We start from the raw sequence: 63,654 nt of genomic DNA on the forward strand, positions 1-63,654 counted from the left end.
ATTGTCCTTATGGTTTATTTCACCACCAATCTTAGATTATATAACGCGGGTGACAGTGTTGTTTAAGTATGGGGGAGATTTTACTATTATTGTGTTTTAGTTAGGTATTTAAAAAACAAATATCCGATTAAACGATTATAAAATCGACTGATGAGAGCATGTCGATATCGATCGACACCTGCAGCGACCGATGTTAACTCCTTTCCATCGATCGACACTAAACTTGGTCACATATATCGTTCTAACTTGTTAAACTGTGTACTTATGATTAGTTTTCACCATAACTCTGAGTGGATATACATTAGGGACAGTGTAATTTAAGTCTAGAGGAATGTTTACTGATATCTAGTTTATTGTGAGTCTTATCAAAAAAATAAAGTTTTTATCGAGTCAAGAAGGAAATTATGATCAAATACAATTTGATTCCTACTCTAATCACTCTCTAGCACCATCTAGATTTACTAATTGCAGGATGTATTAGATAGAAACACCGTAGTGTATCACGTAATGCTAACATCCACACCTGCTGAGAATGTCTGGAGAATCCAAAGCTCACTTCCAACCTTAATCTACTCTACTTGCTTGTTTTGGGGCTTGGTATACATTGGATAGGAGTCCTCCTACAAGTCTGGAAGGTAAAAGTCTGTGTGCTTCTGATTCCCTTCTCTCTCTTCGGTGCGTCTTAGGATATAAAATATTGCAATGATTTCCTGGAAGAGGCAGAGGGGTAGGACTGTCTCATTGGACCCTGGTATTCTAAGTCTGAAGGTAGATCTGTCAGATGGATGAGCCCATGTCCATTAGCCCATATCTGTTTACCAATTTATAGTTTGTGGACAGAAAGTGACCATATCCATTAAGGACCATGTCCATTAAGGACGAGACCCACAAAAACCCATATTTACATGGGCTGCCATGAGTCCAATAAGGACCACTTAAGAAAATTTTGAACTTCAATCTATAAACCTATAAATACAAGTACAACTTCATAAGATTAAAATAGCATAACTCCATAAGTTCATAAGTGCATACAAACCATAACTCCATAAGTTCATACATAGCATAACTCCATAAGTGCATACAATTATACAAACTATAATTCCATACGTGCATACAAATTACAAACTATAACTCCATAAGTTCATAACTCTAAGCTCCATAAGTTCATCTTCCTCCAAGTCCTTAACCCCTACAAAGGTCCATCAGTTAACATCAAAATTTAATATAGAAATCATATGCATCTTAACATCGCCAGCTAGCTAGTTCACTGAAATGATCCATCAGCTATCCATCACATTCACATGATACAATACATCTTACAAGCTCAATTCCAGAATCAAGAATCTCTACAACAACAAGATTAATGCGAGCTATAATTGATTAAAAAAATCAGGAAGTTCAAGATGCATACTAGTCAAAGATAATCTCCACAACTGCCTAACCGGAAATCAAATATGCACAAAGCAAGTAGATCAATGAGAACTTACACATAAACTCAGACTTGACCTGTTTCATTAACTGCTTCTCCAACTTCCTCCAAGGGTTTAAAATCCACTTCATCACCTAAGCAAATTCGATTATCAGTATATAACATTGTATATTGCTATCGAACACATTATGAACATTCTAATGATCAAGGAACTTACTGTCTAAAGACTCAAACCCTCTTAGCCAGTTCCTTGCACAAATCAGTGCTCTAACGTTGGAAGGGAGAAGGGAGCTTCTATACTTGTTCAGAACTCGACTTCCAATGCTGAATGAAGATTCTGAAGCCACCGTGGTTATAGGAATGCTCAGAACATCACACGCCATTGCAGAGAGCTCCTTAAACCTGTTGGCATTCTCTCTACAATAGGAGAGAACATCCATCTTCTCCAAGGAAGGCATGTCGAGAATCGGTTTCTCTAGATACTTATCCAAAGCTGATTTTCCACTGCTACCAACATTCTGCGAGATGAAAGCATAAAACCCCTGCAACATTCAGACTTTAACAATCAGACCTTAATGAATACAACAACATTCAGACTTAATGAAACAAGCAAAGTTAGTAAAGAGCTTACATCATATCCATGTAAAGTGGTCTGTGCAGCGTTTGATCTAGAAGCTCCAGCCACGTTTTTCCTTGTGTTCTTCTTGTAAACGTCAAACAACTTCTTCAACTTCTTCCTAATATGATCCACTTTTGTCTTGCTTGTCGATGCATCTAAAGTTGTGAAGCAATACTCCAGACATGCAAACTTCAATCTTGGATCAAGCACAGCAGCAATGGCTAAGATGTCAGAATACTCCTCCCAATACTTATTAAATTTGGGCTGCATTGAAGCCACCATCTCACAAATTACTTCATCCCCACTGAACTCATTTTCTCTCAGCCAGTTCTCGATCATCCACACTTGCATAAAATAGAGGTTAGCTGTCGGATAAAAAGATCCTGAAATCAGATTGGTCATCTCAGCGCAAGGAGCCAAGAAATCGCGAATCAACTCTGCCCTCTCCCACTCCAATTCATTTGGACAGAACTGATAACATGCCTCAACTTCAGCAAGTTGGCGGAAGGCTTCTCTATAGATGATTGCTATGTCTAGCATAAGATGGGTGGAATTCCATCTTGTTGCAACATCCATGACTAACCCTGGCAACACACCACCATTTCTAGGTTTAATAGCCACTGCTTCCACGCAACTCTGAAACAGCCCCTCTCTAGATTCAGTCACATTGGCAAACTTGACACTCTCCCTTATTTTCTCCAAAGCGCCACTAATAACACTCAATCCATCTTGTACTATCAATTTCAGAATGTGAGCGACACACCTAACATGGAAGAACTCTCCATTGCACACCAAATCTTTTCGAAGCTGCCTCCTGAGAATGGACTGCATGTTATCATTTGATGAAGCATTGTCCACGGTGACACTGAAGACTCTCTTCTCTAGCCCCCAATCTTTCAACAATTCCACTATCTTCATGGCTATGGCACCACCAGTATGAGGAGGAGGAAACGCACAGAAGTCGATGATCCTTGACTTCAAATCCCAATTTCCATCTATGTAGTGAGCTGTGAGACACATGTACCCTTCAACTGTAAGAGCTCTCCACAAGTCAGTAGTTAAGCAAAACCTTCCAGGAATGTCTTTCAACTGCTGTCTCAGTTTCAGCTTCTCCTTCTCATATATCTTCAGACAGTTGCTAGCAGCCGTATTTCTACACCAGAACTCTATTCTAGGATTCGCATAATAGAGTGTTTCCCTGACTTTTTTGTACTCAACGAAGGAGAACGGCAGGTTATGCTCAATCAAAGCCACTGCAATCAACTCACGAAACACAAGCTGATCTATCTTCCTACCAGTTCCAGGTATACTAGGGACAGGATTCAAACTACAGACCTTCATATGCCGCAGAAGACTAGAAGTTCCACTCCTACGCAGGTTTAAGAAGTAGCTGAGTTTGCAGAATTTACACTCGACGTCATTTGTACCATCTGGATACTTCTCTCCTATTATAGCAAAGTGCTTCCAGCATCTGGAGTGTCTGCGTTTGCCTCCTCTTTTTTTGCGGGTTTCAGCTGTGCTCATGAGAGTATCCTCCACTGCTAATGCTTCATCATCATCTTCATTTTCATCCATTAGCTCATCTCCACTCAGGTAGTCTGCATCTTCATTTAAGTTCAGAACATCCTCTTCAGTTTCCATCCTGAAACAAGTGACAATCTAGATTAGTCACTGAAACAAACACGCAAGTATCATCAGATGAAGAAGCTTTAATAAGGAAACTGTGGTTCCACAGAGATTCAGAAAAATCACAGACGCAACCCTAATGCGGTTCCAGAAAAGAATATTATGAAACTAGACAAGAGAATTGCTAGAACAAAGCGTTTGAAACTATCATTCACCTCACAGGGAGATGTTTATAATATCAACACCAAGAACAGATATTAATATTTTTACAAACTCAGACAGTAGTCACAGAGACACCAAATGGTTTAATGTTTAATGTTTAATGGGCATCTAAAGTTTTAGGAAGATTAAATGAATGCAAACGAGTAAAGAACACCAAGTTAAACAAGTAAAATGAATCAACAAAACAACAGAACTGTATCTGACTTAACTTATTAGCTATAATCACAAGCAAACCCATCATAAAGTTTTAGGAAGATACCTGAGGTCAATGAGGCAGTCGAAGAAGATGGAATGTTATCAAAGAAACTGTGTATGTCTTGAGATCAATGGTTTCAGGTGGAGTATCTGTGGAACAAAACCACAAAATTTGTACGAATATCAGTAAAAGATTAAATGAATGCAAACGAGTAATGAATCAACAAAACAACAGAACCGTAGCTGAGTTAACTTATTAGCTATAATCACAAGCAAAATCTCAACTCTCATAGAATCTAACAACAGCAAACAAAATCTCAACCCATCATAAATCTCAACTCTCATTAGCATAATCCAAGTACCAAAAGACCATCTCAAGCAACCCAAGAACCATAACCACTGTTTTGCAATGCTGAAGCGGCAATATATCCTCACTAAATCTCATATACCGGAAGAACAAGACAGCACTGAGCAACAAATTAATAATCACAAGCAAAATCTCAACTCTCATAGAATCTAACAACAGAAAACAAAATCTCAACCCATCATAAAACTCCATGAATCTATGAAGTAAATTGAACATATCTCAACTCTCATAAAACCCATCTCAGATCGCAAACAAAATCAACAGCAAATTAATGAAACCACGAAAGACACTAAACAAGTGCAACCCACAACATAAAACTCGTATCAGATCGCGAATAAGTATCGACATCCAACATAAAACTCGTATCATAGAATCTATCAACAGAGAATGATAAACGTTTCAACCCTATCAGATCGCGAATAAGTAAACCCACAACAGAGACTTTTTGAAAAGGAGAAACAAAGAGAAATAGAGACAAACGGAGAGAGACGAACGGAGAAAGACGAACGGAGAGAGACGGACGGAGAGAGACGGACGGAGACGAGATGGAGATAGATCGGAGAAGAGACGGAGACGAGATGGAGATAGATCAAAAATAATATACAAAAATATAATAGTTTATAACTAACCTTTAGTTCAAATACTATTTAAAAATATGTTATTAGAAAACTATGAAATTTTATTTATTCATTCAAAATATTAATGACAAGTCAAGTTTTAATTATAAATTTAATATTTATATTAATTATAAACATATTCTGAGAGATGTATAAATTTTTTCCGAAATTAAAATTATTTATATAAAATAATTTATTAATTTAGTAACAAAACAATTTCGAAAATCATATAATCTCCCACCTCAAATATAGTTGTGTAATTTTCCAAACAATTTTAACAAAATATAAAATTTTAAAATAAGTATGCAAACTTAAAATGATAATGTTTTAAATTTTTTAAAAGGTATAATTATATAGATAATAAAGAATAACTTCTAGAAATGTAACATGAATAAACAAACTATGTTATAAAAATTAAAGTAATCTAATATTTTGAAGTCTTAATTTAATAACAAAAAAAAACTTAATATCATAACATTCAAAAAATATTCTATATCATAAAATTTACTAAAATAATATGATGGATGCTACCATGTATACAATTTACTAAAATAATATGTTTATATTCACAATATAAAACACTAAAATTAAAATTATATACTTAAAAAGTTTATAATAAATCAAAAGTATACATTCATAAAATGAAAATATCCGCACGAATGTGCGGGTCAAAATCTAGTTATTTATAAGACGATGTTTAACTATATTCCTAAGAGTTGACATTTCCCAGTTTTTTTGTCTCATCCGTACATCATGAATTTAGCCAAACTTGAGTGTGCCCTCAGTCTCGTGATGTTCCTGACCACTCTGCTGCGTATTTAATCTGCCTTTCTCAGTCCTGGCATGCCCCCCTTCTTTCAACAAGTTAAGCGACCTCTGGAAAGAACCTCCGGACCACATCACTTTAAGATTGAATACACAAAATAGTTTCCAAGACAATGTTCGAAAACCAAGAAAAATTGTTTGATGTCATCATCTTATTAACTGGATTAAGAACGCTAGTATACACAAAGACAAAAATCAGAAACTATATATACAACATAAATACCATAAGCTTGTCCTGAATAATCACTAATAGAACACCTTGTAGAATCAATCAGCCAGAGATTCGCTTGCTCTTTCTACTTTCAAGCCATCGAGATAATTCTTATACATATAAAAAGCTACGCCCGGGATGGCGAAGATGATTGCGGCAATCTTAGCCACAGTCAGCTTGTCGTCGAACCCCACAAGTGCTGCAAGAGGTGTAACAATGAGAGAGAGGGTACCGATAAGGTTCGAAAACAGCGAAGAAACAAGAAATATAAGTGCCACAGCTGATACAGAACCCAATTGCCATGAAACTGCTGTCCCGACAAGAGTTAAAACATAAGACACGTGACCCTTGTGAAACTCTTCCATCTCCATTCTCAACATCTTCCACTCCCCACTCGCAAACAACCCGATAACAGAAACACAAGATGCCACCAGAGATGTGTAGATTTGCATTTCAAGAACCATAGCAAACGTCTCTCTCTTGATGATCTTCTCGAATGAAAATTGCATCAGAGAAAGCTGAAGAGAGTAGATGAGAGAAGCGAGAAGTGTAAGCAAGCACCCAATCCCGTAAATCCACTTAGAACCTCCGGATGGACTGTTTGAATCATCGTCAAGAGCAATCACTAGAGCAGAGACAGTAAGGAAAAATACTGACATGACAGTCCAAAAAGTGATCTTCTCAGAATTGATTAAATAAGAGAAGACAGCATTGAAAATCAACTGTGTGCCGCAAATAAGCGAATAAGCTGAAGCAGAGAGTAACAAAAGCCCGTAAGAGTATAAAAGATTGTCCAAACCAATAGCCAGACCAAGAGAAAGATAGATCCAAACCAGAGTCTTGAAGGAACAGTAAGAAGTGTGTGGAGAAGCAGGAAGGAGACAAAGAGGGAGATAGAGAATCGGAAAGCCAACGGTTTGGACAAGAGTGGAGATCCATTTACTGTTTCCTCCTTGGTCGTAGTAAAAGCGACCGAGAAGAACAGCTACGGCTTGAGCAGAGATGAGGAAGAAGATGCTGATAGAAACAAAGATCCACCATTGACTTCGTTTTAACTTCATGATTTGAGGAAGGACTTCTTCATTACTTGCTTCATCTTCTTCCTTTAGCAGAAACGATTCTTCTTCATCTGTCACAAACAAACAACATGTATAGTTCGTAGCTCTCAACCAACTTATCAAGAAAGCCCCAAAAAATTTCCAATCAATTTTGGTTCAGCGAAACAGAGAAGGACGACGGGAAAATAAAATCTGATGGATGAATGATTTTTATAACGAAAGTAGATGTAAAGGGAAGATTACCAATGTTGAGGGGAGAGTTCACTGATGGATGAAACATTTCTGTTTCTAAATATGAAGCCGTCTCTTTTCTTATATATATATATATATATATTATTTTTTTCTCTTTCCGGTGAGGAACTATGATATTCTCCTTTTCAAAATCATCACAGAAATAACAATAATTATAAACACCCATCTTCACTCCACACGATTCTCGTCCGCAACAGTACAACAGATACAGGGTATCTCATACACCAATAATTGAGCTTCAGCGGGATTACACCGAGAAGATGTGTAAAATAATGTAAAAATCAACTTGACATCATCTGTGAAGTGATTTCACACATGTCATATCTATAATTATTTTCACCAAAAAAATATGACATAACATAGTAAAATTGATGACATGACATATGGTTAAAAATAATATGAACAATTATATTTAATATAATATTTCAATTTTTGGTAACTTTTGATAATATGGTAATAATTCATAAATCATCATTAAAATAAATATATTCAAATATGTCATTAAATAATACGATAAGAGAAATATAATTTTTTTTTTAATTTCGAAATATTATTTAAATATATATTTTTGTAATCATAATTTTTTTATTAAATAATATTTTCATAATTTTATACAATCTTTTTTTTAAAGTAAAATTTTAATTGTAGTATCAATTGTCTATTTTTGATATCTATTTATATTTTGATAATTATAATCATTTATATCAATTTTACTTTACACAAGTTAATTTAATATATCTTAACCAAAACAAATAAAGGAAAATCTATCTAAATTGTAATTTTAAATATAACTTAAATATAATTTTAAATAAATCAAATTATTTATTTTATCTTAATTCTATGTTTAATTAAATTAGTATTTAGTATTTATATTAAAAGATTGGTTTAAAAAAAATAAAATCTAAAATATCAACAAATTTTTATTTTTAAATACAATTTAAAATTTTATCGCTGCACATAGTGCAGTAAAACACCTAGTTGGAGATAAAGGAGATCACAAAATTCAAAGTTTTTATAATTGTATCATTGTTCAGTTATATAATTATCCACAAAATCACAAAATCAAAATAAAATATTTAAAACAAAAATAGTAAATATTATATAAACTAAAAATGAAAATTAATTAAAAATATTAAAATATATATAAGCATGAAAAACTAGGATTAAAACAGTAAATAACACGGTTGACAAAAAAAACAGTAAATAACACTAAACATTGACAAATAATAAATTATAAATATAGTATAAATATAATCAAAAAGGATATGGAGATACTGTTTTTAATTCATTTTTTTTGTTTTTTTTGTCTCATTTCTTTTGAATCTAAATTATAGTGAATATATAATGTTTGTTGGATAAATTTTATGTTTACCATTTTCAAGCTAGCACTTTTCATCTTTACCATCACTAAAGGGACATTTTCAAAAGTACATTCTTCATTACGTGGCAAAAGACTCTTATATCCTTGTTATTGATATATATAATAAATCATTATTTAAATAAAAATAAATTAAATTTTTTTTTTATGTTTTTGAATTATGCTTTTTCAAATTCGAACTCTTTATAATTTTTTTTCAAAAACTTTTTTTTTTTCAAATTTCTTTTTGAAAATCGAAAATTATGTTTGAAACTTTTTTTTTAATTTATATTTTCTAAGTATTTATTTATATATTTATTAGAATCCTAAATTTCACATTCCAAAAACCCTGCCCCACCCCTCAACTCTAAACCCTAAGTCTAGATTAGTTAATCCTGTGGAAGCACAGTAGCCTATTGGTTAAGGTTTAAAGGCTTCTACATCCAGGTCTGGGGTTCGAATCCCAGACTATGCAATTTATTGCAGATTACAGGAAATCCAGGTTTCAAGTTTCGGAGAGAGCGGTTTATTAAACAATTATACAGACTACAAAGGAAATGCTTGCAAGGGATCTTCAACATGGTGCAAGTAAATCTGGGCAGACGTGGATCTTCATAGGACGGCTCATGTGATGCAGTTAGGCGTAGGCCTTCATAAGGCATGTAGTATTGTCGGTTGTCGAATCGTCTATGTAATCTTTCCTATATCATAATTGTAAGATCATTAATAAATCAGCGTTAAAAAAAAGATTAGTTAACCCTAAGTGTATAAGTGTCTTTTACCCTTCATTAAAAGTGAGGGTAAAAGTGGTTAGTGTAAACATGAAAAGTGGTACCATAAACGTGCTATTTGTGGCAATTTCCCATGTTTGGGGGCTATTATTTTCTTGATGTTTTATGAGTTGTAATTGTTTCTAATATTTTTCTTTAAGTGTCACACTAGATTTTGATCTGCGCTTCAAAAGCTCGGGTTTTTTTTCCGATAATAACAATGTTAGATTTAAGTAAAAGTTATGGTTTTGAGGTACATTATTAAGATACGAAGTTGTACTATATCAAAGAAGAAAATGATTTTTTTGTTTAAAATTATATAATTTATCAATTTTTTATTTGAGACTTTATGTTCACTTTGGTTTTACAACATCATCTTTATATTTTGTATATATTTTATAAGAGTTACATTTGTTGAGTTGGTGAGATATAAAATTAACTTAGTATAGATCGTAGGGTTGTTAATAATTTTTATGAGTGTTTTTATACATGACCCAGATCCGTGGTCAAACCGGTAAATTCGATGATCTATGTATAATCCGGTTCGCATTTAATTTAAACGTGATAAGCAAAAATTTGATAAAAACTCAAAAGCCCATTATCAATCTGCAACCCGATAATGGTTGACCCGATAAAAGACTATAAATCTGATGATACTTTTTAGAAAAAAAATGATATACTTTTAATAGTATATAAATTTGAATAAACTATTTTATTTGTGATTCTTTAATTTATACTAGTAAAAGTGAATCATTCTAAAAACAAAGAAAATATTTTGTGTGACCTAAAATATACTAATTACAATTCTATTCATCTTATATTCTATAATCTTATAAATATATATATATATATATATATATATATATATATATACATAAATTTAATGTTTTACGGGTGTATATAAGGCGTAGGAGTTTATGACATGAGGTTAGAATTGTTTAAATATTTTCATTCAATAATTAATAAAATTGTTTGTGACCTAATACAGTTATAGAAAATAACCAATCTATTTACAATACAAAAAATCATATGTTATAATTCTCTTATGTCTTTAAACAATAAAATTCTCTCACGTTAATGTATCTTTTTTTAAGGCTTTTCATAGTCATGTGTTGTGTAATTATTGTGTGTTTATACCATACATGATAAACTCAAGTTAAGAAAAAAAAAATAGAACAATTGTTCTATTCATGCTTATATGATTATACATATTAATTAAAAATTTGATTTTCATGCCTTTGCGAATTTTAATTTAACTACCTAAATTATTTTTTTATATAAAATGCAAAATCCATTAAATTTCTCAACTACTTAGAATGTCCACTATATTTTTTAGGAACATATGTTAATTTTGATATTCTTATCTATATTTTAACTTTGCTTATATTTTTGGTAAATAAAACATGTTAAGCTATTAATGAATATGTCCAACGAACTTTTACAGCATTTTTTAAAATGATTCTCTTTTAATAGTATAGGTACTAATACCAACTAATTTAGTATTGTATTATTAAAAAATAAAATATATTTAATTATATTTTAATATTCTAATTTGAATATGTATATTTAAATAAAAAATAATTATTATTTTAAATATCTTACATATTTTATTTTAATAAGTTGAAGTATTTTTAAAATTCATGAATATATGTTATTCTGTATATGTAATTATTTTGAATTTTAAATTTTTTAAAAATATTTCATAAATGGATTAAGTAACTTTACATTTATTAATTCTTCCACCATTTTCATTATGAATTATGTATATATAAATATTATAGAATATTTTTTATTTCTTATTCTATAATCATAAATGAATTAATATTCATTTATAATAATATTTATTATTTATTAAGAATGTTATTATTTAAAAGTTAATATAAAAGATAAAAATAAATTCACATTTAAATATAAACTATTAAAAGATATTATTAAGTGTAATCTTAGAAAAGACACTTAAAATTTTTTTAGATATCTTATTTTGAAAACATTAAAATAATATGTTAGATATGATATATAACTAAGCTAGTTTGAGGAGAAATAATAAGAAATTAAATTAATGTGATGGTCCAACCTAAACTATTTGTAAGTAGATAAAAAGTGCTTTTGTTCTAATAGTATTGATGATTTCTTTTCAGTCCACATATATCACAAAATGTTCTTAATATCAAATTTAAGTTTCCTAATTTGAATATTACTATGAAAAAGATTTTGATCTAATATCTACATCCCATAGATAAAACTATGAAATAACAGAATATAATCTAGTACGTTCACTACCAATTGAGTTTTGAAGTTTTATAATTTTTAATATTAATAAAAATGTGAATCTAATTTAATAATTTAATTTTTATTAAAATAAACATCAAAATTAAAACATGTTAGGTATATATATTATTCCGCACAAGGTGCAGATCATCAACAAAATAAAGACGGATAAAGCATTAGAGTGAAATTGGAACAAGGAAATAGTATTGAAAAATTGATGCCCAGATCAGTGTTTAAAGTCTCAGGAAACTTATTACGCACCGGAAAACCCAAATTAAAAATGGAAGTGTTCGAGAATGAGAAATCAGAGTACAAAGGACATATCACAGTAGTTATGGTTGAAGTACAAGTTGAATTAGGTCAGAGTATTAGCTACACTGGTCGAGAAATTAATTCTTTCATAGTTCGGAAAAGATTGTGGAACAACAGAATGGAAAGCCAAGTGTTGTTAAGCTTCTTCAAAGGTTTTTAAATTTGAGTTTTGAATTAAGTAATAGTACATGAAGGTTCTTTAGGAAATTTAGTAGGTCAGAAACGCTTGTGGCTCAACCTAGACCGTCCTACAAATTTTGGAAAATTCATTCTAAGTTATTTGGGTAGTAATGAGCTTAGAATTAGTTTAGAAATGTTTTGATCGTGGAATTCTAGGTTTTGGCCAAAGAAAACCCTTTCCGACAATCTGGATCAGACAAAGATACATTTAAAAAACCAGGCTCGTTCGGATCCTTATATGAGGTGTTGAGTGCATCCAAAAACTTCTGGACTATACAACTACCTGCTTGTCACTTTCAAGAAATTGGATATGTGTGTCCCTTTTACTTGGCCAACTCCAAACTGGTCATGTTGCACCAGGATTGGTTAATTTGGTGGCTGGCCACAAATCTTGTTTTTATTGGACATATTTGCAGCTGGACACTAAACTGTTTCTCATTGGCCATTTTGGGTGGCCAGGCCAAATCCTGCTTGCTACCCACGACTCAAAACTACTTTTAGTTCATTCTTACCACATATAAAGAGACCCTCACCCCTTAGTTCATTCTTCACACAAAAACCTAACAATAGCCATCCTTTGAGCATCTGATCCTTAAGGTAAACTTTCTAGTTGTTAGCTTTACTTTTAAATTTAGTTTCCAGTTCATTATTTTTATTTTTATTTAGACGCAGTTCCGCATTATGGAACATCAGGAATCCTACTGTTATAGGGTTAATTTGACAGGAATTTTGAATCATGGCAACCGCGAGTAAAGGTAACAAAATCAGTATGAATATCATGTTAAGGTCAAACCACCCGAACACCCAAGTATGTAACACCACTGATCCGGACTAGGTCAATATTGACTAGTTTGTCATGCAAAAATCAAACAATAACATGCACGACGAACTAGACAACTTTAACCAGATCAAAGATGCTACTACATGTGTCAGACCTTCGGTCCGAGGTTCTTAGAATACTCGAGTTTTTGTATCCTAACAAATTCAAGTTAAGGCTTTTCAACTCGACTTTGAACCCATAAGTTGGTTTGTCCCAGACCAAGACTCCACTTAGGTTAAGCTTACGCTTTATTTATCAAACATTTTATACATTATAGAGAATCTTCGTAAAATATCATACCAACATTATATAGGATAAGCATATCGCTCCAAAAACCCACACATCACATAATATAAACATAAGTGTAGCAAAAAGGGTAAGAAAACTATACCCACCAAACGTCTCCTCCGTGCCCCGACTAACCCTCTACTAGTTACCTGCAAAACAAAGAGTCTTTGAACAACTTGTTTGGTCAGTAGGTAACGGTATATTCTAACGAAAATATACTAACTAACATGTATGCATTATATATTTAAAAAAAAGATCAATGAACACTCAAGAATATGATAATTTAAATAATCAATCAAGTAAACCACACATCCACCCTTTACATATGGTTAGATTCTGGGAACCAGAATTCGGAAGATTTGTAATGGAAGAAATCGTTACTTTCTTTTAGGATCCGAATTATCTCTGTAGCCACACAAACACGAAAAACAGAAAGATAGTAGTTGCACAGTGGCTTTATTGATCATCAAGAATATTTCGAGACAAAAGGTCATCAGAAAGCTAGTACTGAAACTCATTAACACTGAGAAACAATAGAACAAAGCGAAAAAACGTCCAAGTCTAAACTTGATAGTCTAACCACCTATGTCCTACGTTCTCCAAAGCTAACATGAATTTCTCAGAACTTTCATTGCTGGGTTCCCTTATTGAATTTCCAAGGTCTTGTTTATATACTCTCCCAAAGTCGTTAGTGTTTCCTTTTTCTCATATCGTCAATTTCTCCAATTCTTCCTTATTTGTCGAGATTTGAGTTTATCATTTCCAAAAATCTTCCTATATCCTGTTTTCTTGCATATTCCTCTCCACGCAAAGTAAACCATCATTAAAATTGGGCTGCTTCACATTATAAGTCATAACTAGAATGTTTCGTATTTAAATCCGTTCTCAGATCGTTTTATACAAGTTTTTACGACTTTTCTCAGAAAAATCATCAACTCGCTCCAAGTTGCGGTTTTTGGTGCTGTTTATCTAGGAAATGATAAAAGCATATTTGTTTCATCAAAACATACTGGTGTTCAAGTTAACCGTTTTTGCCTCGACATTTGGCTAAAAGTTACAAAAAAACAAAGTGTTTCTTGTTTTCTTCATAAAATCTCAACAACAACTCTAATTGCAATTAAACTAAGAAGTTTTGGACAAGATTCAAACGAGAAAATGATGAGAAGAGAAATAGTCAATAAGGAATTGGTAATGAAGAATGGGCAATGGGCAAAGAGGATTCGACAATGCTTCAAGCTTCTACATATTCCAACAACTCCTGATCTTGCCATCTGAATGCAACCTTGAAGATCGAAAGAGCCAACAGATCAAAACGGTCGTTTCAGAAAACTCATTATGGGCAGAAGAAGAGAAAGAAGCAGAAATTTCTTAGAAAGAGCATAATGAAATTAGCTGCAAAAACAGTTTTCTAAGAAAGCTAAAGTTCCTCTACTATCGTGTTGAGTGTGATACTGAATATGTTTGTAAGATGTCATTTCTATCATATTTATACGAGAGCAACTCAACCAATAATTTTACTTTTTTTACTTAGCCAACTTTCTTTTCGTTTATGGCAACTTCACGTATGAAACCCATCTGCAAGAATAGTATATGAACTAGGTTAAGAAATGTGTTTTGATATCACTCAAAGTATCCTAAGGAGTGACTTTACTCTCTCAAATAAGAAAATCAGTTGTAGTACTTAGGGATCAAATCCATATGGAGCGTGGACACACAATAGACTTTACAAATCAACGTTAAGCTAGGCAATCAGTATTAAAACAGTAAATAAATAAAATTAAGATGAACAAGGCAGTTGTTTGACTGGTTGAGGTTTGTAAACAATAAGAGAAAATAACTAGATATAGGGATCTATCAACCAAGAGATTCAAAACTAAAATTCAATGATGCTAAGGATTTTATAGGTTCAACTTTAGAACTCATAGTCAATATGTAAGTAATCGAGATTTCGCATGCAATTACTAATCAGCTGTCTAAGTCTTGTGTTCCAGCTGCCACGTGCGAACAAGGACCAAGTGTCGATTGATGCTTCTTCAGACAAGAATTAAAGACCTAATCGATTATGTTCAACTAGATTCCGAGACCAACTCTCGCATGCGCCTAAGTATGTAATCCAAAAGAGTTCGGGTTCCAATAAATGATTGCATTTCTGTGCCTCTTAATTGTCCTATGATTCTACGTTTAAACAATCAATTACATTGTCATGCTTTTCTAACTATTCCAGATCATGGTATTACAAGCTACCCTTGTGTAGAAATCAATAAGAAACCCTAGAAATCCTAACAGATTATCATTTTGAATAACAAGATGATAAAACCAAAGGAGTTCCAATCAGTCTCTGAAGGAGAATCAATCTTCTCTCCAACCCTAAAAGAAAAATAAAGAATAATAGAAAGTGTAGCCGTCAACAATGGCTTAGAAAACACATAAATAGGGTTATGAGTCGTCCAAGGGTATTATGGTAACTTGTGGTGGCTTCTAGGTTTAATTCGGTCATGAAAAAGACCCGGCCCGTCTTCGGGCATAACCGTCGATGGGACACCAACGCTGTGTCGTCGATCGACATTCCTTATTATCCTCGAAGATTTTCTCTCGCGAGGCAGACATACCACTCTTCAGTAAAACGGAAATTAGTTATGTTATAGGATGCTGATTGACATTAAACCGGTGGCATTGGAAAGTTAACTCAAAGCTCTATCTTGAGACAAAATATAGGATCAATCGCACGTGGAAAGATCTCCATCCATAGATAAACATCTGACGTATCTGTGCAGTTTTGCCCCTCAAAAGGCTCCAAAATCACCAAAGTTCTCCAAAATCACCAAAGTTCTCCAAAACGTACTTGAACCTGAAAACAATTTAAAACATACTCCAAACCCATATAATATATTCTAAAACAATCATATACCATGGCATAAAAGTTGTAAAATCCAGGGTTATTAACTCCCTCAGGCTTACTCTTTTGCTTGTCCTCAAGCAAAACATAGAATAGTCATGTGAAAAAGGTTTGAAAACGCAGATACTCACACAATTTTAAACTTACGACTATCACCTCTGCAATGTTTCAAGCCACATCAAATCAATTCAAATTTTAGAGGTAGTTTATATACCATATCTTAGCTTAGCAACCAAATCCATCTATCCAACAACTTAGCTAATACTGTTTGGCTAACCCCTCTACTGACCTCATTTCTTACATATAAAAAGGTTAATGTTTTACCTTGGGAGTATCGATCAAATGACACATGGACTCTTACCCCCAACAGGTATTTGAGTATACATGTATTCTTATTATGGTTTCTTTTCTCTCTATATCTCTCGTCTTTGAATTCCTTATTTCAATTCCAATAAACAATGATGCTGACGTAGTCCATCAGATTCATCTTCTTTTGATTTTTCTTCTCTTTTTTTTTTCTTTTTTTTACAAAGTGTAGGCGAATAGTGGGGTTATCAGTAATATACCAACCCCTCGTTTCCAACAATGTGTGATCATTCCTCTGAATTAGAATAGTGGGGTCATAGGTAATGTACCTACCACTCTGCATCTTAGGAAATCATCTAAATCTTTTTTTTTCAGGATGCCGAAGAGAGGAGATAAGGAAAACAAAATCACCAGACTTTTATCTTTCAGACCTGAAGGAGGAATCCAATCCGGTGTATACCAAGCCTGAGGCAATTGATCAGATCTTCAAACTTCCCGTTGAACGTCGTCAAATTACCTTTCTTGTGAGTAAAGAAGTCTTGGAGTGCTGCAGCATTTGGGGTAAGTCTTCGGCCCTTTTTCTTTATCCCGAGCAATATCTGAGTCTGACATGAGATTGTTTCTCAGGTAATATGTCGGGAACCACAGGAGAAGACGCGATGGCTAATTTCAACAAGGCTCTGGAGGAGATCTCAGCAAAGAAAGCTGGTTCTAAGCCCGTAGTTTCTGGAGAAGACGACGAGGATGTTCAGTTTATCAGGAGCATAAAACTTAAACCAGCCGCCAGATTGACTCCCTTTACTTCGAAGAAGAAGCAAAGAGCTCAGGGTCAGCTCTAAGAACCTCTCCTCCGTCCCAGGATGATCAGTGATAGACCATGGATTTTACCCTCTTTTAGCCATGGTCTATAAGTGTTTTAATATATATTTACTTCTATATAGACTATACTTAGAGTATATACAGGTTCAGGGACTATTTGGAGGAATGTGGTGATTTTGGTGTCTTTTAGAGCCTTTTGATGTGCACAGCTGCACAGACGCGTCAGATATTTAGCTATGGATGGAGAACTTTCTACCTTTAGATTGATCCCATCTTTTGACAGAGGATATAGCTTTGAGTTACCTTTCCAATGCCACCGTTTTGAGGTCAATCAGCATCATGTAACAGAGGTTATGCCCGTTTTACTGAAGAGTGGTCAGTCTGCCTCGCGAGAGGAAGCTGTCGAGGAGATGAAGGACTGTCGATCGACAACACAACATTGGTGTCGATCGACCGTGATGCCAGAATGTGGGCCAAGCATATTTCAAGACCGTTTGAAGCCTAGAAGCCATACCAAGTTACCAAAATACCCATAGACGACCAAAAATCCTATTTATGTGATTTATAAGCCATTGTTGACGGCTACGCATTAAACAAGCTTTCTATTATCCTATTCTATTGTTTTCTCTTAGGTTTGGAGAGAAGATCAATTCTCCTTCAGAGATTGATTGGAACTCCATTGGTTTTATCATTGATTTCTTATCTATTATATTATTCAGACTATGATTTGTGTTATTGCTTGCATGTATGAGTAATTCATCTTGTTAGGTTTTGGGATTTCATGAGCTTAATGTCAAACTGATAATCAATTAGGATTGATAGATTATCTACAGATCTCTACACCAGGGTGATTTGTAATACTAGGATCTGTAATAGTTAGAATAGCACGACAGTGTGACTAATTGTTTGAACCTAGAATCATAGGATAGTTGAGAGGCACGAAAGTGCAATCAATTAACGGAACCCGAACTCTGCTGGATTAGATACCTAGGAGCATACGAGAGTTGGTCTAGGAATCTAGTTGAACTAAATCGATTAGGTCGTTAATGCTCGTCTAAAGAAGCATCGATCGACGCTCGGGCCATAGCATCGATCGACGCTCGCTCCAAGTCAACAAGCGACATGTGAGATTGGACTTAGACATCTGATTAGTAATTGCATGCGAAAGCTGGATTGCTTACTTATTAAAATTGAGTTCTAGAATTGAATTTATAAACCATTTGCATCCTTGAATTGTAGTTTTCAATCTCTTGATTGATAAATCCCTAGGTCTAGCTATTTCTCCTAATTGTTTACAACCTCAATCAACCAATCGAACAACTACTTTGTTCACCTTGCTTTCATTGATTTACTACTTTATAAACTGTTTGCCTAGCTTACTCTTGATTTCTATAGTCTATTGTGTGCCCTAGCTCTCTGTCGATTCGATCCCTAAGTACTACAATTAAACTTCTTATTTAAAAGAGTAAAATCACTCCTTAGGATAATTTGAGTGATATCAAATTTGGCGCCGTTGCCGGGGAGCTTTGATCGCTATTAGACTTAATAAATAGGTTTAGTCTGGGCTTTATTTACTGTCATAGTTACTTACATGAAAAAAAAATTTCTTGTCTTTCAGGTACAAGTCTATCAGTACCAGAAGCAGAAAGGATGAATTACTTTTCTTCTCAGACCCAACACGTTTAAAACGCTCGATCCGCAAAGAGAAACACACATCATCAATCGAAAATACCTCTACTACGTCGATCGATACTACCTCTAATACGTCGATCGATACCACCTCTACTACGTCGATCGACACTTGTGATAGAGCAACGATCGACAGTTCAACTCGAACATCGATCGATACCAATCCGCGAGCAGACATGGTCGCAACACTTGTGCTACAGAGGGATGAGAATGGAGACCTGCACGACCCTGGAGGTCAACTGTGTAATGCAGAAGGTCAGAAGATAGATGGACAAGGAACTGCAATCCTTGAGCCATCTGCTGCCACCGAGGATGCTAAAGTTCCTCTTCAGAGATCGTTAGGAGATTTGACTAGGCCTAGTCAGTTCTACACCAACAGGTCTGCTATTCAACCTCTACAAATCTAGGGATTTCATATACACCCCCACACACTTCTCTCATGTGGGTCAGCACCCTTATCGTAGTCTTCCTGATGAAAATCCCTCGGATCATATTGAGACACTCGAGGACTTTGAGTCTGGCAACCAGAAGGATGAAGCAACAAAGACTACATCATCTGCAAGCTGTTCAAATATTCTCTCTCTGGGAATGCTAAAAAGTGGCTGAGATGCCTACCACCAGGATCTCTCACTCCATGGAATGATGCCAGGACTGTGTTTATGTCTGAATTTTTAGATGATGCAAGGGCTGAAGAGATGCGAGATAAAATTTGGACATTCTCTCAGGGACCTACAAAAGCTTTCAAAAGCTCTAGGAGAGGTTTAGGAGATACCAAAGGGACTGTCCACGTCATGGTTTTACGGAGATTCAGCTGTTGAAGAAGTTCTGCAAGGGTATTGATGTGCGATATAATATGATGCTGGATACTGCAAGCGAAGGAAACTTCGAGACAAGAACCCCAGAGGAAGCTAAGAGACTGATTGAGAACTTGATGTCTAGCAAGGGTTCCAAAAATCTGGATATGCACAGTATAAAATCAGCTGCAATGGATAGTGATAAGATGTTTGAGGCTGAGATTGGTTCTGTACATGAAGTCTCGTTGGTAGAACATGTTGCAGAGAAGGATGAGGGTCACAACTATATAGGAAAGATGGAACCTATGATAGAGAAGGTCCTGAAAATTCAGCAGAAGACGAGTGCGTACTTAAATCTGAGGTTGGATGTTCTCTACGAAGAGCTGAATGAAAAAAATTGAAACCTTAGATGCCCATGTCATGATGCTAGATGCCCAGGTTTCTCAGACTGCAGAAGCTGTGAAGAAGCAAGAAGCTCTGGTCAAAGAGAAAGATGTGGAAAGTGAGAGGCACCAGGTTAATGCCATCTCAGATAATGACCTTGGGGAAGTGCTCGAGCAAGAGAAGCTGGAAGAAGATGCTTTCCTAGTCAAAACCTCTGTGTCCATAGGCAGCCCGTACTTGTGTCAACCGACACCAACAATTGAGCATTGACCAACACCAACAACTGAGTATCGACCAACACCAACAACTGAGCATCGATCGATATCAACAGCTGGACACCGATCGACATCATCAGCCGAGCATCGATCGACACCACTTTTGGGATCGGACAAAACTGTTCGATTTCAGAGCCACTCAGATTTTGCCGCTTGACACCTGCATCCTCCCACCCTAGCTCGATTTATATCATATAACGTCAATCGGCAATAACATGAAAAAATCGACCTACACCAACACGGCAGCGTCGATCGAAAACAGCAAATAAGCAGCGATCGACAACCGTCAATGCCATACCGAGTACATTTACCAGATCTTGATGCACACCGCTTGAAAGCAACCTGAAATCCATCTCAGACATCAGTTTTCTTGTAGACAACAGAGAAGAAAGTCAACAATATGAAGAAGCACCAGAGCAAGAGCAATCAACCCTAGCTGAAACCTCTTTCGTTGAGAGTGTTGATCGACGACATATACCAGGTATCGATTGACGACATCTACCAGGTATCGATCGACAACATCTACCAGGTATCGATCGACGACATCTACCAGGTATCGATCGACAACATCTACCAGGTATCGATCAACGACATCTACCAAGTATCGATTGACACCAAACAGACGGATATGAACCTGCCATGGAAAAGCAGGCAACGAAAGAAAAAATTCCAGTTGAGAAGAGAGTCAAATCTAGGAAACCAAATATTCCTAAACACCTCAGGAGAGAAGTTAACAAAGAGGAACTTGAAGGATTTCACAAGAGGGTGAAGAGGGTTCCTAAGGATATGTCTTATGAGGATGCATATCATAAGTATAGACTTGGTAATTTCTTCAGAGAGAGCAAAGAGACTGATAAGGACATTGAGCTCCTATTCAATAAGGTCAGCCGTAAACCCAAGAGGACACTGAAGAAGGAATAAGATCCTGGAAAGTTCCTGATTCCATGCTCTATACATAGCCACCATTTACCAAACGCCCTATGTGATACTGGATCTGCAGTCAGCATCATGTCCATAGACACTGCTGAGCTATTTGGACTGCGGATGGAACCTTCTAAAGATAGTTTCACTTTCGTGGATAGCTCCCGAGTAAACTCAGCATGCATGATCAAGAATGTTAAGGTGGAGATAGGAGAATGCATTATCCATGTGGACTTTCATGCCATGGATATCAAATCATGCAAGACATCTCCACTTCTTTTTGGAAGAGCCTTCATGGCTACAGTGGGGGCAGTTTGTGATCTTAAGAGAAATAAGATGTGTCGGACTAATGTTGATGAAACTGTCTTCTATGATCCCATGGAAAGAAGAAAGTGAGGAGTCTATTTCATGCATAGAGATGTTTGAAAATCCAGGACCTACAGCTGATTCAAATCACGAGCCTGCAATACCAGAATCAGCGTCAGTCGACATTGGAATTGCAGCATCGGTCGACTTCCAGTCCTTAGAATCGATCGACAATCAGATTTCAGCATCGGACGACTCTCAGTCTTCAAAATCGATCCACACAAAGAGTTCAGCATCGGTCGACATCCTCCGACTTTCAGTACAGCCCGAGACTGAAAAGTCTAACTCTGGGGGAAGGACCAAGAATAGAAAGAAGAAAAAGAAAAGGAATGTACATGCAGATTTCTAGCCACTAGTCCCTTTGCAATGTCAAGAGGGAAGTCTTGCGTATAGAGTGCTGCAGAGGAGGTTCTGAACCTTTTACCAAGGTTAGAGTGCTATGTGATATAGAGCTGAGAGAGAAAGGAGATGTTTCTGCAAGAGCTTTTATCAACTGCGTTGTTGGGGTCAAAATCGGTCATGACAGAATCAATGTATAAATGTCCCCGGAAAAGATTTCTCGGAATATAAATTCCATATAATTTTTATTGAAAAGGTCGTACGACGTTCTAGAATTATTTTATCGATAATAAGAAGCAAACATTGTTGGGGTCAAAAACGGTTATCTCGAAATACACGTTTTGGGGTCAAAAAAGAACACGACGAAGTTAACATCCAAATAACCGTAAAAATCAGCATGAACGCTTTTACGAAAAGTAATCTTCATAAAGAAATATTTACTAAGAACTTTGCGGTGAAATCTTGCACTAATCTCGGTTCATTCATCGAAACTAAACACCGATAGTCCAAGAACACGTTCATAAAACGTCAGAAAAGGATCCAAACAAGGCCGCTACGTAGCGACCGGTCTGCGAACGAGCTGGTCGCTATGAAACGACCAACAAAGCCACTCGGTTGGTCACTACGTAGCAACCGACCCGCGAACGAGTCGGTCGCTACGTAGCGACCGACCAAACCTTTCGTTCAGTCGCTACGTAGTGATCGATCCAGTACAGACAAGGTCGCTACGTAGCGACCGAACCGTCTCGGACATCGATTAACGTGTACGACCCAAATCCGTGCATTCTCGTCTGTTCCTCAATGCTAGCTCCCATGTACCGCAGCCATATCATTTCTCACATCATTCCGATCAAAGTTACCGTTGAAACTTTACGATAAAAACTGCGAGAACTTGTTTTTGTCGAAAAGAAAATCGTAACAAACGTTTCATGTCGAACGACAGCCCAACGAGGTCTAAAACGCGACTACAAGCCCTTTAAGAATGAGCTCGTAGATACTATGGCGGTTTATTTTTTATTTTATAAAAACAAATATAAATATAAGTTTCCGCAGAAAAAATGTTAAGTTTCCGCCGATAAACATGAAGATCGGCAAAAATAGAATATCTCCATTTTTCACTTAAGACTACTTAAGGGCAGGAAGGGAAAAGCTCAAACTGACCTTGGAGGAGTATATAAGGAGTCCTAGTCAAGAGGCACAGAATAGAACTTTTTCAGAGCAAACTTAGCACTTAGAAGAATTTTAGGCAACTTTATGTTTTTTTGTTATTTGAGTTGCGACTCAATTAGGTCTTGCAGTCTTAGGGTTTTAGAACTAGGAATCTCGCCGAAAGCTCTCGTAGCCCAGGCTCTTACGTTGTTGTAACGCTCAAAACATGGATTCGGAATAAGATCTATCTTGCTCTCTTTTCGATTTCTTATTTTTCTCGTTTTTATTTCTTGTTCTGATTGCTTGGCGTGTGGTTTAGCAGATATCCGGGACCTCTGGAAAAAATTAGGGTTTTCCTAACTTTCCTTATTTAAACGAAAATCGACAGTGCAAATTTCGGTTCCCACAGTTTGGTGTTAGAAGGAGGGGGGTACGAATTACTCTAACTCATAGCCGCAAAACGCTTGATAAAAATAATGTCTCAAAATACGAAAGACAAAATCGCAGTTCGCAACAACGCTGGTAAGACAACTCCAGCCGCCACTGCATCTATGGCCAACGCTTACGCAAACACCACAGTCTTTGATAAAATCGAAAATCTAGCCGTGACTTTTCGCCACAAGAAGTGCAATGAAAGGAGCTCGCGATTTCTATATCAAAACATAAAGGGAAACGATAAATTTTATCAAACCCCATAAGTTTGGCTCATTACCGAACTAAAGAAGTTCCAACGTGTAAAGGTTTTACCAAACCACGTTTTCCGAAAAAGTTTCAGAAAGTATAACTTGCTCTCCCCAAAACCGCAGGAAAACCCTAGGTTAATCGCGGAAAAAGGGCTGAAGAGATGAGAGATAAAATTTGGACATTCTCTCATGGACCTACAAAAGCTTTCAAAAGCTCTTGGGAAAGGTTTAGGAGATACCAAAGGGACTGTCCACATCATGGTTTTACGGAGATTTAGCTGTTGAAGAAGTTCTGCAAGGGTATTGATGTGCGATATAATATGATGCTGGATGCTGCAAGCGAAGGAAACTTCAAGACAAGAACCCCAGAGGAAGCTAAGAGACTGATTGAGAACTTAATGTCTAGCAAGGGTTCCAAAAATCTGGATATGCACAGTATAAAATCAGCTGCAATGGATAGTGACAAGATGTTTGAGGCTGAGATTGGTTTTGTACATGGTCTCGTTGGTAGAACATTTTACAGAGAAGGATGATGATCAGGGCTATATAGGAAAGATGGAATCTATGATAGAGAAGGTTCTGAAAATTCAGTAGAAGACGAGTGCATACTTAAATCTGAGGTTGGATGTTCTCTACAAAGAGCTGAATGAAAAATTTGAATCCTTAGATGCCCATATCATGATGCTAGATACCCAGGTTTCTCAGACTGCAAAAGCTGTGAAGAAGCAAGAAGCTCTGGTCAAAGAGAAAGCTATGGAAACTGAGAGGCACCAGGTTAATACCATCTCAGATAATGACCTTGGGGAAGTGCTCGAGCAAGAGAAGCTGGAAGAAGATGCTTTCCTAGTCAAAAGCTCTGTGTCCATAGGCAGCTCGTACTGGTGTCAACCGACACCAACAACTGAGCATTGACCGACACCAACAACCGAGCATCGACCGACACCAACAACTGAGCATCGATCAACATCAACAGCTGAGCACCGATCGACATCATCAGCCGAGCATCGATCGACACCACTTTTGGGATCAGACAAAACGGTTGGATTTCAGAGCCACTCATATTTTGACGCTCAACACCTTCATCCTCCCACCCTAGCTCGATTTATATCAGTGAACGTCAATCGGCAACAACACGAAAAAATCGACCTACACCAACACGGCAGCGTCGATCGAAAAAAGCAGATAAACAGCGATCGACAACTGTCAATGCCATACCGAGTACATTTACCAGATCTTGATGCACACCGCTTGAAAGCAACCCGAAATCCATCTCAGACTTCAGTTTGCTTGAAGACAACAGAGAAGACAAGTCAACAATATGCAGAAACACCAGAGTAAGAGCAATCAACCCTAGCTGAAACCTCTTTCGTTGAGAGTATCGATCGACGACATCTACCAGGTATCGATCGACGACATCTACCAGGTATCAGTCGACACCAAACAGACGGATATGAACCTGCCATGGAAAGGCAGGCAACGAGAGAAGAAATTCTAGTCTAGAAGAGAGTGAAATCTAGGAAACGAAATATTCCCAAACACCTCAGGAGAGAAGTTAATAAAGAGGAACTTGAAGGATTTCACAAGAGGGTGAAGAGGGTTCCTAAGGATATGTCTTGTGAGGATGCATATCATAAGTATAAACTTGGTAATTTCATCAGAGAGAGCAAAGAGACTGATAAGGACATTGAGCTCCTATTCAACAAGGTCAGCCGTAAACCCAAGAGGACACTGAAGAAGGAACAAGATCCTGGAAAGTTCCTGATTCCATGCTCTATACATAGCCACCATTTACCAAATGCCCTATGCGATACTGGATCTGCAGTCAGCATCATGGCCATAGACACTGCTGAGCTATTAGGACTGCATATGGAATCTTCTAAAGATAGTTTCACTTTTGTGGATAGCTTTGTAGGAACCGAAATTCGCCCTGTCGATTTCCGTTTAAATTAGGAAACTAGGAAAACTCTAATTTCCCAGAGGTCCCGGATATCTGCTAATACCACACGCTAAGCAATCAAAACTCGAGATAACAACGACAAAGTATAAAAGATCGTAAAAATAGAGCAAAGAGAAGTCTTATTCCGAATTTGCGTATGAGCTTTTACAACAAGGTATAAGCCTGGGCTCGAGAGCTGTCGGCGAGATTCCTAGTTCTAGCAACCCTAAGACGGCTAAACCTAATTGAGTCGCAGCTCGAAATAATAAAAACGGAAAGTTGCCTAATTACTCTAAGTGCTAAGTTTGCTGTGAAAAAGTTCTCCTCCCCATGCCTCTCGCCTAGGACTCCTTATATACTTGATCCAAGGTCGGTTTACACTTTTACTCGTCTGCCCTTAAGCCATCATAGCATAAAATGGAGATATTCCATTTTTCCGATCTTCGTAATTATCCTCAAAATTTCGTATTTATCCGCGGAAACTTGACATTTATCCTTCCTTGCGCGCCAAGCGTAAACCGTACTACGGTTTACGGGCTTTTGGTTAAGAAATCATAGGGTGGGCCTCGAGTCGTGTTTGAGGTCCCTTTGGGCCGTCTTCCGACTCGAAGGTTTTACTGCGACTTCTTTCGATAAAGAACGAACTTTCCGCGGTTTCAATCCGCAAAGTTTGATCGATGATTTAGAATAGCGGAAAACATGAACCGAGTTTGCTACGATCTTCAGGAGATAGCATCGAAGGTTTGACGAGAATGCATGGACTGGTGTCGTATCGACGTTTTGGAAGAGCGCGGTCGCTACGTAGCGACCGAGCTTTAGCTTGAGCCCGGTCGCTACGTAGCGACCGAGCGGGGAGAGCGCTCGGTCTCTACGTAGCGACCGAGTGTCCGTCCCGCTCGGTCGCTGCGTAGCGACTGAGCTTGGCTCGAACTCGGTCGCTACGTAGCGACCGAGCTGTGTGCATGCTTGGTCGCTACGTAGCGACCGAGCAGTGTGCATGCTTGGTCGCTGCGTAGCGATCGTGCTTGGCTTACTCGAGCTCGTCCGTGGCTGGTTTTAGATACGTGTCCGTTGCATTGGGACAGAAGGTATTTGATTCAATCGAGATTTGAACATGATTTTACCGCGAGATTCTTCGTACAGATTTATGTACGAAAATTACTTTTCGTAAAAACGTTCATGCCGATTTTACGGACTTTCAGACATTGATTCCGTCGTGACCGATTTTGACCCAACAGTTAGCCCCCCAGCTCGTTAGAACCATGAGCATCTTGTGTGAGGTTCTAACGAGTGGCTTGGAAAGTTAGGCAAGTTCGGTGAGTTAGGCGGAATTAATGGTTGAAAAGGTCAGTGGTAAGTGGTCTTGTTGCTCTTCTAAATGTAGAATGCACCTTATGACAGCTGCCTACGTACCCTTGTTGAAGGGATCAAGACTTTTTTAGTTCGTCTTGGAGTTAAGGTTCTTATTACTAGTTTTCCAGTGAGACCTTTATGGTCTAGTTTTTATGTAGCGGTTATAAGGCGTGTTGCTGCCAATGGCATTTTGTATGGGTGTAAAAGGAAGACTATGAGTTGTCATCTCGTAATCTAACTCTGTGTGAACTGCTATATCTGTAATCTGTTTCGAGAGTTTTCCGCAGTGTGTAAACTTACGGGATTTCTGAAGATTCTCGAATATTGGCAAAAAGACAAATTTTGGGATCTTGTATCAGGGTGTTTGTTACTATGCCTAGAGATGTTAAAGACCACTGCGCTGGGTTTAGGGCAAGGACCTAGGTTTAGTCCTGGTTTTAGAGGGTGCGATGACTAATTCGACTTACGTATCCCGTTTCAGTTTCATCCTGATTCCATACCGATTTAAAGACCGCGATAGGTGCTCGGCTTATACGACTTGTATGGTTGGAACCGAGCATTTCTCCAAGGACAATTTTTAAGCCTCCTGGAAGTGCTGACCAAAAATTTTGGGTTTCTTTTATAGCGCTGTTATCCTTGTGTCGGATGTACGAGAGTCATCTCTACGAGATGGCTAAGTCTGTTTAGGACGTTAAGAGTTTGTTGTGATCAGCAACAAACTTAATGGTAAAAATTACCATTTTGAGTCTTCGCGAAGAATATTTTTTGAGAAGATGTTAGTGCGTATGACTGTCTGGTCTTCCAAGAAGGTGTTTTTATCGAGGAAGGAAATTTCGTCGAAGAATGAATCTTCAGGCGTCTGCGACGTCTCGCGATGCTGAAGATTTGTTATTCTTTCGTATGCCGTGTTTCGTGCTTGAAATGTTTGCTGGCTTCGAAGATGTTTCGCGATGTTGAAGGGGTTTAGTCTTAGCCCTGCGTTTGAGAAACATTCTGGTTTGACTACGGATGTTCGCAGCCGAAATTTTTGTTCCTGTTTGGATGCTAATAATTTGATTTGGGATCGAGGAATTAGGACTGAGGTGTCTTGTAAATTTGTCCATGGGAACAAGCGTTTTCCTTCATAGTGCTTTGTGAAGTGTTGGCCTTCCGAGATCTATTTCGTGCATTTTTTAGAATGTTTCGTATAGCTCAAGAAGCTTTGTTACAAATTTTTCCTTACATGCCGCATATTATGGTTAAAACGTTGCGGACTTAAAGTGAATTGTGGAGCGTATTGAACATGGTCAATTTTCGAAAAGTTTAGATTTTCTGTTAACCGTTTGGTTTTAGGACTTAGTTTCGTTACGAAGAATTTATCATATGATTTCCGACTGTGGGCATATCATATAACCGGTTTTACGAAGGTTGTAAATCAGTGATATGTATACATATGTAAAAGTAGCGTTGTTTCTGTGGGTTTTATGAGAAACGTTTCTGCTGTGATTTTGATCTTAGGCTAAAGTTGCTTGGAGTTACTCATGGAGTGTTACCGAAGTTTATTTCAATACGATCTAGTCGCAGAACGTTTTTCATAGGTTTTTTGAGAGGATTCTCATGACACATTCGTTTCTTGAACAAATTGATCAACCAGCGGTGGATCTAGCTAACCATCGGGAGAAAAGTGTTCCTTTTAATGTGCACGATGCTACATTTATTCTCGAGTTTTTTTCGTCGCAAATGTTTTGATGCTTTTCCGTGATTTGCTTGGTTCAACGGAAACTGAAAGAATTGCCTTGGTGATTTTCTCGTAGAAATTTTTAAACAAAACTGGCTTTCTAAAGCCGGAAAGGGCTTCAATACTTTGGCTAATCGTCGAGTTTCAGTTTGATATTGGTACAGGTTTTCTGTACGCATGATTGCGACAAGAAATGATGAATAGTCTTTGAGATTTATGTTCATGATCGTCTGGATAGCTAGCGTTTAGACGAATATTAGATTGTCGTTTGGCTATTCTTGACGATTTGCAGAAGTTTTTGATGTTTGGGAGTATACGAGTATAGTATACGTACCTACTCCCCCCCCCCCTTTTTTTTCTTACGAAAGAAAATGGTTGAACCGATACTTTGAAGGGTTGTGTATGTTTCTTCTTCTGAGGTTTGGAATGATTGATAATTCAGGACGATTTATAGACGACGCTTGTACTGTGATTTGGTTGTTTCCACGTTGACGACTTGGAATATGTCGGTTCCGAGAAAATTGCCATAAACGAATCGGTTTTAAGACGACGTTCATGTCTCTAGTTTTTTCTCTCTTTAGGAAGCAAGATTGATATGCGTGGCGATCGTTTCTCGATTTTCGGAGAGTTTAGATCGGTTTGCAAGATCTGGATGAACAATTATGGAACAATATATCGAGACAGGAAAAATTGCTTAAGACTTAGTTCGTTAGACTATCCGCCTAGGTTTTACATTCCCTAAGGTTCTATGGCAGCCTCAAAGTAATTTTCTACGAAAATTCCAAGTCTGATTTCAAAAATTTCAAGTCGGAAATACCTTAGTTATCTCGAAGATGCAGTTTTGTCTCTTCTCAGTTTTGCTTGCTCATTTCCCTTTCCTCTTCTCGTGTATGTTCGCCATTTCCGATATTGGTGTTTATCCTTTGAAACTTGACATTTATCTTCCAAACTTGACTGTTATCTTTTCCTTTGATACGACGTCAATTTTTGTAAAAAGGTTCAACGTAATCGTATAGTTGAGGCGGCTAAGGTGTTAAGTTAACTGTTGCCATTTTATATGATCAATCTAAATCCATGCGAGAAAACAAGTCTTTGCGGTTTTTTTTTGTCGTAAAGTTTCAATGGTAACTACGACCGAAATAAGAGATGTTTCGATCGAGATTTGAAGGAGAACACAAAGCTGGAGGTAAGGGCAAGTAGGAGATAGCGAAGGAGTTTAGACGAGTCTTACTTCCGAAAAGCGTTTCGATCGAGATTCAAAAGAGAACACAAAGGAGGAGCTTTTTGAGGACTGACAGGTCGCAATGTAGCAAGCTCGGGGTCTGACAGGTCGCAATGTAGCGAGCTGGGGGTCTGACAGGTCGCTACATAGCGAGTGGAAGCAAACCAAGAAGAGTCCTACTTGTTTTCGTCGTAAAATCTCAACGAAAACTCCGATTGAGACGAAACAAAAAGCGTTTCAATGAGGATTCATGATATTACGTGTATACGCACACCAAATAACCTAATGTGCACACTACCACAATCGAATGGTATGTCGATGTAGCACTTTAGGATCGAATCCACAGAGACCAACTATTACACTTTATCTTTATGAGATCAATATCAAGCTAAAACAATATGGGGGTTTTAAAGTTGATTTCGTAACAAGCAAGTAAAAAGATTAATTAAAGATTTCAGATGATTAAAATGCTAGCCTAGGGTGGTTTGGTCGGGTGTTAAACAAGTGTGAGCCAAACAATTATTCAAGTTTAATTAAGAGCAAGTCTAGAACTCGGATCACTCAAGTAGAACAGCCCACTGTCGTGGTACTGCTCCCTATGCTGATCGATCTTGATACCTAAACTCTCGTTTGGATCAAGATGCGACAGCAAGCAATAGAGGTCAAGTCCGATATGTTCACAAAACACCCTAACATCTACTTTCGCTGGTTAGGGATGCAATGCTCATTCAAGTTATGTCTAGCAACCTATAACACTTTTGATGAATAGATTAAACCTAGAATCAGGCACTAAGTGGTTAACTTGATGCAAGCCTTAAGAACAACAATGAATGAAGACAATCGATTTATAACTTATTTATGTCAAGCTCACAGATCTAACACCCTAACACCCTAGACTAAGCAAGCTGACTACTCAGCCATGGAGCAAGAAAACACAGAGACAGAGATATAAAGCAACATGAAATATGACTGAAATAAAGTAATAGGGTTCAGGGGGTTCTTCTCTAAATCGAGAGAGATGGCCTTCTCCCTTTACAAAGTAGCAGAATCTCAAGTCTCCAACTCTAAGGTCTGGTTCCTTGTCTCCAAAACAGCGTAGTATGATAAGGAAAAATAGAAAAAGAAGATATATCCAAACCACAGGCGGCTGGGAGAGAAAATAGAGAGATTAGGGCAAATCCCGAAATAGGTTGTTGTTTCCTTAAAAATCTCTGCCGCTGGAACACTCCCTCGGAACAGTCACTCGGGTTGCTCCGCTATCCAGAACAGTCATCAAGACTGTTCTGCGTGAAAATCACCAAATTGCACTGTTTTCTGCCTCTTTTGTTCCAGCTGGTTCATCTCCCATCCAATGCAACTCCAGACCTGTAATGACTCCAAAAGGACTAGGAAGACTCGATAAAGACTTGAAAACCAATTTAAAAGCATATATACAAGATGTATAAAACACCATATATCAATTCCCCCAGACTTAGATCCTTGTTTGTCCTCAAACAATGTCAAGTATCAAGAACAGGGAGAAAGGTTTGAAAGTGTGGGAACTCTCCTATTCTCAGCAACCATACTTTAACCACGAATCTCTGAACCATACAAGCAGTAAAACTAGGACAACACACCCTTACGGAACCCCACTGACTGCTGTTCAAAAATCGGCTCCATACTCTTCATCTCAAACCTGAAAAAGCAACACTATCGAGACAGAACTCCCTACATTCATTTAAGAGTAGCGTGAGCTTCTCATCACAGGCATCATTCAGGGTAGACGGTCTAGGTGTGGAACAGGCTATTTAATGGTGGAGTTAAAAGTGTTTAGGGGCTACCATTTCATTGAAGAGGATGCTGGATATCACACAAAATGGCAAGAGAGGATAGATCCATTGATGTCCACAGCCTCTACTCGTTTTTGCTCTATCTGGTGCGACTGTTCTGATGACGGAACATGCAACTGATTGTTCTGCTTTCCACTTCCTCTACACATTCTTCAATACTTGGTACCAACTTCTTGCTCGACCTTTCCAGTGGCTCCATGTTTCTTTTCTTTCTTCCCCTTCTCCATCACATTAATCTCGTTTTTTTTTTTTTTTTTTTTTTTTTTTTTTTGAAGACTGATATGGTGATGTGACGAAGGAGGAGGTAATACATGATCGTTCTGAGTGCCACTGGTGGTTCTGATTTTGCAACCATTCTGGTTCTCCACCCCTGCTCTTGCGCAGTTCATTGGTTATGGAGCAGTTGCTCCCTTAATCTGCTTGTTCTCCTTTCTGACTGGATTTCTGCAGCAGTAACGAGTAGCAGGCTGCGTTGATCCTTTCCTCTCCGACCTTTTTGCACATATCTGCACATATGACACTGAAAAACAAATGCATGAAGGTGGAATAAAGGCTAAGGTGCAGGGTGGGAACTAGCTAAAGATGAGCTAGCCACTCAGGATCAGCAAGATGGATAAAAAGGATAAGAAGTCCTGAGTGTGTTCTCGTTTCCCTGATCTAATGCCCATAACAAGAAGAATTTCAGTTAAGATTAGGTTCAAGTAAGGTGGAGTTAAGTCTACCCAGTGTAACCTGATCGGCTGAGAACTTCTGGAGAATCAAGTGAGATATGTCAGGTGTTCCAGGTCCACATGTGTGTCTTTCGCCACTGCTAAGGTCACTGAATAAGATAACTAAAGCACGAGGTGGTTAGTGATCAACACGGAATAAGGTCCTAATTCCCACAAATTTTGACTGACTCAATAAAAACTGACTCAAATTGACCCAAAAGAAAAAAAACAAAAGAAAGAAACGAGTTAGTAAACGACGAAAACCCTCCCCCAGACTTACTTCACAACGTCCCTGGTGTGAAAATAAATCAGAGAGAAGGTGAAATCAAGAATAAACTTTTTTTTTTTTTGGTCGAGATACTTACCTGAGTGGAGCAGACGCTCCATGAAAATTCTGGGTGTTCTATCGTCAGATGATCGCCTGGAACAACCGCTCTTTTCAGGGGGTAGGTTGTTCCGTTTCTGCAACCCAGAATTTTTGAAGTATCTCGAATTTTTCTGCTTTTTGACCTGAAACTCAATAAACTAAAACGAAAAATAAGTAAACAAAAACAAAACCAAGTTATATTTACACTTACCAGTGGGTTGCCTCCCACCAAGCGCTTGGTTTAAGTCTCTAGCTTGACTTGGTGACTGGGATCAGTCGGGTTGAGCAGGAGGGCTTGTTCCAAAACAAGCTCCACAATCAGACATGTTCAGCTCCAGAACTCTGCTCAACAACCCTTTCACAGCAGCTTTTCCTTTCTCCTTCAGCTCATGTGTGAGAATAGCTCTGACTTTAGAGAAAGGTTTAGAGGTACCCTTGCACTTTACCTCATACTCAATGGAGTTCTCATCACACTTGAGAGGTATCAAAGTCATTGTAGGATCTCCCTTGATCCTTTTCTTCTGGACTTTCTGTTTCACCCTTGAATTCCCTCTGAATTTAGTAGGATCAGTGCTAGGATCTTCATCAGAGAACAGTCTGCTCTCACCCTTATCACCATGCTCCTTTTCTGGAACAACTTTCAGCTTTTCTACATCAAACACTGAGATGCGAGAGGCGTGTGATGAGGAAGATCTGGTGGGTACAGCCTTGTAGAAAACTTTCTTGTTGATGTTGGAGAAGCAGACTCTCTTGTTGGGCATATCGAGGGTTGCTCCAACAGTAGCCATGAATGTCCTTCCAAATATTAAAGGCATCTCATGATCCTTGTTCATCTCAACAACTTGAAACTCAGCAGGAACAATGCATTCCCCTACTTGAACATGAAGGCTGTGGATGGTTCCATATGGGACTGCTCTGGAAGAGTTTGCAAAGGTCAGAGTCAGCTGAGAACGCTCAACATCAGCAATACCCAAATCGTCTACAATAGTCTTTGAGATGAGATTCACACAAGAACCAAAGTCACAAAGAGCATCCTTGAAGGTTGTTCCTGCGATGGAACATGGGAACACACACTTTCCAGGATCATCAACCTTAGGCAGTACCTTCAGTGCTGGTGTAGACAGTGCTCTGGTATAGAGGACCTTGATCTCCTCTTGAGTCTCTCTACAGTGTTTAAAGAAATGGAGCAATGGACGAATCTGCATAGCATCTTCGAATGCAAGTTCTTTAGGAAACCTTCTCACCATCTTGTTAAAACCTATCAGCTGTTCTTCACTAATGGGATCCATCAGATGTCTAGGTGGAATTGGATAAGGAACCTTGGGAACATAGACTCGAGATGGTGGAGTCTCAGCGGGTTCGCTAGGAGCAGTCACTCCAGAGCTAACAGACTGCTCTACTCTCTCTTCTGCGCCTGGAGCAGTCTCAGCGAACGGCTGCTCTATTGCATTACAGTGCTCAGTCCTAGGATTTTTATCAGTTCTTCCAGGGAACGTCTCTTGTTGCCTCTTGACACTCTCAACTGTTTGAGCAAGCTGAACATCGATCTTTCTTATATGGATCGCAAGATTGTCATACTTGTTATTCAGCTCAGTGAACATGTTGCCCATCCTGGTGTCTATTTCCGTGGTTACCTGATTCAACGCCTTGGCCTGAACCTGCTGACCCTGCAACAGCTGTTGCATCATCATACCCAGACCCTTCAGCTCATCTGGTTGACTGTTCCCGGTAGCTGGAACAGCATGCGGATTGCTCTGCGGTTGTCGCTGGTTCTGGTTCTGAATATGCCCGGCCGTAGGTTGTTCCATGCTGAAAACGTGTCCTTGGTTGTTTTTCAGTAGCTGATCAACCTTGGCAGTCAGCTCATCTATTTTCTGGGCGTCAGAACTGTTTCCTTTCTTGGAGCAATCACTCTCCTCTTTCTTATTAGCTGAGCTAGCAGCCATGTTCTCAATCAGCTTAAACGCTCCATCAGTGGTTTGAGTCATGAAGTCTCCATTGCTCGCAGAGTTTAGAGCACCTTGGTATTTCCAGTCCACTCCATCGTAGAAAATGTCCAGGAGGTAATCATCATCAAATCCATGGTGAGGACATTCTCTGCGATAGTCATTGAAGCGCTCCCATGCGTCGCAGAAAGGCTCATCAGTGAGCTGTTTGAAGGAGGTGATCTTGTTCCTCAATGCAGCTGTTCTCGCCTTAAAGTAGAAATAACTGAGGAACGCTGATCGGACCTGTTCCCATGAAGTGAGAGAGCCGGTAGGGAGAGAGTTCAACCACCGTGCAGCTTTTCCATCAAGAGAGAATGGGAATAACATGCACCTGATGTAATCTGGTGGAACACCATTAGCGCGAGTGAAACTACAGATTTTTTCGAAGCTCTCAATATGCTCCATTGGAATTTCTGTAGAGAGACCAGAGAACACCTTTCTCTGTACTAGACCAATCAAAGCAGGCTTGATCTCGAAGTCCTGCCTGGTGCAGAGTGGAGGAACAATGGCAGAGCGCGTAGTAGGGATGTTACGCGGAAGGTTTCTCTGCCCGATTGGGACAGTCTGCGCTTGTTGTTCTTGCTGCGCGAGAGCAGCCTGTTCAGCAGCATCCTGCTGAGCTTGGATGGTCTGCTGCATTTGTAGCATCTGCTGCTGCATGAGTGCCATAGCCGCAGCGAGATCATCCTGATTGGCGTGATCACCCATAGTGGTGTCAGTTTGCCTTGGCTGTTGACGATTTGTTCTTTCTACCCTTGCTAGCTCCTTGTTAGTAAATGTAACTAACTCTCCTTGTGCGTTTCTCCGAGTATGTCTACTGGTCATGCACCTGGAACATTAGCTGCAACAAAAAGGATAAGGCAAGTTAGAGGTCTTAGACTAAATAAATAACCGAAAAATAAAGGTAAAAAGATGGTCCCCGGCAACGGCGCCAATTTGATATTACGTGTATACGCACACCAAATAACCTAATGTGCACACTACCACAATCGAATGGTATGTCGATGTAGCACTTTAGGATCGAATCCACAGAGACCAACTATTACACTTTATCTTTATGAGATCAATATCAAGCTAAAACAATATGGGGGTTTTAAAGTTGATTTCGTAACAAGCAAGTAAAAAAATTAATTAAAGATTTCAGATGATTAAAATGCTAGCCTAGGGTGGTTTGGTCGGGTGTTAAACAAGTGTGAGCCAAACAATTATTCAAGCTTAATTAAGAGCAAGTCTAGAACTCGGATCACTCAAGTAGAACAGCCCACTGTCGTGGTACTGCTCCCTATGCTGATCGATCTTGATACCTAAACTCTCGTTTGGATCAAGATGCGACAGCAAGCAATAGAGGTCAAGTCCGATATGTTCACAAAACACCCTAACATCTACTTTCGCTGGTTAGGGATGCAATGCTCATTCAAGTTATGTCTAGCAACCTATAACACTTTTGATGAATAGATTAAACCTAGAATCAGGCACTAAGTGGTTAACTTGATGCAAGCCTTAAGAACAACAATGAATGAAGACAATCGATTTATAACTTATTTATGTCAAGCTCACAGATCTAACACCCTAACACCCTAGACTAAGCAAGCTGACTACTCAGCCATGGAGCAAGAAAACACAGAGACAGAGATATAAAGCAACATGAATATGACTGAAATAAAGTAATAGGGTTCAGGGGGTTCTTCTCTAAATCGAGAGAGATGGCCTTCTCCCTTTACAAAGTAGCAGAATCTCAAGTCTCCAACTCTAAGGTCTGGTTCCTTGTCTCCAAAACAGCGTAGTATGATAAGGAAAAATAGAAAAGAAGATATATCCAAACCACAGGCGGCTGGGAGAGAAAATAGAGAGATTAGGGCAAATCCCGAAATAGGTTGTTGTTTCCTTAAAAATCTCTGCCGCTGGAACACTCCCTCGGAACAGTCACTCGGGTTGCTCCGCTATCCAGAACAGTCATCAAGACTGTTCTCCGTGAAAATCACCAAATTGCACTGTTTTCTGCCTCTTTTGTTCCAGCTGGTTCATCTCCCATCCAATGCAACTCCAGACCTGTAATGACTCCAAAAGGACTAGGAAGACTCGATAAAGACATGAAAACCAATTTAAAAGCATATATACAAGATGTATAAAACACCATATATCAATTCAAAAGAGAACCCAAAGGAGGATCTTTCTGAGGTCTTACAGGTCGCTACGTAGCGAGTGAAGGTCTAACAGGTCGCTACGTAGCGAGTGAAGGTCTAACAGGTCGCTATGTAGCGAGTGGAAGCGAGCCAAGAAGAGTCCTACTTGTTTTCGTCGTAAAATCTCAACGGAAATTCCGATTGAGACAAAACGAAAAGCGTTTCGATGAGGATTCAAAAGAGAACCCAAAGGAGGACCTTTCTGAGGCCTTACCGGTCGCTACGTAGCGAGTGAAGGTCTAACAGGTCGCTACGTAGCGAGTGGAAGCGAGCCAAGAAGAGTCCTACTTGTTTTCGTCGTAAAATCTCAACGGAAACTCCGATTGAGACGAAACGAAAAGCGTTTCGATGAGGATTCAAACGAGAACCCAAAGGAGGACCTTTCTGAGGCCTTACCGGTCGCTACATAGCGAGTAAAGGTCTGACAAGTCGCTACATAGCGAGTGGAAGCGAACCAAGAAGAGTCCTACTTGTTTTCGTCGTTAAAATCTCAACGGAAACTCCGATTGAGACGAAACAAAAAGCGTTTCGATGAGAATTCAAAAGAGAACCCAAAGGAGGACCTTTCTGAGGCGTTACCTGTAACACCCCCGAACCGTTCTAGGTATAGGTCGAACCACCGGCCAACAATCAAACAAGAAGATGACCGACGGCTGACTTTCTACCAAGGCCCGGGAGCGCTACATTACGGGTTAGGGGCGTTCCAGCCTGGTCACAAAGAGTGCAATTCGTGACTTGGCCGGTTCACCCGCTAACATGTCCCGTCAGATCGAAGCCTAAGGCTTCTCAACCCGTACTCCGACCTGGCGTTGTGTTAGCTTGGACAAAGCTAATATCAGAAACAACAAGGCATTTACATAAAACATCGATTTATTTATCTTATATCATATTCGGTTCACAACACACAAAATATTATAAGCGTAGTGGCATGCCATCGAGCAAAAGATATATACTTATAGTCTGAAAACCTCACAAGCAAAAAGATGCAAAATCTACACCAGCCTGCCTAGCTTCCCGCGACAGCTACAAACTACTGGTCACCTGAAAACAACAACGAGTGAGGGGTGAGTAATCTAGCATTACTCAGTGAGTTACAATCCCCAACTAACAAATACAACCCCTCGCTATCCCAACCCCAAACAATCTAAAGCGAGAGGTTCACCTAATAGCATAAATCAGGAATAGCAGCAATAATATAAAATCTGAAACCCGTAGTAAAATAATACGAGTAAAATATCGATACTATAATATAGTCTTTGTAAATCGATATCCCAATAAACTAGGGTTTACCAAATCCCTTTATAAAATATATATATAGGATATCCCAATAAACTAGGGTTTACCAAAATTCGCACTGTCGATTTCCGTTTAAATTAGGAACCTAGGAAAACCCTAATTTCCCAAAGGTCCCGGATATCTGCTAATACCACACGCTAAGCAATCAAAACACGAGATAACAACGACAAAGTATTAAAGATCGTAAAAAGAGAGCAAAGAGAAGTCTTATTCCGAATTTGCGTAAGAGCGTTTACAACAAGGTATAAGCCTGGGCTCGAGAGCTGTCGGTGAGATTCCTAGTTCTAGCAACCCTAAGATGGCTAAACCTAATTGAGTTGCAGCTCGAAATAACAAAAATGGAAAGTTGCCTAATTGCTTTAAGTGCTAAGTTTGCTGTGAAAAAGTTCTCCTCCCCATGTCTCTCGCCTAGGACTCCTTATATACTCACTCCAAGGTCGGTTTACGCTTTTACTCTTCTGCCCTTACGCCGTCATAGCATAAAATAGAGATATTCCATTTTTCCCGATCTTCGTAATTATCCTCAAAATTTCGTATTTATCTTCGGAAACTTGACATTTATCCTTCCTTGCGCGCCAAGCGTAAACCATGCTACGGTTTACGGGCTTTTAATTAAGAAATCGTAGGGTGGGCCTCGAATCGTGATTGAGGTCCCTGTGGGCCGTCTTCCGACTCGAAGCGTTTACTGCGACTTCTTTCGATAAAGAACGAACATTCCGCGGTTTCAATCCGCAAAGTTTGATCGATGATTTAGAATAGCGGAAAACATGAACCGATTTTGCTACGATCTTCGGGAGATAGCATCGAAGGTTTGACGAGATTGCATGGACTGGTGTCGTATCGACGTTTTGGAAGAGCTCGGTCGCTACGTAGCGACCAAGTTTTGGCTTGAGCCCGGTCGCTACATAGCGACCGAGCTTTGGCACGAGCTCCGACTTTCAGAACAGCCCGAGACTGAAAAGTCTAAGTTTGGGGGAAGGACCAAGAATAAAAAGAAGAAAAAGAAAAGGAATGTACATGCAGATTTCTTGCTACTAGTCCCTTTGCAATGTCAACAGGGAAGTCTTGAGTATAGAGTGCGCTGCAGAGGAGGTTCTGAACCTTTTACCAAGGTTAGAGTGCTATGTGATCCAGAGCTGAGAGAGAAAGGAGAAGTTTCTGCAAGAGCTTTTATCAACTGCATTGTTGGGGTCAAAATCGGTCATGACAGAATCAATGCCGCCACGTAGCGACTGGTCCGCGAACTTTGCGGTGAAATCTTGCACTAATCTCGGTTGATTCATCGAAACTAAACACCCAAAGTCCAAAATCACGTTCATAAACCGTCAGAAAAGGATCCAAACAAGGCTGCCATGTAGCAACCGGTCCGCAAATGAGCCGGTCGCTACAAAATGACCAACCAAGCCACTCGGTTGGTCACTACGTAGCGACCGATCCAGCGCAGACAAGGTCGCTATGTTGCGACCGAACTGTCTCGAACAACGATTAACGGGTACGACCCAATTCCGTGCATTCTCGTATGTTCCTCAATGCTAGCTCCCATGTACCGCAGTGAGAACTTGTTTTTTGTCGAAATGAAAATCATAACAAACGTTTCATGCCGAAAGACGGCCCAACGAGGTCCAAAACGCGACTGCAAGCCCACTTACGATTCTTAAGAATGAGCTCGTAGATACTATGGCGATTTTTGTTTTTATTTTATAAAAGCAAATATAAATATACGTTTCCGCAGAAAAAATGTTAACAGCAGGGACACCTTTAAGAAGGGCCTTATCGCAAAAAGTCTCTTTGAAAGGTCACTCTCATTAAAAGAAAAACTTAAGATGCTTAAGTTTCCGTGGATAAACTTACGACGGCTTAAGAGCAGGAAGGGAAAAGCTAAAACCAACCTTGGAGAAGTATATAATGAGTCCTAGGCGAGAGGCACAAAGGAAATCTTTTTCAGAGCAAACTTAGCACTTAGAGGAATTTTAGGCAACTTTCTGTTTTTTTTTATTTGAGCTGCGACTCAATTAGGTCTTGCAGTCTTAGGGTTTTAGAACTAGGAATCTCGCCGATAGCTCTCGTAGCCCAGGCTCTTACGTTGTTGTAACGCTCAAAACGCGGATTTGGAATAAGATCTATTATGCTCTCTTTTCGATTTCTTATTTTTCTCGTTTTTATTTCGTGTTCTGATTGCTTGGCGTGTGGTTTAGCAGATATTCGGGACCTCTGGGAAATTAGGGTTTTCCTAACTTTTCTTATTTAAACGAAAATCGACAGTGCAAATTTCGGTTTCCACAGTTTGGCGCTAGAAGGAGTGGGGTACAGATTACTCTAACTCATAGCCGCAAAACGCTTGATCAAAACAATGTCTGGAAATATGAAAGACAAAATCGCAGTTTGCAACAACGCTGGTAAGACAACTCCAGCCGCCACTGCGTCTATGGCCAACGCTTACGCAAACGCCACAGTCCTTGATATAATCGAAAAAATCTAGCCGCGACTTTTCGCCACAAGAAGTGCAATGAAAGGAGCTCGTGATTTCTCTATCAAAACATAAAGGGAAACGATAAATTTTATCAAACCCTATAAGTTTGGCTCATTGCCGAACTAAAGAATTTTCAACGTGTAAAGGTTTGACCAAAACACGTTTTACGAAAACGTTTCGGATAAGTAAAACTTGCTCTCCCCAAAACCGCAGGAAAACCCTAGGTTAATCGCGGAAAAAGGAAGCACAACAAATCGGGTACATAACACACCGCTGTATTGCTTCCGAATATCTTGCGGAAAAAACCCTAGGTTAGTCGCGGAAAAAGGAAGCACAGCAAATCGGGTACATAACTCGCCGCTGTACTTCTTTCGAATATCTTTCGAAAAACCCTAGATTAATCATAGAATAAGGAAGCGCAGCAAATCGGTTACGAAAGCCCCACAGCTGTACTTCTTCCAAATAACTTTCAGAGAAACGAAGTTGATTTCTATAGAATCACTCGAAACCTAAAATGGCTTACGAAGAGTAAATAAAGCAAAACGGGAGATCGTATCCCCACCACTAAAACAATTTCTGAAGCCAAAGATTTCGTAAGAATTCAAGTATCACTTCCATAGTAACAAATTCCGCGAGTTGTCTATGTTTGTCACCTAAATCTTACTTCGGAAAAAAAAACTACAAGAAACTTCCATGAATCAATTCCACGGATATGAGAAAAACTTCTGATTAAGCTTGGTTGCAGTAATTAACCTCTTCACGGCTCTTGTACAGCCAAAACTTGAAAACTTCTTTACGGAACAAATCTCGTAAAAATTATTCTCGACACCATTTTACGAAACAACTTTCGTAAAATTAAAATCGATAACATTCTGCGGAATAACTAAAGTTGGCAACATTTGACAACCTTCAAAAATCTGTCGCCAAAACCTCATCACCTGGCGAGTCTTCCTGATCATCCTTGGCATCTCTTGATCGTCCCTGGCTATTCCTAAACGATTGGCAGCAGCCAAAACGCAGCAAGGAAAGCAGAGAAGTCCATGAAGAATTAATATTCTTGCTATTTGAAATGGGCAGACAGAAGAGTAAGGGCAAATGAGCAAGCAAAACGGAGAAGAGGCTAACCCGAATCTTCGAGAGAACTAAGGTATTTCCAACTTGAAATTTTTGAAATCAGACTTGGAATTTTCATAGGAAATTATTAAGAAATGAAAACGCCTTTGAGACTGCCATAGAACTTTATGGAACTTAAAACCTAGGTGGATAGTCTAGCGAGCTAAGTCTTAGGTAATTTTTCTTGTCTCGGTATAACGTTCCATAACTGTTCAGCCAGATCTTGCAAACCGATCTAAACTCTCTGAAAATCGAGAAATGATCGCCACGCATATCCAGCTCGCCTCCTAAAGAGAGAAAAAACTAGAGACATGAACGTCATCTTAAAACCGATTTGTTTCTAGCGATTTTTTCAAAACCGACATATTCCAAGTCGTCAACTTGGAAACAACCAAATCACAGTCCCAGCGTCATCTTTAAATCGGCCCGGATGGTCGAGCATTCCAAACCTCAGAAGAAGAAACATACACAACCCTTCAAAGTATCGGTTCGACCGTTTTCTTTCGTAAAAAAAAGGGGGAGTGGGTACGTATATTATACTTGTATACTCCCAAACTTCAAAAAGTTTTGCTAATCGTCAAGATAACGCTTTCGTCAAAGCAAATCGTGCCAAATAGGCAAACGACAATCAAAAATTTGTCTAAACGCCAGCAACATATCCAGACGATCATGAACATAATCTCAAAGACTATACATCATCTCTTGTCGCAGTCATGCATATAGTAAACATGTACCAATAGCAAACTGATACTCGACGATTAGCCATAGTCTTGAAACCCTCTCCGGCTTTATAAAGCTAGTTTCCTATAAAAACAATTACGTGAAATCTTCAAGCATCGAAGCATTTCTTCAGTCTCCGTTGAACCAAGTGATTCACGGTAATTCATCGAAAACATTTGCGACAAAAAAAACTTTAGACTAAAAGCAGCAGCGAGCACATTAAAGGGAACACTTTCTTCCCAATCGTTCGCTAGATCTACCACTGGTTGACAAATTTGTTCCAGAAATGAATATGTCATGATAATACTCTCAAAAGCCTATGAAAAACGATCTGCGACTAGATCATAGCGAAATAAACTTCGCTAACACTCCATGAGTATCTCCAAACAACTTTCACCAAAGATCGAAATCAAAGCAGAAATGTTTCTCGTAATACCCGCAGAAACAATGCTACTTTGACATGTGTATACGTATCACCGATTTACAACCTTCATAAAACCGGTCGCCCATTACTTACGCGGAAAATTCTTCGTACAATCAGATCAATTCATACAAAGAAACTTTCATAAGTAAACATAACAGGTTTTACGAAGAAATATTTATGATAGCAAATACAAAGCTGTAAAATCTGACTTTGGATGATCAATCTAAACTTTATCTCTTCGCATTACGCTCTAATAGATCTCATTTTTTAGCCTTGCGGCTCGCTGGCTTCTGCCTTTCTTTTCCCTCGGACACATCCGAGAAGGCAAACATCCCGCAGCTGACTCCACACTGGTTTTGTATCAAACCTCTTAGGCTACCTCTTCCTCGTACAAAAACATATCAATTTTCATAACACTATAGGTAAAATTATATGAAACATTCATCGTATAATTGAAACCAAAAGCGGAGAATTGTTTTCTATGACTATCGGCCATCTCAACAGGGATAACTCCGGCAAACTTGGTCTATCAATCTCGACAAGCGCTCTTTGGCCCTCGGTCAATTACGCCTTCCAGTAAAGGTCCAAACCAGAATATGGCATCCCCTTTAAGGACAATCGTAAACTAACATGACCTTAATGTTAACACGAAATTACCATGGTCTAATCCTTGACCGACAACGTCTTTGTGTTGAACTTCGTTATTCGAAATGAGTTTCAGAAATCCGATTCATAAATTTGTTTTGGTGGTTCCTCAGATCTGTCAAGAGGTTTTTGAGTTAATCAATTTAGGTTTATGAAATATTTTTCTCTGCGAACGATAGATTACGATAACATTTTTTTTTATATCACTCAAATAACTCTAAAGAGTGATTACCCTCTCAAATAAGAAATTCAATTTACAAGGAGCTAGGGCACACAATAGATCTAAATAGTTTGTGATTAAGCTAGGTAAATAATGAAAATAGTAAACTGCAAGTAGGCGAACAAGGTAGTTGTTCGGTTGATTGTTTTAAGTTTTGTAAACAGTTATTAGAAAGCGCTAGATGGACGTCCAAAAAAAAGCGCTAGATCTAGAGTTTTCTATTCAGGTAATCAGGATTATAGAAGTATAGAATACTTAGGTTGTCAATCCTAGAACTCGTCTTCTTATGTAAAGATATCCGGCTTTCGCATGCGAGTCTTATGTTTTGACTAAGTTTCATATCTCATCTTTTGCTTGTTGATACGGTTTAAACGTCGAATCAATGTTATGTTAAGAACGTCGATCGATGTTCTCGTGTTCGGGATTTGATCGATTGGTTCACTAGTATTGTTTAAATCAACTTTCGTTTGTTTCTAAACAATCCTAGCTCAAAGGAATTAGTTCTGGTGCAGAACCTACCTTCGTAGTTGTCCACAATCCTAAATTCAGAGTTCTAGTTAGCTACTTTAGAACACAGGAATTAACCACAATTCTTTGAAAGATATTTATCACCTTAGAAATTATATATTTTGGGCTAATCCCTCATAACCTATTTGAACCCTAAATCTAACAGGGAATTTACTCAGACATAGCAAAACAAATCATATGCATAAACTGAATAAAATGCATAAATAGATAGAATTAGAATACTGGAGTTCTAATAAAATCTTTGAAGGAGTCTTGGATCTTCTCTCCAAATCTACTAAAAACCCTAAGTGTTGTTTAATGTGAAAAGTTGAAAATAAGAAAGTGTGTGTTGCCTGAACAATGGTAGTGCATATAAATATTAGGTTAAAATTTGGTCAGAGGTATTTCTGTAAATATATCGTAACTCGAATTTAAGCCGGCTCGAAACCTAGTTGGGTTTTGCGCGCTTTACTATCAATCGACGACACATGATATGCGTCGATCGATGTTTGTCTCAGATCTTCGACTTTCAGACATGTTCAATGGTCAGCTATGAGCTTCATCTCATTTTATCTTTAAAATGCACCCAAATCATCACTTTTCTCCAAAACACTATTGAACCAGCTGTAAATGTGCTAAAAAAACTCCAACACATAATAAATAGTTTCTTAAACACTTATATACCATGGCTAAAAATGGGTAGAATCCATGATGTATCAACTCCCTCAAACTTACCATTTTGCTTGTCCTCAAGCAAAACAAAAAGTAATCTTTATGAAAGAGGTTTGAAAAAAACAGGGACTAACATAATTTAAGAACTCACTATCATCACCTCTACAATGTTAAAAGCCACGTCAAATCAATTCTAACTTTAGAGGTGTCTCATATACCATATCCTAGCTTAGCAACATACCCATCTAAGCAACAACGTAGCTAATATTGTCTAATTTGCCCCTCTACTGATCTCATTTAATACATATATAAAAAGTGTATAATTTACCTTGGGAGTATCGATCGAAAGACACATGAACTGATACTCAAGCAAGTTTCTGAACACACATGTAGTCTTAATAATCTATTTCTTCCCACTTTCTCTCTTTTCTTAATCTCGATTCCAACAAACAATGATGCTGATACAGTCCATCTTTATTCATCTTCTTTTTGAATTTCCCTCTTTCTTTTTCTATGTATATTTTTTTTATTTTCTTGACAAAGTGTAGGCGAATAATGGGGTCACAGGAGACACTCCTACCCCTCACTTCCAACGATGTGTGATCATTCCATTAGAAGGGAATAATGGGGTCTCATGAGACACTCTTACCCTTCTAAACCGCAAGAAATCATTTCAATCTTTTATTCATATAGATGCCAAAGAGAGAGAGAGAGAGAGAGAGAGAGAGAGAGAGGAGAGAGAGAGAGAGAGAGAGAGAGAGGAGCGAGAGAGAGAGAAGAGAGAGAGAGAGAGAAGAGAGAGAAGAGAGAAGGGAATCAGAAACACACAGACTTTTGATATCTTGCATATTTACATTGCTTTAACTCTCTATTCTTGCATGTTTTGATCATATAGATTAGGATATTAGCATTCTTAGGATCCATATTGCATTCATATGTCTTTATCAGGTAATGGAGTATCCCATAGAGTGATTTGAGGTGTTTAAGAGCACTTTGGTTCGAAAAGAGATGAAAAAATGAAGTTTGGACGAGCATGCATGAATGCGACGCGGGTAGTACCACGCGGGTTCACTAACCCGCGTTAACATGAAGAGATGTAAGCTCCGACGCGGGTTGAAGCCACGCGGGATCACCTACCCGCGTTGGCAAAGAAGAGACAACGAGGTGCCACGCGGGAAGAAGCACGCGGGGTCGACTACCCGCTCGTACGAGATAGGAAGATCATCAACGTCTTCATGTGGGGACGACGACGCGGGTGATACCCATCCTCCCCTACCTGCGTTACCGAAGGATTTTGTTCGAGGATTTACGCGAGTGAAGCAGCGCGGGAACGCCTACCCGTACGTACGATCTGAAGGCGCTTCGACGAGTTGACGTGGGGAAGCTGACGCGGGTTGCACCCGACGGAACACAACCCGAGTCGAGACTTATCCTTAGTCAAATTTTAATATTTTTTAAAGGCTTTTTAGACTTTTTAATGGAAACCATTAGGTTTACCAAAGATATAAATACTCTTGTAATCCTAAAGTTAGGATCTATCTTGTTTTCTATCTAATCCCAAAAGAACTTTTAGGTGAAAGATCTTATCTTGATCATATTCTCTTGTGATTGCTTGATTATCTTGATCACTAATCATGATTAGCACCAAATCATCATTGATTATTGGGCTCATCATGAAGAGTAGTGAGTAGTCATCTTTGGATTCATGTGCTAGGGTGATTAGAGAAGATCTAGGGTGTTTAGTGTTAGATCTACTTGTTTCCTTGCTTGTTGATGGTTCTCAATGCTATTTTAGTCATGATCACACTAAAATAGTTCTCTGGGCATTTCCTGCCCACAAGGTGTATGTTGAAATGCATGAACCAGCTCTTCAATGCTTTTAGCTTGCTTTACCTAAGAGATTAATTGTTAAAAGAGTTAAGATTGCTATTAACTTGTTCTCCATGTTTGATTTAGTAAAATTCAACCTAAGAGATTAGATGCTTAAGTTGCTTTATCAAAAGAACATTCATCTAGAGATAGGGCTTGTTTAGCTTAGTGTCTAGGCATAAGGAAAGTGTTTGATTGAAAACTTCCCACCTCTAGATTGGATCTATGTCACCCAAGATCAGATGCCTAGCCCCATGAGTCCTCTTGTTTCATCATAAGAAAGAAATCTTTGTCCTTTATTGCATTTTAGTAGTAATCTAGTCAAAAATCATCTCACAACTTGATAGCACTTAGATTAAGCATGGTCTTGCATTCCCTTTGCTTTAGAATCACTGAGAACTGGTTTGACATCCTTTATACTACAACATTTGATTAGGAGCCTTGAAAACTCCTAACATCAACTTTTACCTTCCAGACTTGCAGGAGGAATCCGATCTAATGTATATCAAGCCCTAAGACAAACAATTTAAGCTCAATTAGGTTGGAGATCAGCTTTGGTTCCTTCAAACATTCTCAACAAGTGTGGGTAATTAGGCAGGTGATCAACTTTTGTATATCTAATACACTCTGCAGTCAATAAATCTAATAGTGGTGCTAAAGAATGGTTAGATAATAAGTGAAATTGTAAAAGTTCATTATCCCCTTTTTGACTTGATAAAAACTTTTGAAAATATTTTATAAGACTCATAAATAAAATAAATATTGGTAAATCTCCCTCCCAAACTTAAATTACAGTGTCCCTAGTGTATATCTAGTCGACGTTTGGTGATGACATAAATCATAAGAACATAATTAACAAGGTAGAACGATATATTTGCTTGCTGATGTTTGATGTCGATCGACACAATTAAGTGTCCGTGAGTCTTAAAAAGTAAAACAAAGCTTGATTGTTAAATTTTGTGGCTGTATAAATATTTTTGGCTGTCCACATAAAGCAAAGGACTAACCATTCAACCTCAAAACTAAGTAAAACTTACCTAATAGTGGGTTGCCTTCCACTCAGCGCTTTGTTATAGTCATTTGCTCGATTTTCGAAATAGGTTGGCTAGTAAGGAGATGGATGACTACTTGCTGGGAAACAAGTGTCTACATCTTCTTTGCTCATCTGAAACCATGTACCAACGAAGCTTCTTATGCCTTCATCTCCTCTGGTACACTGGTTTTTTAGTATCTCCTTATCAACCTCACTAAAATGCATCCTTTTCTGAATATTTCCAATACAGCCAAGTTGCATTCTAAGTCTGGCATGAATTTTTTCCTCGATGTCCTCCAATCTCTTGGAAAATATTATCTCATCAAGCTTGTCTTCTAACAACTTCACTGTTACCAGCCTGCCTCACAAAGATGTGTGCCTATTGTCGATCGATGGTCGAGTGGAATTTTCTCCGGATCATGTCCATATCCTCTTTCAGCTCATCCATGTGTGTAGTCAGCCTTTCAATGCTGTCATTGACTGGATAGTAGACATCATCGAGCCTCTTGTAGGATTCTTCTAGTGACATCTCATGGTTCTGTAGATCCCATGTACCATATCATCAATATCTGCCTAGTTTTGGCAAGGTTCTGGTGAACTTTTCTGCATGTTCTGGTAGACAGATATGAGCTTGTTCATACATTGTAGCTCTTTCCAGAATTTCGCTGATGTCTTCCTTAGAAACATGAATGATTCTGCCATCTAGTGCTCGTGCATATCCATGCTCGTTTCTGTATATGCCGTATTCATCTCTTCTACCCCACTTGAATATTCTGTTCCCGCTGGAATCATAAGCACTCTTTCCAAACTCAAAGAGACCGTCGATCGATGCTCGGTTGTTGACGTTGATTAATGCTTGATCCTATTTATCTGCTTGCGGACTCGAAAGATTTCCTCTAGCTTTTGCAATAGTGTATGCGTCGTCTCTAGAGATGTGTATAGCTCGTTCATCCAGGGCACGTGACTGTCCTTCTGACTCTCTCAAAATACCAAACTCATCTGCTCTGAGATAACCAAAACCTGCACCAGCCGTCTGACTATGTTCCGTGATGAATGTTGACGATGTTTTGTTGTTTTCGTCGATCGATGTTTTCCCTCTGGTCTCATGGAAACCCTTGAGAACTCATGCTTCTTCCATGGCAAGGCCACAGAACTCAATAAGTGCTTCTTCTTTGTAGTCATCATACTTATCAGTCTCCATTGCGCTCATCTTCCTCTTTGAAGGTATAGCAGTATGAACAGGGAAGCTAAGTTGGTAGTAATCATTCTCCCTACTGTTGATAGATCCTTCTGGGAAATTGTCTATCTCATTCGCATGTTCACTGTCGATCAATGCTTCCAAGGTCTTGTCGATCTTTGCTCCAAACATCTTGTCGATCGATGCTTTAGGTTGAGTGGCGATCAATGATTCAGTCTCCGATTCCACTTCAGCTTCATGGTCGCAGTAGCAACTGCAATGAATCCTAGATCATTTTCAATCTCCATGTAGCCTGTCTGTTGCTTGACAACTCTCACTGGATCATAGTAGGCAGTAGGGTCTATGAGTGTTAGGCACAAGTTGTTGGTCTGCATGTCGCATACTGCTCCTACAGTAGCCATGAAGGCTCTCCCAAGTAGTAGAGAAGAATTCCAGTTGAGCTTGATGTACAGTACATGAAAATCTACTGGAACTAGGGCATTTCCAATTTTCACCTTAAGGTTTCTGATGATTCCTCCTGAGTTCCTCTGAGAAAAATACACAAAAGTGAATGAATCCTCTGAAGACTCTATCTTCACACCTAGATGGTAGAATGCTGACTGAAGATCCCGTATTGTAGAGCGCACAAGGATAATCAATGCCTCCTATCAAGCATGGTACTACAAATTTTCCAGGATCACTTTTCTTCTTTAGTGTAATCCTATGTCTCATCTTTTCTCTGACCTGGTGGAACATTATCCTAATGTCTTCTTCAGTTTTCTTGGTCTCTCTGAAGAACATCCACAACATGGGTAAAGTAAGCCTCCTCAAATGGCTTATCTATTGGGATACTTAGAATCCTCTTTGTGAAACTATCCATCTCTTTATCAGTGGCTCTTCTCTTCAGATGCTTAGGAAACCTTTTCCTTTCTCTTCCTCAAGGTTGTTCCCACAGTAGCCTGATCAACTTGCATAGGCTCTGGTGCATCTTCAGATTTCTCACTGATATTGTTTGTTGATGTCTCTGAAGGTTGAGATGGGTTTTTGAATGCATTCAATCGTGCTACATCTATTTTGGGTAGTTGCATTCGTTAGCAGAGAGGTGATCGTCGATCGATGCTAGAAGGTGACTGTCGATCGCTGGTTAATTCTCTCTATCGATCGGTGACTGGCTCATTCTGCCAATCGATGTTTAGACGTAAGGGTTTGAGTGTATTAGGATGCTTAGCTGTGAACTCTTCATGGGTCATGATTCTCACTGTCTCGCATGATACAATTGACTCCGTCGATCGATGTTGAAAAGCATGTATTGATCAGTGTTCATCTGCCTCCATCGATCGATGTTCTTTGCTTGGCGTCAGTTGACACCAATGTGAACTGCCGAAGCTCATAGAGGTTTCAAATTTGAATTCTCCCTCCTTAAGCTTTTCCTCCTTAACCACTTTCCAAAATCATCCTCTGTGATGGCATTCACGTAATACTTCAGTGATTCATCTTCTTTACCCTTGATGAAGGTTTTTGCCTCTTAATAGCGTCTTCTGTCTGAACCACTTGTGTCACCAAATTCTTCACAAGTGTGTTCAAGGCTTTAAACTTTGCATTCAGCTCTGTGTAGATAGCATCTATCTTCCCATTGACATTCATCATCAGCTTCTGCTGACCCTCAAGAACTTGATCAATCATTGCTTTTATCTTGCTCTCTCGAGTCTGTGGTGGTACGTTCTGATAGGAAGAATTTCCATAGTTTTTGTTGATGTTGTTGTTGAAATTGTTGATGTAGGCTTTTTGGAACTGTGAACTCTGGTTGAAATTACTCTTATGTCCATTGCCATAAGAGTTTATGTATCCACTCTGATTTCCAGGCTTATGATTCTAAAAGCCAGTTCCACTGATGAAGTTCACATCCTCCTTAAAGTCTTTGTCACTGTTGACGTATACAGCTGCTTCTACATCCTCTGCAAAGCTAACCTGATTCTTGAGAAGCTTGTGAAAAATATCCAGCTTAGCCTTAACATCATCCAACTCCTCTTTTCCTAGGGTGGCTGATTTTCTCTTCTCAAAATCAGTGTTCTTGGTGCTATTGCTAGATGCCAAGTTCTCAATCAGTCTCACAGCCTCTTATCGAGTCCTAGTGTTGAAGTGTCCATCACTAGCAGTGTCCAGAGCCATCTGATATGACAGCACGATTCCTCTGAAGAAAGTGCAAGCAGGTGCACTTCGTCGAATCCATAATGTGGACAGTCTCTCTGATCCAAGAGATTCTGAATGACTTTGTAGGCTCCTAGGTAAATGTAGCAACCTTTCTTTTTAAGTTCTCAGCTCATGACTCGTCAAAGAAATTGCGCAGAAACTCATTCTTGATGTCAGCCCAGGATGTAAGAGATCCTTGTGGGAACTGCTTAAGCCAACGCAAAGCATCTCCAGACAGTGAATATTTGAAGAGCTTGCAAAGCATCTCCTTAGGGACTTCATTGGCTTTAATGGCCAAAACCAGACCTTTGAACGGCTCTAGATGGTCCATAGGATGCTCATGTGATAAACCATAGTATGAGTCTGCGCCACAAGTGTAAATTATTGGGGTTTCACCTCGAAATCGGTCCTCTGGATAGCTGGAGGACGAATATCACATATGTTGGCGTAGTACTGATCTGGACTATTGTAGTTAGCCAACGTTCTAGGTTGAGCAGCCTCGTCTACAACTTGAGTAGCTGCAGGGGCTTCAGCATCTTGATCAGGAATTGCAGCCCTTTGATCATCTAACCTCTAACCTGCTGCATTATGCAGATGACCCTCCTAGTCATGCAGGTCTTCATTCTCATCTCGCTCTAGTATAAGGGTCGCTACCATGTCTCGCGAACGGAGGTCAATCGATTTTCTGATTGAAGTGTCAATCGGCGGTAGCTCACAATTGTCGATCAACAGATTTGGAATATCAGTCGACGTTTCCTGAGAAGTGTCGGTCACCAAACTGATGTTTTGTCGATCGATGCTGATCTCTTCTCTTTGCGGATTGTGTGTTCCAAGATTGTTGGGTCTGAGAATAACATTGATTTTTCCTTGTTGCTTCTAGTAGTGCTAGGCATGCACCTGAAAGAAATTAAGAAAATTTTTTATCAGTTTTCTTGAACAGTAGAAAACCTAGACTAAATCTAACTAGATAAGCTCTAATGTCGATCAAAGCCTCCGGCAACGGCGCCAAATTTGATATCACTCAAATTATCCAAAGGAGTAATTTATTCTCTCAAATAAGAGGTTCAATTGTAGTACTTAGGGATGAAATCCATAAGGAGCTAGGGCACACAATAGATCTAGGGTAAATAATGAAAACAGTAAATTCCAAGTAGGCGAACAAGGTAGTTGTTCAGTTGATTGATTTGAGATTTGTAAACAGTTATTAGAAAACGCTAGATCTAGGGTTTTCTATTCAGGTAATCAGGATTATAGAGCTATAGAATACTTAGGTTGTCAATCCTAGAACTCGGCTTCTTATGCAAAGATATCCAGTTTTCGCATATGAGTCTTATGTTTTGACTAATTTCAATATCTCAGATGTCGCTTGTTGATACGGATCGAACGTCAATCGATTGAAGTTATGGTAAGAATGTCGATTAATGTTCTCTTAGACCGGAATTAGCGATATGATCAATAGGTTCACTAGTATTGTTTAAATCAGCTTTCACTTGTTTCTAAGCAATCATAGCTCAAAGGAAATAATTCTAGTGCAGAACTTACTGTCGTAGTTGTCTACAATCCTAAGTTTAGGGTTCTAGTTAGCTACTCTAAAACACATGCATTAACCACAATTCTTTGAAGGATATTTATCTCCTTAGCAATTCTATATTTTGGGCTAATCCCTCATAACCTATTTAATCTAACAGGTGAATTACTCAGCATGGCAAAGCAATTCATTGGTATAAACTGAATAAAATGCATAAATAGATAGAGTTAAAAATATTGGAGTTCTAATACAAATGTCTGAAAGAGTTTTTGATCTTCTCTCTAAATACTATAAATCCTAAGTGTTGTTTTTTGTGAAAAGTAGAAAATAAGAAAGCGTGTGTTGCCCAGAACAATAGCAGAGCACATAAATATTAGGTTAAAAGTCGGCCACGGGTATTTCCATAAATATGTCGTGACTTGAGATTTAAGTTGGGTGGAAACCTAGCTGGGTTTTGCACGCTTTGCTGTCGATCAACGACACAGGATGTGCATCGATCGATGTTTGTCTCTGACCGTCGACTTTCAGACATGTTCGATGGTCAGCTACAAGTTTCCTTTCATTTCATCTCTAAAATGCATCCAAATCATTATTTTATCCAAAACACTCGTGAATCTGTAAATTTGCTAAAAAAGCCTAAAACATAATAAACAGTTCATAACACACTTATCACATAATTAAAAATAAATAAAATCTATGGTATATTATTTTTGTTGAAGAATACAAATTGTTTTTGTCTGATAAATGTATATATGAATGAACCAAATTGTTGTAGTCACGTTAGTGGCATGGGGTTGCATGAGATGAATGTCGTACAAAAATTATGTATAATGGAAATGTATACTTTATGATATCAGTTTCTATAGAAGACATATCATAGTTCGAATTATGAATCGTAAACAATTTGGGTCGAAATATAGTCGTGTAACGTAAATAACGAGATTCATTTATTGCTACTGTATACTTAGTGTCATTAGAAAAGAGCTATCGCAGAGGGAGTATCTATAATAGCTACCGAACACATAGCATATGAGAAAATGTTATGAAAGGCATATTATAGTATTTTCGTGAACTAAAAATGTAATATTTTTTGTAATGTTAAGACATTTTAATGTGTGTAAATTGACTGAAAAATAAAAATATGTGTATAGTCATTGTAATTAAAAAAAACTATGTTATTGAGTACCAATGACATATATTGTAATTTTTCTAGTAAATAAATTATTATTAAAATTAAAAGTTGAAGAGAGTTGTGTAATGCAACGTCAACCAAAATTGCAAACTCGTGAATAAATTGCTAAAACGGGGTTATTGTTTAAAAATGTTCCATTCTTAATATATAGGAAAATTAGGTGAAATAACCAAACAAAAACCCATAATTCATTATATAACCAAAATCAAACCCTCTCTCCTCTTTTCTCTTCCTATCTCTCTCTATTTTCTTTCTACAAAACTAATTTTACTTTTTTTTTGGTTATATCACCAATAAGCCCTAATATATAAGGTATTTTAGCAAAAAAACAAAAAACAAAAAAACGATAGTATATGAAATATGTATATAGTGTTATTTGTATACAAAGTCAAAATTCTCTGAATTTTATATCAATTCTTTAAGATTAATAAAGGACCACTATATTACTCTTATCACATGGCTTCTTACTTTGATCAGCACATGGATTCTTACTTTGATCAAGCCGCCCCTAGTGCATTATCTAGAATAATTATTAAGATAAAGACTAAGAACTTCACCAACTCTCCAACGTGGAAATTGCAGAAGAAGAAAATTAGAAAAAAAGTAGAGGACGCAGTGGCACATCTTCTAGTTTTTACTTCTTGTTTTTTGTATCTGAATGTGTTACACATTCCTCTTTATATCCTGGAATAACAAAACAAATATCTTACAATTTAGATAACCTAACCTTGGTTGAAAACATATGTCGTTTTACATCTTAATACAAGATTATTATTTCGTTCACCCTTTATTCATTATTGTTTTCTTATTTTATCTGCTTGCTCAGTCTTTTCCCTTCTAAAACACTTTAAAATCTTAAAATTATGGACGTACAATAAGTACATCAACTTTGTGAATACATATAACTTATATATTACCTAGCTGACTGATCAAATCAAAATGTCCTACTTCAACAAACAATGCTATGATAATTCCATATGAATAGAGAACTCGAGTTAACGTTCATAAATTAAATACGCCGGAAAGAAAGATTCTACTAGAAAAGCACGCCATAAAATGATTTTTCTTGAACTTTAAACCACTTTGCCGAAAGAAAACATAAACTGTAATTTAGACAAATATGTGTAGAATTATTAAACAAAACACAATTTATTCTCTTCTATGACTATATATGTAATAGACTATGTATATGATCAGAGGTGTGCCTATAGTGTTAGCAAAAAGGCATTAGCCTTAGGTCCCCACATAATTTACAAAAATTAGAGTCCAAATCTCTAAGAAAATCCTTGAAAATTGTTTAAATTTATATTTTCTACTTGAATTCAGAACCAAAAAATTACAAAAAATATTTTTTTGTTAAAATTATATAAAAGAAAATAACCTTTTATTTGTTCAAGTTCAAGTTTTTTAATTAATTTTGTTTTCTCAAATTTGTTTCTACCAAAAAATTGTATCTCTATTTAAAATAATTTATTTGTTAAACTTAGTGGTGTGAATGTTGATGGTTAGCATACTTTATCCTATTTGAACATATATAAATTAGAATGCCTTTTGTTTTTTTTCTTTATATTTTTTAAGATATTGAACATATCTTAAAAAAAAAATGCTTTATAAAAAATGAAAAGTGAAGTCATTTAAATACTATAATATTTTTAATATTATTTTATTTTATTTGTCTTTAGTATTTTATATTATATTACAATATAATTAATATTTTGATTATAAATAATTTTTCTAGTGAAAATCTAATGCTAAGTCATCGTATTTGTCTCAGATCCCTGATAGGATTGGCACTGCACTGTATATGATGACAATAATTCACAAAACTAAAAGCCTCCAAGTTAGACCCTTTATAGAAAAGTAAAGAAGATTCGTTTTACCATTGGCCTCCAAACTAGACCATTTTGTCTATAAAAAGATTCGTTAGCACGAACCTTCATTCACACAACGCAAGTCTAACCAAGTAATTTAGTTTAGAGACCAAAGAAAATGCGTTCCTCTTCATCTTCTTCATTCGACTCGACAACCCTAATAAAATTGGGATTTCTTCTTATTCATGTATCATTGTCTCACGCTCAACTAAGCACTTCCTTTTACGATAAAACATGTCCTCAAGTCTTTGACATTGCAACTAATACCATTGTCAATGCGTTGAGATCAGACCCTCGTATTGCAGCGAGCATACTTCGTCTGCACTTCCACGACTGCTTTGTTAATGTAAGATACAATATTATATTCAACATACTCACATATACAATAAGATTAAATAACTATTTTCAACTAAAGAAAAATATATTGGCATATACTTCTGTTCCATTAATGGATTTAGTTTCTTCTATACTTTTCATTAATATACAATAGCTATTCAGTGCTTCTATTCTCATGTTGTTGGTGTTCTAATTCCCTGTACACCTCGTTTAATTATAACCATATACTCATGCACCGTATCAATATTTATAAATAACTGAAATATAATAATTGGTAAAGATATCACTTTTCAATTGTTTATAAAATTTATATTGTTTGTAATTTATACATATATATATATATAAGAAAATATATGATTTATTTAAATAATGTTACGTTGTTGTATTAATTAAACATGTGATGTCAGATAGAAAAAAATCAGATAGATTATTCAATTTTTATTATATTAGGTTTCATTTATTTATTAAATTATAGTTATTTTCATTATATAACTAAAATATGTAACGGAAGTAAAATCGTGGTAATTTACTAGTTGCATTTAGTTATGTTCTTCATCTTAGATAGGTATGAGCATTTGTGAATTCATATAAACTAAAAACGGAAACTAAACTACAATGAATCTTTCCAGTAGATAAATTTTGCATCAAATGAAGAACCGATAGAATCTAAGTTTGGTCTCGATTTGATTCCTTTACGTTCCGAGTCAGTTTGGTTTTTACTATTAAAATCTGCTGAATACCTGAATTTTTTGGGTGTGGTTTGTTCTGAGGGTCTGACTGGTTTTTCTGCTACGATCCGCAAACGCAGTTTTTGCAGTTCGTAGAGATTGAAAGCATTTTGAAACAATCATACAAACCGATACAAATCACTCTAAACCGCTCCGAATCTCTTAAAATTAAAAGTTGGTTTCAACTAGCGTTTACAGTTGCAGGCGGTTACCTGTGGAAAAATAAATATAAAATTATTTTCAAAAATATTTTAAAATTTTAAAATGGAAATATTATAAATAAAAATATATACATATTTTATATATTAATTAAAATTCACAAACAGTATCATAATTTGCTTTAAAAACTTTAAACTAACTATTTATTAGAATTTTTAAACATTTATATACACAAATATATAAAGATATACACATATATAAAATGAAATAAAATATTTAAAAAAAAATTAATATAAATCTTCAAAACAGATTTTATTAAAATCTTTCAACTAATTTAATTTTTTTATAAGCAAACATAATATTTTTATTAATCATATTATAGTGATAATTATTATATTTTATTACAATAGTATGTTTTTTATATTTTTTAAATGTTATAATATGTTGATAAGGGTAATTTATTATTAAAACGCTGCAATATCTTATAATCAACCAGTCACAAATATCCCGCAAAAGCAACAATTTTCAAACGTTCTACCAGTCATACAAAACGCTTAATAACGCTTGAAACTGCAACCATCCGTATCAGAAAACTCCCGCACCAGTCAGGCCCTGAGTACATAGTACCCAAGAGTTCAAAATATACATAAAAACCTGAAAATATTTGAAAATTCAAAAAAAAAACTAAACCAACACATTCATAGTACCAAAAATCTGAAACCCCGAGAAAATATAAAATATAAAAAATATATTTGTAAATAATACATTTATGTCAACAACTAAGTAATACATTAAATATGACTTTTCTAAGTTTTCTTAAAACCAAAAAAAAAATTTTTAAAAAGAAATTAGTTCTCAAATTATCTGTTAATTTAATTCACAAATAATACTTATAAAACTAAAATCGTGAAAATAGTGTAAATTTAAACATAAAACATACTTTTAAAATAATGATACAAATATTTTGAGACATTCTTTTATTTTATTATATTTTTTTATTTCTTTTATTTTGAAATGAATAATTTATAGTAAAATATTAATTAAGAAGCAAACTGAAAACAGTAATAAGTGCTATTAGTATAATAATTATAATTTATTAAGGATGTTTATATAATTAACCATTGTGAAAATTAATATGAATGCAACAGGTAAAACTGATTTCAAATAATATTATATATATATATATAATATCAATATTGAAATTATTATTTGGATAACCAAATATTTGATTTAATTAGTATACCTCTACATCGAATAAAGTGCTTTCTTAAGTTTAAAATTCTGTTGTCAAAGCATAGTCAAAGATGATTTGTCAATAATGGGTAAACCCATAATCCAACTTGGCAAAATGTATTTGTATTATTGTATACCATATTTTTCTTGTCGGAGATCGAATCACAGTTTTCTCTCCAGCATCAAAATTCGAAACCATAGACTTTGAGAAACCTCTTTTTATACAATTTTCGGACACATCAGTTGACTGATGTTATATAGCTCTTTATGATAGATTTCTTGTTTCAGGTACGATAACTGAAAACATTAGAAATAATGATACTAAATCAATGTAAAAGGAAATGTAACAGATTTTTGTTTGAACAGCTGTTGAATACGTTGATAGTGATAGCGATATCTGGTCCAATTGACTAAATGTGACAAAAAATAACTGTTTTGTGAAGGGATGTGATGCATCGATATTGTTAGACAACACAACATCGTTTAGGACGGAGAAAGACGCGTTTGGGAACGCAAATTCAGCTCGTGGCTTCGATGTGATCGATAGGATGAAGGCTGCCGTAGAGAAAACATGTCCTAAAACCGTTTCCTGTGCTGATTTGCTCGCCATCGCAGCTCAAAAGTCTGTCGTTTTGGTATACATTTCTAACAATGCAATGCAAAATAACATTTCAATTCGTTTTGCTATTTAAAGACGGTTTCTATTCGAAAATACTAGATCAAAAGTACTTCTTTACTCTGACTTGACGTATAATAGGCAGGAGGTCCTTCATGGACGGTTGCAAGTGGAAGAAGAGACAGTTTAAAAGGCTTTATGGATCTTGCAAATAAGAATCTTCCTGGTCCAGCTTCTACCCTTAAACAACTCAAGGATAGGTTCAAAAATGTTGGACTTGACCGTCCTTCTGATCTTGTTGCGCTTTCTGGTACGTAATCATTATAACTTTTTTTTATAACCAATAGTTGTATTCATTAATAACTCTATGGTTATATATATTTTTCTTTGGTTAGGTGGTCACACTTTTGGTAAAAACCAATGCCGATTCATAATGGACAGACTTTACAACTTCAGTGAGTCTGGTTCACCGGATCCAACCCTTGATAAATCTTACCTCAGTACGCTTAGAAAGCAATGTCCCCGCAATGGAAACCAAAGTATCTTGGTAGATTTTGATTTACGTACGCCAACAGTTTTTGATAACAAGTATTATGTGAATCTGAAAGAGAACAAAGGTCTTATCCAGAGCGACCAAGAGTTGTTCTCTAGCCGTGATGCTTCAGACACGATCCCCTTAGTCCGAGCCTACGCTGATGGTCAAGATAAATTTTTCAATGCGTTCGTGGAGGCAATGAAAAGAATGGGAAGCCTATCACCTTTAACAGGGAAACAAGGAGAAATTAGATTGAACTGTAGGGTGGTGAATTCGAAATCTAAGATCATGGATATGGTAGATGATAATGAATCTGTCAGCTATATGTGAGGTTCTATGTCATTCTTCTAATAATAATACTAATAATCTTAAGCTGTTGTCGAGATGTAATGTTACGGGTTTAAGTAATTAAGCCCCTTAGATAAAAAAAAATCATTAAATAAACTAATCGACTAAAAATCTTACAAAATAAATCCTCAACTTTAATTCCGTTAACGTCTGTTATCCTTCATCATCAGTTTGCATAGATACTATGGTACATCTGGAAAAGAAGATATAATAAAGTCTTTAGTAATCTAGATGTGGATCCTCTAGATACCCTTAAACTGGCAGAAATGAAATCAAAACTCTGGGCTGAGGTACAAATATTGAATAATCAAAAGAGGACTCCACAGGTAAAGACTACGATTCTTCCGTCAATTCCAGGAAGATAGTGTTTCACGGATGGTTTCTGGAAAGAGAATGATATTTTTTCAGGTCAAGGATGGTATAATACCTTATAAGGATTTGAGGACTTGATGGGGGCAAAGAATATCCGGGCTTCCCTCTCTCCTTTTCATGTAGAGATGGAAGCGTTACTATGGGTAATGGAATGCATGAAAAACTTATTATAATTTCAGGTTACGTTTGCAACAGATTGTTCTCAATAGGTGAAGATAGTTTCATAACCAGAAGAATGGCCAGCGTTTGCAAGTTATTTGGAAGATATAAACAACTTGAAAGAGAGTTTTTTTCCGAGCACAGATTATCTATGTACCAAGAACGCATAACAAGAAGGCGGATAGCTTAGCCCACAGTCCTAGGAAGGAAACATCTTTTGTAGTTCACATGGATCAAGATCTCCCAGTATGGTTCACAAAGTCAATATGAGTCTATAAAGTTGATGACAAAAAAAAAACGTATGTTATCCTCCATCTAAAAACGGTGGTTTGAGGGTTTACAATTTTGAAAACTTAGTTGAGGAGTATTCTTGCGATTCAAAAATAGTTGACGGGTTTTATCACCAAAAATTATTAAATATTTAAAACTGATTTATGAGCCTTTTAAACTAATTTATAAATTCTTATACATTACTTTATTATAAAATTAATTTGTACATCCAAATTAACAATTCTTAATACTACTTAAAACTTAATATAACTTGGAAATATTAAATTATTTAATATTAGGCAATAATGATAAAATAAAATTTGTGTTTTATATCACCATTGTGCAATTTAAAATTTCTAAGTTATATTAAGTCTTAAGTAGTGTCGAGGATAATTCATCCATGAAGTTAATCATCATAATAGAGCAGAACGCTAGTCTTCTTTTCTTATTTTCACGATTTCTGACCTTGGATTCATACTTTCTTCCTATCCCCAAAAAATAATGCACGACTAATCTTATTCTATTTGATTTATGAATCAGTATGTTATATTTTTGTTTTATTGGTCAGTAAAATAATATATAATTGATGTATTATTCTTGATATATTGTATTACGTAGTATTAGTTCATGTTTTTGTAGTATCACGAATAATGTTATATTATTTTATCTTAACAAGTAGCAAGAATTTTAAAAGCTTATATAATCATTGTAAAACCATAGTAATCATTTGTAAAAGTATTAAAATATTTATGAAGCTTTATAAATCATTTATAAGATTGATAAAGTGATGTATTAAAATTTATAAATTAGTTTTATAGGCTTATAAATCAATCTAAAACAATGCATAAATGATAATACATATTTTAAAATATTTAATGAGTTTTAGTGATAAACCCCCACAATTGAATTGGAATTAAAATTGAGAGTTCATTTAATATGATTTTTAGTTGAGGGTTGTTCTTACTATTTATTTTTAGTTGAAGGGTTTAATTACTTAAAACCCTTTAGAAAATTATAAACTTGTTCATTCGTAATATCGAGTATACAACCGTACAGAGTTCCATCAAGAGATTTATGTATCGACCCGATCATCCATGAATAATGACGTGATCAGAGATCTTAACATTGCCAGAATGCTAATAGACATGGGAAGCACTACTGATATCATCTTCAGAGAAACCCTCAAAAGGATGAACACTTACCTATCTGAGCTCGTCCCAACGCCAAAACCAGTAACTGGTTTTTGTGGGTCAACGACAATGACTCTCGTATCAATCAAGCTTCATGTTTTGGCTGAAGGCGTGACAAAGATCGTCAATTTTTGAGTAGTGGATCACCCACCCATATATTACGAAATCATGGGAACACCTTAGATAAATTCCATGAGGTCCGTCGCGTCAGCTTACCACCTATACATCAAGTTCCCAATTCCGAATGGAACATTAACAATTTGGAGATGCCAAAAACAGTCGATCCTATGTTTCTAACTGAGTACAAGCTACAGAAATCAATACTACATCAATGGTAAAGTCCAAAAGCACGAACTCAACTCAATCTACGGCTGATAACATATTGGAAAAAGATGACCCAGAAACGTCAACTCAAGCAACGGCTCCAAACAAAGAAAGCAAGCAAGCTTCCAAGCCCAACGCTCTAGACAACTCGGAAAATCCGATTCCATAAAAAGTTGTCATCTAGTAACAGTCATTAGGAAGTGTAAAAACACTCACGGCAACACACTGAACTACCAATGGTTTGATCTTCGAAAAGGATACCTAAAAAATTTGTCAAAAGACCAGTTCAACTGTCCCCCTCTCAAAAAGATAGGGAAATGGGTACGTTTAAGTATACTCGTATTTCTCATATTTTAAAATATCTACTTCATGTACTTGATATTTTCGAAACTTTTTTGGCAATAAGAAAACCCAGTTCGGCTTAAAACGTCTAGCTAAACACTTTTGTCACAAAACACTCGCTCTCGCAATCACTTTACAGCTAAAACATCAATCTACGATTCCGCTATCGTATAGCCCGTACAAACGCGATCTTTCTCCTTAAACAATTCCTGAACAACTAGTGGTTAAACGAAATATTTCGACGGAAATTGTTAACGTCGTTTTAGTCCATTTTCCTTACATGTTTGATATGCTTCTAGTCAAACATGGTCCTTCAAAATCATATTGTTCTCTACTCACAACCACTTATTGTTCTCTTACACGATTTTGTACGAATCTTCATCTAGACTCTGATACCATTACTAAGAGATAATGTACTAGGAAAACTGTGTGTATTATATTCATTCTCTCACAACGTCAAGCCGTACAATATTCTTTTAGATATTTTACTCTATCTATGGTTATACCAAATAATTATCAACATCTCGTATGACTTACCCCAACTAACCATAACCCTTATTTAGATCATCTTCTAGAATATTTACTAAACCGAACTTAACGGGCCTTAATACATAACAATCACTTCAACTTTGAAGACTCTCCCATACCGAGTTCAATGAGAGTTCCACTGAGTTATCCCACCAATCATAAACGTGGAGTTCTATGTTCCTGTACACTTCGCTAACAAAGTCTTGCTTCTCATCACATTATCACATATAAAACTCGTCCTGTTT

At 37.2% G+C, this 63,654-nt stretch overlaps 3 protein-coding genes, 1 long non-coding RNA gene and 1 other non-coding gene across 6 annotated transcripts; 2 read left to right on the forward strand and 3 right to left on the reverse strand.

Annotated features, from left to right (window-relative positions):
- Positions 1–1,009: 1,009 nt before the first annotated feature.
- LOC117128104 (zinc finger BED domain-containing protein DAYSLEEPER-like) lies at positions 1,010–4,984 on the reverse strand. Of its 2 annotated transcripts, XM_033279763.1 has the most exons (7): positions 4,967–4,984; positions 4,156–4,241; positions 3,398–3,690; positions 2,061–2,641; positions 1,647–1,971; positions 1,488–1,563; positions 1,010–1,189 (listed from the first exon to the last, which is right to left on the reverse strand). In XM_033279763.1, exons 3-6 carry the CDS (start codon positions 3,687–3,689, stop codon positions 1,496–1,498), a joined length of 1,266 nt encoding a protein of 421 aa, XP_033135654.1. In that variant the 5' UTR covers position 3,690; positions 4,156–4,241; positions 4,967–4,984; the 3' UTR covers positions 1,010–1,189; positions 1,488–1,495. The 2 variants fall into 2 exon arrangements, with proteins under 2 accessions (XP_033135654.1, XP_033135655.1); XM_033279764.1 differs by lacking the exon at positions 4,967–4,984 and having other exon boundaries at positions 4,156–4,258.
- Positions 4,985–5,972: 988 nt separating this feature from the next.
- Positions 5,973–7,658, reverse strand: LOC103838801 (probable purine permease 13). The gene is made up of 2 exons (XM_009115251.3): positions 7,413–7,658; positions 5,973–7,240 (listed from the first exon to the last, which is right to left on the reverse strand). Exons 1-2 carry the CDS (start codon positions 7,585–7,587, stop codon positions 6,168–6,170), a joined length of 1,248 nt encoding a protein of 415 aa, XP_009113499.1. The 5' UTR covers positions 7,588–7,658; the 3' UTR covers positions 5,973–6,167.
- Positions 7,659–10,602: 2,944 nt separating this feature from the next.
- On the reverse strand, positions 10,603–26,320 carry LOC117128105. Its single transcript, XR_004451275.1, has 2 exons — positions 24,233–26,320; positions 10,603–19,855 (listed from the first exon to the last, which is right to left on the reverse strand). It is a non-coding gene; the product is annotated as an uncharacterized LOC117128105 (long non-coding RNA).
- Positions 26,321–35,247: 8,927 nt separating this feature from the next.
- LOC117128657 lies at positions 35,248–35,354 on the forward strand. The gene has a single exon (XR_004452052.1). It is a non-coding gene; the product is annotated as a small nucleolar RNA R71 (small nucleolar RNA).
- A 20,860-nt stretch (positions 35,355–56,214) lies between these two features.
- LOC103838802 (peroxidase C2) lies at positions 56,215–60,324 on the forward strand. Its single transcript, XM_009115253.3, has 4 exons — positions 56,215–56,615; positions 59,169–59,360; positions 59,483–59,651; positions 59,737–60,324. Exons 1-4 carry the CDS (start codon positions 56,388–56,390, stop codon positions 60,204–60,206), a joined length of 1,059 nt encoding a protein of 352 aa, XP_009113501.1. The 5' UTR covers positions 56,215–56,387; the 3' UTR covers positions 60,207–60,324.
- The last annotated feature ends 3,330 nt before the right edge of the window (positions 60,325–63,654 follow it).

Source organism: Brassica rapa, chromosome A09, assembly GCF_000309985.2.
Source record: "Brassica rapa cultivar Chiifu-401-42 chromosome A09, CAAS_Brap_v3.01, whole genome shotgun sequence".
Classification (NCBI taxonomy): Eukaryota; Viridiplantae; Streptophyta; class Magnoliopsida; order Brassicales; family Brassicaceae; genus Brassica; species Brassica rapa.

Excerpts from the sequence above, each read along its gene's own strand:
- LOC117128104 (XM_033279763.1), bottom strand. The coding sequence starts at position 3,689 with ATGGAAACTGAAGAGGATGTTCTGAACTTAAATGAAGATGCAGACTAC. Across the intron at positions 1,972-2,060 it reads CCACTTTACATGGATATGAT|GGGTTTTATGCTTTCATCTC; the intron begins GTAAGCTCTTTA and ends TGAATGTTGCAG. Across the intron at positions 1,564-1,646 it reads AGGGTTTGAGTCTTTAGACA|GTGATGAAGTGGATTTTAAA; the intron begins GTAAGTTCCTTG and ends GAATTTGCTTAG.
- LOC103838802 (XM_009115253.3), top strand. The coding sequence starts at position 56,388 with ATGCGTTCCTCTTCATCTTCTTCATTCGACTCGACAACCCTAATAAAA. Across the intron at positions 56,616-59,168 it reads TCCACGACTGCTTTGTTAAT|GGATGTGATGCATCGATATT; the intron begins GTAAGATACAAT and ends TGTTTTGTGAAG. Across the intron at positions 59,652-59,736 it reads TGATCTTGTTGCGCTTTCTG|GTGGTCACACTTTTGGTAAA; the intron begins GTACGTAATCAT and ends TTCTTTGGTTAG.
- LOC103838801 (XM_009115251.3), bottom strand. The coding sequence starts at position 7,587 with ATGGGTGTTTATAATTATTGTTATTTCTGTGATGATTTTGAAAAGGAG. Across the intron at positions 7,241-7,412 it reads GAACTCTCCCCTCAACATTG|ATGAAGAAGAATCGTTTCTG; the intron begins GTAATCTTCCCT and ends TGTTTGTGACAG.